We start from the raw sequence: 72,089 nt of genomic DNA, 5'->3' as shown, positions 1-72,089 counted from the left end.
TGTAAATATTCTAGAGCTAAAATGAAAAAGCTCCAGGTGGCATATAATGATGCGCTTAGAATTTTGCTTAGGGTCCCGAGGTGGACAAGCGCAAGCCAGATGTTTGTCTCCAACAGTGTTCCCACTCTACATGCTTTATTACGGAGGTATATGTACAGTTTTATGTGTCGGCTGAGTGACTCAAAAAATAGCATCATAATGGTGCTAAATAATATCACATTAAGTGATACAAGGTATTTTTCCTGTTTCTGGAGGCAGTGGAATGAAAGCTTATATGTTTTTTAAGAGAAATGTGTATGTTGTCTGTAAATTGATGTCTGTATGTATTGTTCTTGTTCTACTCTGTTTGTTTTTGATATGGACCCATTGGTCTGAAATAAAGAGTAAATAAAAAAAAAATATATATATATTATATATGTGAATCAAATTCAGTCAACAGATGTGGGTCTACAATCTAATATAAAACAGCTGTTCCTCAATGAAAATCTCCAACAGATAAATATCAGTTCTGCTCATTAAAAAAGGTTGAAAACAATATTCTGCTTATTTTGTTCTTTGTTTGCTTAGTGTTCGCCTGCTGTTGTACTGCATATTGTGTACAAACTGTAATATCACATCATTTTCAGCACGGGTGCTGCAGGTATTGGGTGTAGTTAGGAAGTCCTGTATTTTCTTTTGTAACAAATTATACATTAAATATAACATCTTTAAAATAATGCATAATACACTCACCATCTTTAAAATATCAGAAAGTTTAACACAGATCTATATCAAACTGAAGATAACATTTTTTTGTAATTTTTTTTTCTAAAATAGAGGCATAAACCATCTCCAAAATGTTAACTAACTACCATGAAAGAAAGAAAGAAAGAAAGAAAGAAAGAAAGAAAGAAAGAAAGAAAGGCTGTTCACTTAGTGCTAATCAGAACTTCCAATTTGTCTGGGTAACAATGGACCTCCTTTGACATGTAATCATGATGCTCTGCCTTCACAAAGGGTCATTTTACCGCTTAATTACAGATCCATTATTCCAGCAATTTTTTGTAGAAAGTTGCTCTACAATGTAGGAACAGCTGCATTAATCATACGTCAGTGCCACAATGAAAAGGAGTGAAAGGAATTTATGTAAAAAAATAACAACAAAACAAAAAGAACAAAAACATATATGCAGTGTATATATATATATATATATATATATATATATATATATGGTGAGGGGATCTGATAAAATCACTAACTAACAATGTTGTTTGTTTTCACACTTAAATAACCTACTGACTGTGAACTGACTGTTTCTGACTTTGAACCAAATCTGGTTTCTGAATTTTCAAGCTAACATCTCTCAATTCCTGATCTCTAAGGGAAAATTACATGACAAAGGGATGTATTGATGCTGTGACTCTGACCAAAGTAAATGAGAGTCAGTTCAGACTGACAGACAGAAAAGACGAAGAAAGACTGTGAGGTTTCTGGTTTTCAAAACACGTCTGAGCCTTGGGAAATATGTTATGTGACCAGGCTACATTACTCTGCAGTTTCAAAATAGGACTTGCAATATGGTAGCAAAGAAGCTTATATGTATAAGAATACACCTTCATGGAATATAGAAATGAGCTGTTTGTGTCTGTGCTTGAAAAGTGGCAAGGTTAGAGGGACATCCAACATTAGCATTAACAGGCCCTCCACGACTATGAAATAAAGTTTTGGCTGAAGCAATGAAGAAAAACACCTTTTTGAACCTGAAGTTCTTCTGTTCATTCCAAGACTGGAAGTTTCCTGCTTCTCAGATTGTTTTTCCTTGAGAAAAATAAAACACTATCTGACTTGTTTCTCCTCTACAGTTTCAGAAAAATGTCAAAACAGTGTCAAAACTGGTGATCGCAGACTTTCAGCACATGTCAGCGATTACGTGAACTCATCCAATGCATCTGAAACCAAATGATCTGAGCTACACCTTTCATGATCAGTTACACTTTAATTTAAGGTGATGTTGTTATGATGTAATTACACAAATTCTAAATGAAAAATTACTAACAAAGACCTGGTTTCACAGACAGGGCTTAGATGAAGCCATGACTAGACCTTAGTTCAATCAGGGCATTTAAGGAGCTTTTATAAACATGCCTTATAAAAGAAAAACATTGGTGTGCATCTTCAAACAAAACAATGGCAATGACATATTTTAAAATATGCCAGTGCAAGTTGCTTTCAGTTAAAACAGCTTAATAATGCATTTTATTCTGGGACTAGGTTTAAGCCTTGTCTGTGAAATTGCGGCAAATGTACTATTGTCACGGTCAGGGGCTATAGTGAAAGAGTACGACAAGAAAGATACTGAAATAGGTCTTTAAAGGAGAACGTCTCGGGTTACGACTGTAACCCTTGTTCCCCGAGGAGGGAACGAGACACTGCGGCATCGTTATAACACTTTGGGGAATGCCCCAGCGTAGCGGGTCTGAAGCATAAATGAAATCTGTCCGATCCTGATTGGTGCTGCGTCACGACGTAGTAAATGACGGCATAACCGGAAGATACAAAGGGGATCCTCCGGTTATGGACGGGCGCGATACAATCGCGGATCTTCACTCTAGGTCCTAGAGTGAAGCTGGGAGACCAGGCACACTTAGGACGCGAGCACTCTAGCGCCAGGCGTCACGGGGAGTTGCAGACTGTAAAAACGTATGAAGGTGTGTGGGGTGGCCCACCCGGCCGCATCACATATCTCTTGAAGCGAAATGCCAGAGAGGAGGGCCACCGAGGAGGCCATGCCCCTGGTGGAATGAGCCCTCACAGCCATAGGTGAAGGCAAATTGCGCACCTGATAAGCCGCGGCTATAGTCTGGACAATCCAATTACTTTTTGTCTGTTTAGATGCAGGCAGCCCTTTCTTGGGTGAACCAAAGCACACCAATAACTGGTCTGACTTCCTCCACTGGGAAGACTTCTCCAAGTAAACCCTTAGAGCTCTGAATGGGCAGAGCAAGTGAAGTCTCCCCTCTTCCGCCGTCTCATGAGGTGGAGGATGGAAGGCCTGAAGAACCACTGACCGTGCCGCACTGGATGGCACCTTGGGAACATAACCCGGTCTAGGATGTAAGATGGCCTTAACTCCGCCAGGGGCAAACTCCAAGCAAGTTGGCGATATCACCAAGGCCTGGAGATCCCCCACTCTCCTCAGAGAAGTGATGGCAAGGAGAAAGGCCACCTTAAAAGGTCAGGTTCTTAGCCTCAGCCGACTCCAGTGGCTCAAAAGGGGCCTCAGTCAACCCTTCAAGAACCACTGCCAGGTCCCAGGTTGGGACTCTGGAATGAGCCGCAGGCCTCATCCTCCGAGCCCCACGGAGGAAACGTACAACCAAATGGTGCCTACCCAATGTCAAAATTCTACACCAAGTGGAAAACACATTCCACTTTAGGCTGTACAGTCTCCTGGTAGAAGGAGCCCTGGAGGTGAGTAGGGTCTCGACAACACCTGCTGACAGGCCAGCCTCTAAGTACCGAGCCCCCTCAGGGGCCAGACCCAAAGGTTCCATAGCTCCGGCCGGGGGTAAAATATTGTGCCCCCTGCCTGCCACGGGAGGCCATCTAGCAGAACTACGATGTCCGAGAACCAAACTCTGGTCGGCCAGCAGGGTGCTACTAGAAGTAGGGTGATCCCTTCCCGGCGGACCCGCTCCAAGACTCCCGGGAGCAGAGCGATCGGGGGAAATGCGTACAGACGCAGCTTCGGCCACGTCTGTGTCATAGCGTCCAGCCCCAACAGAGCTGGATACCTGAGAGAGAACCACAGTGGACAGTGGGACGTCTCTTGTGACGCGAACAGATCCACTTCCACTGGGCCGAATCTCACGCACATGGCCTCCACCAGCCCCTGCCTCGACAGGATGTCTGCTCCCTGATTTTGATCCCCGGGGATATATATTGCTCTGAGAGACGACAATTTCCCCTGGGACCACAGAAGGATCTGGTGTGCCAGTCTGCATAGAGGGCGTGACAATTTTAACATTGAGCTATATATATATTTTTTTGGTACATTCGGAGTGCTGTCTGTACAGACAAAAACGACAAAAATCGGTGTTGCCTACACCGTGTTATCGTCTTTTTTTTTTTTTATTCGCACCACCTGCTTTTAGCCTCTTAACATCCTTGATTTGTCATTACAAGTGCACAACCATGTGAGTGGTTTTATTAAGAGTGACAACGGTCAATCTGACTGCAGTAGATGTGAAAGATATGAATAAAAATGATGTTAAAGAAGTAGTTCACTTTTGAAAAAACTTTTGCTGATAATTTACTCAGGCCCGGTTCTAGAACCAAATCACTGAGGGTGCTTTTGAAAATAATGAGGGTGCTCAAAATAGGGCTGAGTGTTACCTAGGCTATTATGCAATTGCTGTTAAACGATATGTTTTATATGATTTATCGCTGGTGTTTGAATCGGTGTCATGCGGTGAGAGTGAAGTTCTAGGGCAGGGTTCACTGCTGTCATCGGCAGGCGGTGTCATTTCGTCTTGTTGTAATGTAGGTTTGAGCTTTCTTGAGCCAATTTCGCATGTCCATGATTAAAAATGGACAACTCATATTTTTAGGCTACCTAAAGGCAGCCCCGTCTCAAAGTCAGCTAATGAATTTCCTGAGCTGGACGCACACATGCAAGCAAATTAAAGAGACAGGTTCACCTATCACAATCGCGAAAGGACACAACCAATCCAATGCATTACACATGAAATCATAATGAAATAATTTCTGATTTGAAAAATCGCGTTTATGGATTTATTTTGTGTATTATATATGTATGAGTGTGAAATCCGTCTGTGTTTCTTTTGTGGGCAAAAGTTGTTTAGGCTAGATGTGTGCTAATAAAAATGTAATCTGAGGGTGCTTTCACTTTTGTTTGAGGGTGCTTAGCACCCTCAAGCACCCCTGTTGAACCGGGCCTGAATTTACCCACCCCCATGTCATCCAAGATGTCCATGTCATTCTTTCTTCAGTCGAAAAGAAATTAAGGTTTTTGATGAAAACATTCCAGGATTTTTTCCATCTAATAGACTCCAATGGGAACCAAATGGTTCAAGGTCCAAATGAGAGTTTCAGTGCAGATTCAAAGGGCTTTAATCGACACCAGACAACGAATAATGGTCTTATCTAACCAAACGATCGCTCAAGTTTTTTATAAGCACAAATGCTCGCCTTGCTCTGTTCTGTGATGAGTGTTTGTGACTCTCCTGTTCAAACGCGTTCATCAAAATGAACAAATCTTTTTTCGAGTCCTAGATAAGACCCTTATTCATTGTCTGGTGTCGTTTAAATCCCTTTGAATCTGCACTGAAACTCTCATTTGGACCTTGAACCGTTTGGTTCTCAATGAAGTCCATTATATTGAGAAAATACTGGAATGTTTTCATCAAAAACCTTAATTTCTTTTCGACTGAAGAAAGAAAGCCGTGGACATCTTGGATGACATGGGAGTGAGTAAACGACCTCGGGTTACGACTGTAACCCTTGTTCCCTGAGAAGGGAACGAGAACTGCGTCCAAGTGACACTTTGGGGGAACGCCCCTCAGCGTAGCGTCTCTGAAGCATGAATGAAACTAAGCCAATCTCCGATTGGATCAACGTGATGACGTGATGACGTGATGTGTGACGACACATAGGCGGAAGCATATATAAGGAACCGGCACACACAACATGTCAGCTTCTGTGATGAAGCAAGCGCTCCCAGGCAGGGGAAGGCGTGGCCACGAGACGCAGTTCTCTTTCCCTTCTCAGGGAACAAGGGTTACAGTCGTAACCCGAGGACGTTCCCTATCGAGGGAACTCAAACTGCGTCCAAGTGACACTTTGGGGGAACGAGTACCCACTACGCCACAACGCGCCCTGCCTGTCCTGGTGTGAAGCTGCTCACAGGCACACTCAGGACGCGAGCACAAGAGAGCCGGGTGTCGACGGAATGTCTAAGCTGTAAAACCTAATGAAGGTATGTGGGGTAGCCCATCCAGCTGCATCGCAGACTTCCTGGATGGGGGCCCCTGCGAGAAGGGCCCTAGAGGATGCTATGCCTCTAGTGGAATGGGCCCTCACAGCCAAAGGTGAAGGCATACCGCGCACCTGATAAGCTGTGGAAATCGCATTGACAATCCAGTTGCTGATGGTTTGTTTTGAGGCCGGAAGCCCCTTTTTGGGCGACCCAAAACATACCAGCAACTGGTCCGCCTTCCGCCATGAAGAGGACCTCTGAATATATATCCTTAGTGCTCTGACAGGGCAGAGCCTATGAAATCTCTCCTGATCCGCCGTCAGGTGAGGTGGAGGATGAAAAGCCTGCAGAACCGTAGGCCGTGCCACATTAGATGGCACCTTAGGCAGATAGCCAGGCCTAGGGTGAAGGATGGCCTTAATGTTGCCTGGAGCAAACTCCAGGCACTAGTTAGATATAGAGAGCGCCTGAAGATCTCCCACCCTCCTCAGAGAAGTGATGGCCAACAGAAAAGTGACCTTCAGCGTTAGGTTCTTGGCCTCAGCTGACTCCAGTGGCTCGAAGGGGGCCTCAGCCAATCCTTCTAGAACTACTGCCAGGTCCCAAGAGGGAACCCTGGTACGAGCCGCAGGTCTCATCCTCCAAGCTCCACGGAGGAAACGTACGATCAATTGGTGTCTCCCCAGAGACCCATCACCCAACGGAGCGTGGAAAGCCGCAATGGCAGCCACGTACACATTGAGCGTGGACGGGGTAAGACCAAATGAGAAGCGATCTTGGAGGAACTCCAGCATTGAAGCCACTGGGCAGCTAACTGGGTCAACCTCACGCCTCCTACACCAATCAATAAACACATTCCACTTTAAACCATACAGTTTCCTCGTGGAGGGAGCTCTAGAGCTGAGTATGGTCTCCACTACTCCAGCTGACAGGCCGGCCTCTAGGTACTGTGCCCCCTCAGGGGCCAGACCCACAGTTTCCATAACTCTGGCCGAGGGTGAAATATTGAGCCCCCCGCCTGTGTCAGCAGGTCCCTCCTGAGGGGAATCTCCCACAGAGGGCCGTCTAGGAGCAATATTATGTCCGAGAACCATACTTGGGCCGGCCACAACGGGGCTACCAACAGTAGACTGATCCCGTCGCGACGGACCCTTTCCAGCACTCCCGGGAGCAGAGCGATCGGGGGAAATGCATACAGACGCAGCCTCGGCCACGTCTGCACCATAGCATCCAGCCCCAGCGGGGCTGGAGGGGTGAGGGATAACCACAGCGGACAGTGGGTCGTCTCTCCAGACGCAAACAGGTCCACTTCCACTGGGCCGAACCTCTGACATATCGACTCCACCACCTCGGGGTGAAGTCTCCAATCCCCGGGCCTCAGCCCCTGTCTCGACAGGACGTCTGCTCCCTGATTTAGACTTCCCGGGATGTATGTTGCCCTCAGAGACAACAGTTTCCCCTGGGACCACAGGAGGATCTGATGCGCCAGTCTGCATAGAGGGCGAGACCTCAGGCCTCCCTGATAGTTTATATAGGCCACCACTGACATGCTGTCTGACCTCACGAGGACGTGATGACCTCTGAGGTCTGGCAGGAAGCTCCTCAGAGCCCGGGAGACCGCCAACATTTCCAGGCAGTTTATGTGCCAGGAGGAATGATGGTCCCGCCATAGGCCTGTCGTGAAGCGGCCGTCCATGACCGCGCCCCTGCCCGTGAGGGAAGCATCTGTCGAAACGGTTTTCCGGCGACATGGCGCTCCCAACACTGGACCTTGGGACAAGAACCAAGCTTTCTTCCACATAACCAGAGAACGAAGGCATCTGCGCGTAACTCTGATTGTGTGGAACGGATTTCCCCTCGGGGAGAACCCCTTGGTTTTCAACGACCACTGGAGGGCCCTCATGTGCAGCAGGCCAAATGGAATGATGTTGGATGCTGCTGCCATGAGTCCCAGCACTCTCTGGAAATGCTTGACAGTGACGGCTTGGCCTAGCTTTATCCCAGCCACTGTGGCCAGAATGGACTCGACTCGCGCGGGAGACAATCGTGCCCGCATTACGACCGAATCCCATACCACTCCCAGGAACGTAGTCCTTTGGGCTGGTATCAACACGCTCTTCTTCGTGTTTAGTCTCAACCCCAGCTTCTGGATGTGGGCAAGAACAACATCTCGATGCTGAACCGCCAGCTCCTGAGACTGGGCTAGAATCAGCCAGTCGTCTATATAGTTGAGCACCCTGATGCCCTGGAGCCTCAGAGGTGCTAGAGCGACATCCATACACTTGGTGAATGTGCGGGGAGAGAGAGCTAGGCCAAACGGAAGAACCCGATATTGGTACACTTCGCCCTCGAAAGCGAACCTCAGGAACCTCCTGTGGGATGGAAGGATGGATATATGAAAGTATGCGTCCTTCAGATCTATCGTGATCAGTGGTGGAATGTAACGAAGTACAAATACTTCGTTACTTTACTTAAGTACATTTTTCACGTATCTTTACTTTACTTAAGTACAATAAATAATGCCTACTTTTTACTTTTACTTCGTTACATTTTGCAGCAATTATTATACTTTCTACTCCACTACATTTCTACAACTTCTGTTACATTTTCGTTACATTTTCTGATCAGTTTTTCCCCTGCCAAAACGTAATCTGACCGTCCGTTCGTTGCACGTTTGTCTCACCAGTGACGTTTGGTTGCCATAGATACAGTATATCAACCCGGTCACACTAAATGCGTCTCACACGCAGTGTGTTTATCATGCAACTCATACGCGAAAATTTGTTTTTACGTGCATAGGAAACACACCGTGTGTAATATATGTTTGGTTTGGTTAGGATTATGGCAAGCCAAGAGGTTCAGAATTACACCATAAATGAATCGCGTTTACTGCCAAACATAGTTATTAACATAGTAAGGATAAGCATGATATTGCCTAATTGCAAGCTTGTTTCAGAAATGGTGACATTTTTTTTCCATCATTATTGAACATCATTATAGGAGTAGGCTATTAGGTTGAATGAGTTAGAATTAAATGTTTTATTAATCATTAGAAAATAGACATTAAGATAATAAATTGTTATGCAAGTACTTTTACTTTTAATACTTAAAGTACATTTAAAATAAAGTACTTTTTACTTTTTACTTAAGTATGGTTGTCATTGTGTTACTTCTACTTTTACTAAAGTAAATATTTATCTGGGTATTTGTACTTTTACTTCAGTACTGAGATTCAGTACTTCCTCCACCACTGATCGTGATGAACAAATCCATTTTTTAACTTGAACTTGCATTGCTCTGATTGGTTGTAGGTTTACCGACTATCCAATCGAGTGCAGAGCTGTTTTTTTTTCCTGGTTCGGTTAAGACACGCCTCATAATCAAAGCCATACGGAGGAGTTTCAGACTCATCTTCCGAAAGGTATATGAGTATGACGAAGTCAGGCTACTCCAACAGCATTCCAGCAAAGATTTTTTCAAGTCACTCATTCTGCATCGGGACAGCAAATTCAGCAGCCCAAAAAGGCCTTTACCAACAGCAGATTCAAGCCCTTGGAGCATCAGAGATGGTCCTCTGATGCTTTCCAAAGCTATATCAGGATCAACCGGTCCATCCACATTAAAAAAGCCCACCAAACCTTCATCGCGTATAAAAAAAAAAAACACACCAATCTCCTCTTTTCTGTCTCTTTCTGTCCAGCGAGCATGGTCTCAAAGCAAGACGGAGTGAGAGCTTTCCCATTAGAGCATTTACATTTTCTCTTTCATCCAGCGAGCATCGGGCTCACAGCGGACAGAGTGAGAGCCCTTCCCAGTAGAGCACTTACATTTTCTATTTCATTCAGCGAGCATTTGGTCTCACAGCGGATGCAGTGTGATAAAATCTCCTGGGAAAGCACTAATTTTTTCCTCTTTTCATTTTTCCTCTTTCCATCCAACAAGCATTGGTCTCACAGCAGACGGAGCAAGAACTTTCCCGGTAGAGCACTCATGTTTTCTCTTTCATTTCAGCGAGCATTTGGTCCCACATCGGATGCAGTGTGAAAATCTCCTGGGCAAGTACACTACAACCGCTCCTCGTTCACAGACAAACAGGGGCCGTCAGTCCAGGCAGTGAGCCACAATCATGGGCCTCCCCGATCATGCATCCAGGACCCTTCTTGAGATGCCAGCCAGCCAAACTCGGCACTCATTTGGGGGTCTTTAGTCCAGCAGCTGTCCTCTGCTCTTTAGCCTTTTGGGGGGAGTACTCTGGGTTCGGGCTGAATTCGAGCTTGGAGCCCTCACTCCGGACAGCACGCCAAATATGCATTAAATCTTACTCCCTCAAAATTATATCAAAGTGTGAACTTGTGAAATTAAGTTTTATTAGCTAAGTTCTGGAGGACCACGTTCAGATAATTAACATGAGTGGACAGCAATCAGAAATCAATGATAAGAGGGTACATATAGACTCAGCAGTCTTACCTCGATCCATTGACAGTTTGCAGCATCCACCCTCCACCCCTTCTCCACACTCCTAGTTCTCCACACTCCTAGTTCTAAAAACACTTACATACACGGGGACTACTCTGGCTTCGGGCTGAATTCCGAGCTCGGAGCCCTCTCCGGACAGCACGCCAAATACGCATTAAATCTTACTCAAAATTAGATGTAAGTGTGAACTCGTGAAATATACAAAGAATGGTGAATAAACAAACATTCAGATTGTGTGCTTCTCCCTGCCCTCATTTCACACAAGCTGTGTGTTATGATTTTGGGATTGGAGCATCCTCTGTCAGCCTTCGAGGGGGCTGACTGTGAGCATTGTAAAAAGGGTGCTGCTTTGCAAGCTCTGTTCTCACCAGTCGCCTGTCACTCTTCTTCAAACCACCTACCCCATTTGCTCTGCTCCCAGGAGTTCTGGAAAAGGTCCACAGGGATGGAATAAGTCTACTGCTAGTAGCGACGTACTTGCCGAGCTGAATATGGTTCTCGGACCTAGTCTCTGTCCTTGATGGCTCTCCCTTGGAGATTTAAGTCAGGAGGGATCTTCTGTCTCAGGGGGTAGGAGTGATCTCCCATCCACGCCTGGATATATGGAATCTTTTGGGGTCCCACTCATAGAATCTGGTCTCTGAACCGAGGTTGTGGAGACTATACTCCACTCCAGAGCTCCATCCACAAGGAAACATTATGCTGTGGAAGTGGAGAGTTTTTGCTTCTTGGTGTAGAATTTGACATTCAACTGTCCAGTCAACTGCCCAGTTGGTTCAATTCTACAGTTGTTGTAGTTGAGGCCAATGTGGCTTACCATGTCCCTTTGCCTGGATTATCTGTGTGGAGAAACCCTCTGACAACAGTTTCCTTATTAGTAGTTTGAGGCTGAGGCCTGCAGTCCGTCTTAGAAGGTTTATCTGTTCCTCCCTTGAGGCTATCTTTCTTGCTTATGAAGCTCCTAACCAGCCGTCACCTTTGGCTATCAGAATTCATTCTACTAAGAGTATGGCGGCCCCCAAGACCTCAATTTCGGGGGTCTCCCTTCAAGATGGTTGTGATGTGGTGGGTTGGACCTTTCTGCTCACTTTCATAAGGTTTTATGACTTGAACCTGGGCTCACAGGTGCTAATGTCATATAAGTGTGTTCTCAGTATTCACAATGCAGGCACTTGTAAGTATGGCATTTGGGCATTAATGTTCCCAAAGCGTCTTTATCCTGGGGTGTGAGTTCCCTCAATAGTGACTGTCTCGTGTTATGACTGTAACGAAAAGGTAACGAGACGCTGCGTCACCTTGCCATACCCCCTTTATTCATGTGATCGACTTGCTTTTGCTAATTAAAGCTAGCGCTGGTCATTCATAACATTACGTGCCCTTGACATTTACTCTCAACTTTGGATAAGTTTACACACATGCTTCAGGCACTACATGGGGCGGTCCCAAAGCATCATTAACGTAGTGTCTCGTTCCCTTTTCAGTGAACTATGGTATGCAATAATTACACACTTGAAACTGTATTATGCATGTTTTCTTTCCATTGATCTGAAACATTAGCCTGGCATGCCAGACCTACATCAAGATGTTAGGTCTGGAAACTCTTCATTGACAGGGCTCAATCCGAGGGGCGGGATAAACGGTTGTCTTTCAAATTATCTCTGCACAATTGGATAGCACTAAAGCCAATCAGAGCAACGAAGAAGGTGACGTACTCAGCGGAGCAAGTTGATATATTAAACTTTTACCGTATCCAGTCCAGCTGTCAACATTGAACATTGAAAATAAGGGAGATTTCCAGGAATCCATCCCCAAAATAAGGGATTATTTCGTTTTTTACACGACCGACAAACTTTCAAAATAAAACACTAATCATTAAAAGTCTAAAGAGTATGTGTGTGTTTGTGTGTGTGTGTCTATGGGAGAGAAAGAGACAGTGTGTCATTAAAAAAATAATTTCATAGAGAATGTTTAAATACTAATATCAGCTTATGAGGGAAACGGAGGCGGAGTAGTGGTGCTTCGGAGTGGTGGAGATGATTTGGGAGAGGTCCGTGCAGAGGGCGCGCTGACACGGAGTAAAGCCTTTATACTCGACGACAAAATGACAAGTTGATCATTTCGCCACAGCTTTTTTGTAACCGGCCCGGCCGCATCCGAGGATGAACGACTTAAAACCGAGTATGTCCGAGCTGGCTCTGACCGTCGCAAGTCTGTCGTCATTTTATTAAGCCCGCCCGCCGACTCCATACACGATGTGATTGGCCCTTCCAGAGTTGGGGTTTTCCAGCTAAAGCATCTATGGAGAGTTGCTAGACAACGCTTTGCTGCAAAATAATTTTTGCTGCCGCTAGGGTGCGTCTAGATTTCTAGGCTACTGAAACGTCACAATATGATATCCCAAAAGGTCAAGATGACCAATGCATGAAATGACCAGTGAATTTTTGTCTGTAATAACTTAATTATGTCTCCTTCTTGAATAGATCAACAAATGAGCCTTGACCCCACTGGAACTGTTTGTGTAGTCCCAGGGTGCCTATCTGGCCCAGAAGCTGAGATGAAGCAATGGAACCCAAAATGTTGAGATGAAAGACCAATACAATGAAAGAGCAATAACTATTGTCCTCTAAGTTCTATTTAAAGCATTCACCAGCACTGAGATTAGAAAAAAAAGTGGAAATTCCCTGTTGGGTTGTGTTGTGGAGATTGTAAACAGCCTTGGAAAGTTACCACAATCGCAGCCCCTGCATCGGCATCAATATCATAGATGGTTAACCCCATTGTAGCCATCCATCTTCACATTCGGGATCAATGATATGCAGGTGCATTGAGTGTGATACAAACATACTTCATAGAAATAAGAAAAGACAAACGGGAGGGAGAATAGGAACAAGCACTCATGTGCAGTGAACGAGTAAAGGGTTGTCAGACATCGAGAGCTCGGTGGGCAAAAAAGGCAGCGAATATCTGCAAGCAATTCCTGAAGTGTTTTACTTCAGTAGTTTTTAAAAGGGATGCACATCACTGATAGCCAAACTGGCACTCAACACTGACTTAGAATGCTTTCTTTTCACTGCTCTCTCTCTCCCTCCCTCCCTCCCTCTCTCTCTCTCTCCCTCTCGTGTGCGCACACACACACACACACACACAGGGCCTGAATTACTTTGTGTGAGGACAGGAGTCTAAAAATAGCTGTCATTTACATTTGCTGGTTCAAATATCCAAGGCTTCTCATATCTCGGCTTTGAGGTTGATTTACCTGTCCCTGCGGGGATAGGGAGTGTCCGTACATTCAAGCAGAGCCTGTGTGTGTGTGTGTGTTATCGCTGAAGCACCGATTATCGGGTGGAGGATCAGGTGAGGGGTATCTCAAGGCTATTACAGTCTCAAATTAGGCAATCAAGCTTTGCTATGCAATTCATTTGAGCTAGTACACATGCAGACTGTGCCATACTAATGAAGAGCTAAATTCAGTCCATAGCCAAAACATGTAAAGTATGAAACATGTAGGAGTGGGAAACATCATGTTAAAAACGCAGTAACATGAAATAATCAAATTCTCAAAATTTAATGCAATTTAATGGCCAAATGTACACTCACTTTTCCTTCCTGAAATGAATCAATGAGCACTTTAAACTCATCGGTTGGGTGAATAATTAAATGACTTGCACAAAAAGTCACTTATTCCATGCATACATAAATTACCCGGTTTTAAATCAATCGGTTGAATGATTACAGGGACTGTCCCTTAAAGGTGCTCTAAGCGATGTCAGGTGTTTTTTTAAGCAGAAACATTTTTTGGTAACACTTTAGAATACTGTATCTTACTTACTGCATAACTAATAAGGAATTAATGAAGAACTAATAGGTAATTATTTATTAACACTTAAGTCACTACTGTTAACTACTAAGGAAGATGTTTTACTTAACACAATCATAAAGTTATATTACATACTGATTAGTTATCAGTTAGTTAATCAATAGCTAATGAATTCTGTCATACCTCCTGAAGAACTACTATTAATTATCTATTAATTAAGGTTCAAGAAAAATAACTCTGAAGTAACTACTAATTAAAAGTCAAACACAGTAGTCAGTTTGTCATTCTTCAGCACTAATAAGAAAGATAAGTGCAGACATTTACCTATAGGCTATGATCTGCAAATAAGCAAAAACATCTCATGTATATAACACCTTATTATTATACTTAGTTCTTATACATTTTAAACTTCTTTTGCACCATTCAAGTTCCGGCAATATCGCGGTAGCCACATACACTGAGCCTGGGTTCTCCCAAGGTTTTTTTCTCCATTCTGTCTCCTGATGGAGTTTTGGTTCCTTGCCACTGTTGCCTTTTTCCACCTCTCTTCGCCTGTGTCTCCATTGGCTTTTGGCTTGCTTAGTTGGGGACATTTAACATTTAATTTTAATTTAACAATACTATTACAATATCGTTTTCCTGTTATCTATGTGAAGCTGCTTTGAAACAATTTGTATTGTAAAAAGCACTATATAAATAAAGGTGACTTGACTTGACAGTGATTTGATGACACAAGAGCGCGGGCATTTGCATCCTCCTCTGGAGAGTTCTCAGCACCGCCGATTTGGTGCATTTCTTTAGCGAAATACAGATTTGTGAACGTTTTATTTAATCCATAAAATCATTACTGTGCTGTAAATCATTTTGTTTTATGCAAGGCAACATACACGATGTCAGTTACCCTGTAGCTAGCTAAATCTATTTACATCAGATGTTAAAATCTGTTCTCAGCACTGTGCACTGTTATGGCCAGGTTATGGAGTCAAGTATTTTTTTATTTTAAAATGTTTGTTAAATGAGTTTAAATGTAAACAGTATTATACATGTTAAAACGAAATAAAACTTTTGCTGTATTAAAAAATGTTCTCATCTGAAATAAAGGAAGATATCATGTAAACAAGTAATTTTCATGTATTTTACAAAGGTTTAGATGATTACTTTAATATATATATATATATATTACAGTAAGTTTCATTTGAGTCACAAGTATGTGGTAATTCTTTATTAATTACTAATGGGTTCCCTATGTTGTCACTTTAGAATACTGTTTCAGGTTCTAAGTAATTTCTGAAGGACCATCTAATAATTATTTATTAATTACTAATAAGTTCCTTATATTTTTACTTTCGAAGACTATTTCAGGTTATAAGTAGCCTAATTCCTAGATAATTATTTGATAATTATATATTAATTACTAATGGGTTCCCTGTATTGTCACTTTAGAATACTGTTCCAGGTTCTAATTAATTCCTGAAGAACTATTTAAAAGTTATTTATTAATTACTAATAAGTTCCTTATATTTTCACTTTACAAGACTGTTTCAGATTATAAGTAGCCTAATTCCTGGATAATTATTTGAAAATTCTTTATTAATTACTAATGGGTTCCCTATATTTTCACTTTAGAATACTGTTCCAGCTTCTAAATAATTCCTGCAGAATTATTTGATACTTCTTTATTAATTACTAATAAGTTCCCTATATTTTCAGTTTCCCTCAGTCGTTGCCTCAAATACATGAATTTACTCAGTGGCATTCTATACTGAGAAAAACAGACACACACAGTACTGTATATAAAATATACAAATAATCTGAGGTTAGTTTTGTATGACTGTTCAGTAGTTATTATTATTAAATAGTTATTTTTCTTGAACCTTAATTAGTAGATAATTAGTAGTAGTTCTTCAGGAGGTATGACAGAATGCATTAGTTATTGATTAACTAACTGATACTAAACACAATCATAAAATTATATTACATACTGATTAGTTAACACGTCTTCCTTAGTAGTTAACAGTAGTGAAGAAGTAGTTAATGAAGAATTACCTATTAGTTTGTCAATAATTTCTTATTAATCCTGCAGTAAGTAAGATACATATTCTAAAGTGTTACCCCCCTTTTTTTTGTCACATACAGCAAACATCTCCTCACTATCTGCTCTGTCCCCTGAACACACTAAAAAAAAAAAATGCAGCCTCTGTAGACAACCCAGGCTCCACAAACAGCAACAAAAACAAACTGGTCCAACAGGAATTAAGGTTAAAGCTGATGTGAACAATATTTTCCATCTTTTATCCCAATTGAATGTGCAGAATCAACAGTAAGTTTACTGTGTAAGCCATTTGTAGGTTGATTTCCCTTAAAAGTATAAACAAATCCCAACACAGCTACGTCAACTAATGAGTTTTGAAGTCAATATGTCAATTAAACAGCTCCCAGTGAAATGCTGTATGCAAATTGGGATGCAGCCTCAGTTTATTTACAGATGAGTGGGACAAAATCATGAATCACATGTCAGCTTCAGTTGCCGATGTTCAACAGATTCTATAATGAGCCATTTTCCTTTCTCAATTGAATAAATTAAACATCATTACTTCAATGCATCAGTCAGAATTACACAATCCCTGTCAAATGTCATTGTGCATTATATATTAAAGCTATTATGTGTTTAAATGCATTAATATAATTTGGAGAAAATCCTTAATTTTAAAATGAAAGCTTCAAACTGCAAAGCATTTTCATTACATTTTATTAAAGTCCCTCCTGTAAAGTCAAAATTAAGTATGTGTTCTGAGTTTGTCACACCACAGAAAAATGTGTTATTAGCCACCCAGCCAAATTTGAATGATAAAAAAAGCCGGCAAGTACATAAAATAAGCTATCAAAATCTTGAAAAAGTGAGCAGTTATCTCAGTTCTCAAACGCTGGGGGCGTGTCCGCTGGCTGCGCTGAAACCACGCCCAATAGCGGGAAAGCTGTCGACGGTGATGTTAGCTGATACTGCTTTCAGGACGGGAGGATGAACGCTGAGGCGGGAGATAGTCCTTTCGGCCCCGTTCACCAGTAACAGCGGATCATCAGTGAATTCCAGTTGTCTCTGAGGAAAGTTTATAAAACTATCCAGTGTAAAATGATCACTTAAGAGGCAGGTGTTGACGGTGATCCTCAGCTCTTCATCAAGGTTGGTTCTCTAAAAACCTCTCCTTGATGTGATCGTTTTTATGGAATTTAAATGAAGATACCGATCTGTTTTGTACATGATCGCATCCAGGTAGTAGCCTATGCATTTCTGTGTCGAAGGCATAGCTAGAAAACTGTAGGCTCAGCTGTAGCTGTACTGACAGTCACTCGCGATTGAGCGGTGAATGCGAATGTGCTTGTGTTAGGGAAGAAATCAGACTCTGTGCGTCATCAAATAGGGGCGTGTCCAGGAGCTCATGGGCTCCAGTGCATTATCGAGCCCTGTTTTAGCCCCACCCAAATAGGGCTGGGCGATATATCGAGTTTGTACGATGTATCGTTATATTTTTTTGAAACGATATGGAATGAGGCAATACCGTTTATATCGATACAGTAGTTTGATATGAGCACATCTGAAAAATAGCGGAGGTTGCAGTGTGAGCTGCTGCAGTGAAAGTAGCTAAGCTACGTAGTGCAATTTGTCCTAAACATGACACAAGCTTATATTAATTGCGTCAAAATCACTTTGATATAGTTAACAAGTTTAAGGCAGCTTGCCGCCCTGTCAAATGCTCTGACAGACACTGTTGCTGACTGACAAGATATACTTGCGCTGTTTAATGCGTTTGAGATGTGGTGCTTTCCTCAGTGCTCAACTTACATTTCACAGGTATATTCTCCATCTGTAAAAGTTAGAAAGTAAAGCAAATATGTCCATTTCACAACAAATATGTCCATGTCAGAAGAGGACGAGTTTCTGCAAGTGAATCTCCGCTAAAATTCATGCTTCCTTGAACGAGCGCCGGCGCGCGCATGCGCGTGAATAGTACTACGTAGTACGCAATAATTCTAACTAAAATAAACATATTGCTAAAATATTTGTTGTTGGAGAAAATAAATGTGCCATATGTGGAATTTTAAACCTACAAGTATATATTTTTAATGAAAGTGAAAGTGATTATAATGGGGTAATCAAATGCAGGCTAATATAATTAGTTTGTGCTTTTGTTTTTATTTTCATTTTTAGTTTAGCCTTTAGTCAATATAAAAACAAAAGCTTTTTGCACATAATATATTGCATAGCCTATATTATATTTGTTTCCATATCCTTCAATATCAACATTGTTTGTAGGATATCATTGGGCCGAATGTGAATAAATATATATATATATATATATATATATATAACGATTTTCTTTATCTAAATAGAAAACGTAGAAAGTACCGAGATATATATCGTATATCGCCATTTGACCAAAAAATATCGAGATATGATTTTTTGGCCATATCGCCCAGCCCTACACCCAAACAATCCGTAAATTTGCAATGGTGAAAAACTGTTTAACGGTCTAACTCCACATTTCACTACTTCACAGTTCACAGTCTTTGTAATATGTTTTAGCAATACATATGCAACATTTATAATGTGTTTAGAACTTTTTTGTAGAATTGCCTTTACGGGGACTTTAAATTTAAGTACAGCACTTAGAAATAAAAGCTTGAGATTGTAGTGTACTTTGGAAAATGCTGCTATGCATAACTGTTGAAATCTTGCCCCTCAATTACAGTCACTTACCAAGACGCAAAACCCATCCCACAAAACAACTTATAAACAGTTCAAGTGACATCAGTGTGAAGCAAATCAGGTGTGTATGTATGTCACTGTGAGAGGCGCTCCACTTTAATTTTGCCGCCTGGCCAACATGCAGTTCAACTGATAATGAATCCGTCAGTGTTGTCATTGCTAAGGAGCTCTGACAATGCAGCAATATAAGGTTAATAAACCACAGCCTTTCAAAATTAGCAGCAAAGAATGATTTTAATGTATTTTTAATTCAATAATAGTTCTCACAGTGTGCGATATTAGGTTTCTGGACCAGAGGCAGCCAATAACATTCTCATAGAAGTCTGGAATCAGCTGCTTATGAATTTGCTGCTGGCAAAACTAGAATGAAAGCTTAATAAGATGCATATCTGTGGTGTGATACATGAGTCATTGCACAGACTTTAGAGAATGCTAAGGCACAGATGATGTTTATAGTTTAATGAATTAACGTTAGGCAGATGAGAAATCTGCAATTACCCTCTCATCAGGTGAAATTAAAATTAACCCTGTGTGACCAAGCCAGACAAAATATTAAAAACCGTATATGTGATGCCATTTTAATGGGACATCAAAATTAGTTTATTTAATATGATGTAAGTATACTTTTGAGTAAGTATACATTGAAGTAATGTTAAAGGGTACATATCATGCTTTTAAATCATTCATTTTTACATATAAATCATACCGTTGTGCTCTATATAAAACATAACTGCAATGCTTGGGTCTGAATTCCTCATTATTACTCCACAAGCCCCTTTTCTACCTCTTTTCTGATGTGCGTCTTTGAGAGACCCGTTTCAATGCGTCCCCTTTAAATAAAAAGTAGATGCGTCACACCCCGCCCGCTCTCCAGGTCGATGAGTTCACGGTCAGTTCAACTCCCCACGTTCGGCCATTATTGTAGTTTGATTAGATAGATACGATTATATATGATACCTTCAAAGAACATTTTTATTCACACTTTAATAAAATGTCAACAACAGAAGACTTGTCCATCAAGCCTTACATATTCGAGCCAGAGCGAGCGAGTTGATAAAGACGACAACGAACCTGCAGAACAACCTCTTCATGTATTGGTATGTGAGTTAACTGTTTTGTGTTATTCACGAGTTCACACTTACATATAATTTTGAGTGAGTAAGATTCAATGCGTATTTGGCGTGCTGTCCGGAGGGAGGGCTCCGTGCTCGGAATTCTGCCCGAACCCAGAGTACTCCCCCCGTATGCAAGTGATTTTTTAGAAAGAGGAGTGTGCAGGACTAGGAGTGTGGAGAAGGGGTGGAGGAGGGATGCTGCAAACTGCCAATGGATCGAGGTAAGACTGCTGAGTCTATATATACCCTCTTATCATTGGTTGCTGATTGCTGATTGCCGTCCACTCGTGTTAATTATCTGAACGTGCTCCTCCCGAACTTAGTTATTAACAAAACTTCATTTCACGAGTTCACACTTACATATAATTTTGAGTGAGTAAGATTCAATGTGTATTTGGCGTGCTGTCCGGAGGGAGGGCTCCGTGCTCGGAATTCTGCCCGAACCCAGAGTACTCCCCCCAAAAGGCTAAAGAGCAGAGGACAGCCGCCGGACTAAAGACCCCCCAAAGAGTGCCAAGAAATGGCGGGCTGGCATCTCGAGAAGGGGCCTGGATGCTTGGTCAGGGAGGCCCGTGATGTTGGCTCACTGCCTGGACTGATGGCCCTTGTTGACTGCGAACAAGGTGTGGTTGTTGTATACTTGTCCAGGAGGTTTTCGCGCTGCATCCATTGTAAGACCAAATATTCGCTGAAATGAAAGAGAAAACATGAGTGCTCTACCTGGAACTTTCTCGCTCCGTCCGATGTGAGACCAATGCTCGCTGGACGGAAAGAGGAAACCTGAAAAGAGGAAAATTAGTGCTTATCCAGGAGATTTTCTCGTACTCTCGTCCACGGTGAGATCGAATGCTCACCGGATGAAAGAGAGAAAATTTAAGTGCTCTACTGGGAAAGTTCTCACTCCGTCCGCTGTGAGACCAATGCTCGCTGGACGGAAAGAGGAAACCTGACAAGAGGGGAAAATGAGTGTTTGCCCAGGAGATTTCTCGTATTCCATCCGCTGTGAGACCAGCTGCTCGCTGGATGAAAGAGAAAATTTTAAGTGCTCTACTGGGAAAGCTCTCACTCCGTCCGCTGTGAGACTAATGCTCGCTGGACGGAAAGAGGAAACCTGACAAGAGGGGAAAATGAGTGTTTGCCCAGGAAATTTTCTCATGTCCGTCCGCTGTGAGACCAACTGCTCGCTGGATGGAAGAGAAAATTTTAAGTACTCTACTGGGAAAGCTCTCACTCCATCCGCTGTGAGACCGATGCTCGCTGGATGGAAGAAGGAAAACTGAAAAGTTGAAAAATTGAGTGCTTGCCCAGGAGATTTTTCTCACACTGCATCCGCTGTGAGACCAACTGCTCGCTGGATGAAGGAGAAAAATGTAAGGGCTCCTCTGGGAAAGCACTCACTCTGCTCATAAAGTGATGGCGGTTTTTTGAGTGTCTAAGAAAAACGAAAAAGGGTAATTTAAACGTGGCATTGAGTGTGTGAGTGGAACTGAAGGGCTGGTAGCTTATGCGGAAAGCCGAATACATTTAATGAGAATTTCCAGTGTTATGGGGTGTCCGGAGTCGGGGGCGGGTGGGCTGGGATCTTTGGATCCCTTTAATCAGGGTTTGTGAATTGTTTAACTCCACAGAAGTAGTGCCGTACGACAGTTTATGGGAAAAACTGGATTGCCGCACAAATAACCTTTAATAGGAGATAAAAGATTTGATTGGAAAGAGAAAAATCGGGGGAAGGCAAGTTATAAGAGACGTTATATTTATCGTTTCCTTTCTTTATGTTACCTCCAAGCGGTAATATAGGATTGAAGGGTCCTGGGAGATACCGCTTGGAGGATAAATTTTGATGCGTGCGACGTTAGCTTGGAGACCAAGCTTGCTGGACAGAGGAAATAATCAATTAAGGGTTTTAGCAGGAATAATAATTCTAAATGGTGATGTACTGGAGAGAAAACATCATTGTTATAGCAGTGTAGAAAATAAGGCAGAGGAACAGAGCTCCTGCGGGAGCAGAGAAGAGGTCACTGCTTGAGCAGTGTAGAAAATTATCCAGAGAAACAGAGCATCTGTGGGAGCAGAGGAGAACGTCACTGCTGTGGCGGTGTAGTAAATTAGCCAGAGAAACGGAGCTCCTGTGGGAGCAGAGTAGACATCATTGCTGTGACGGTGAAGAAAATTAGCCAGAGAAAAGAGTTTCAGATGGAGCAGAGGAGACGACACTGCTGTGGCAGTGTAGAAAGTTAGCCAGAGAAACAGGGCTCCAGTGGGAGCAGAGGGGACGTCACTGTTATAGCAGTGTAGAAAATAAGCCAGGGTAAGAGAGCTCCAGTGGGAGCAGAGTAGACATCACTGCTGGGGCCGAGTAAAAATTAGTCAGAGAAAGAGAGCTCCAGTGGGAGCAGAGTAGACATCACTGCTGTGTCAGTGTAGAAAAAATAGCCAGAGAAACAGAGCTCATATGAGAATTATTCAGAGAAACAGAGCTCCTGTAGGAGCAGATGAGACATCACTGCTGGGGCAGAGTAGAAAAATTAGCCAGAGAAACAGAGCTCCTGTGGGAGCAGATGAGACATCACTGCTGGGGCAGAGTAGAAAAATTAGCCAGAGAAACATAGCTTCAGTGGGAGCAGATGAGACGTCACTGCTGGGGTAGAGTAGAAAAATTAGCCGAAAGAAACACGGCTCCTGTGGGAGCAGAGTAGACATCACTGCTGGGGCAGAGTAGAAAAGATTAGCCAGAGAAACAGAGCTCCTGTGGGAGCAGATGAGACATCACTGCTGGGGCAGAGTAGAAAATTAGCCGAAAAAAACACGGCTCTTGTGGGAGCAGATGAGACATCACTGCTGGGGCAGAGTATAAAAGATTGGCCAGAGAAACGGAGCTCCTGTGGGAGCAGAGTAGACATCACTGCTGGGGCAGAGTAGAAAAGATTAGCCAGAGAAACAGAGCTCCTGTGGGAGCAGATGAGACATCACTGCTGGGGCAGAGTAGAAAATTAGCCGAAAGAAACACGGCTCTTGTGGGAGCAGATGAGACATCACTGCTGGGGCAGAGTATAAAAGATTGGCCAGAGAAACAGAGCTCCTGTGGGGGCAGAGGAGACATCACTGCTGGGGCGGTGGAGAAAATTAGCCAGAGAAACAGAGCTCCAGTGGGAGCAGAGGAGACGTCACTGCTGGGGCAGTATAGAAAATTAGCCGGAGAAACAGAGCTTCAGTGGGAGCAGATGAGACATCACTGCTGGGGCAGAGTAGAAAAAATTAGCCGAAAGAAACACGGCTCCTGTGGGAGCAGAGTAGACATCACTGCTGGGGCAGAGTAGAAAAGATTAGCCAGAGAAACGGAGCTCCTGTGGGAGCAGAGTAGACATCACTGCTGGGGCAGAGTAGAAAAATTAGTCAGAGAAACAGAGCTCCTGTGGGAGCAGAGTAGACATCACTGCTGGGGCAGAGTAGAAAAATTAGTCAGAGAAACGGGGCTCCTGTGGGAGCAGAGTAGACATCACTGCTGGGGCAGAGTAGAAAAATTAGTCAGAGAAACAGAGCTCCTGTGGGAGCAGATGAGAAATCACTGTTGGGGCAAAGTAGAAAAATTAGTCAGAGAAACAGAGCTTCTGTGGGAGCAGATGAGACATCACTGTTGGGGCAAAGTAGAAAAATTAGTCAGAGAAACAGAGCTCCTGTGGGAGCAGATGAGACACCACTGCTGGGGCAGAGTAGAAAAATTAGTCAGAGAAACGGAGCTCCTTTGGGAGCAGAGGAGACGTCACTGCTGGGGCGGTGGAGAAAATTAGCCAGAGAAACAGAGCTCCAGTGGGAGCAGAGGAGACGTCACTGCTGGGGCAGTATAGAAAATTAGCCGGAGAAACAAAGCTTCAGTGGGAGCAGAGTAGACGTCACTGCTGGGCAGTGGAGAAACGTACCTGTGCAAATGAGCTGTGGTGTGAAGCCGAGCAAAAGCGGGAAGTAGATTGGGGCCTGGCTGGCCGATTATCATCTTCTTGAGCGCAAACAAAGATGCGAAAAAGAGGGGAGATTTAATCTTTGCAGGATTATGCACATCTTTATTAACGTTTCAAAATGGCTTAGGGAACTTTCACCCTGGCAGTTAAGTCCGTAACGGGGAATGGTTCGCATGAAAAATCGCTAATGTGAACGCCATTATGGGAACCGGGTGCGCACTGGGGTACCGGACCCGAGACTACCTGGAGGAGGTGGTGGTAGTACTGACTACCCAGCACGGACTCGGGTGCGCCCTTGTTCAGGAAATAAGGTATCCTGTGCATGCGTTTTAGCTTATTGTGATGTATTCAGTTAAATAAGTAAGGGGTGATAGTGTTGAGGAATTACCCTGGATACGAGCGAGAGTGAGCCTGCAGTGTATTCGAGCATTGTACGTGGAATCAGAGCAACATATTTGTAAATCCACTGTATTCTTAAGGGTCCGTTTGCAAGCAGCAGAAAACCACCTTATGCGACACACGTACAATAAACCTGTATTGTTCACTTAACTGCGCATAATAGAAGCAATTTTACTAAAAATAAATAAGTAAATACACAATATTTACCCACGTTCTGCTTTCCATCGAGCGCCGTGCACGTTTGCAATGACATAAGATGCACGCGAACGCACCAAGGTTCGATAGAATTAAATTGGGTGTGGAACCGGACCCACGCTGCGGGGGGCGTCGGGGACAAATGCGCTCGGACCGCTGCAAACACAGGATACAAACCATATATGGCATTTCACCGTAACAAGCCTAGTGTAAAAGCTCCGTTGTTTCTCATTTATTTATTTGTCATTTCTAAGGGTGGTTCCCTGCCGATTTGTTCGTTCTGGATTAGTAAACCAAATGGTGAAGCTGCGGGTTAGAATTGGTCTGAACTTCTGAAATCTTAAAAGAGGAGTCGATTCCTGTTAATGGAATCGATTCCTAGCTTTGGAATCGACTCTATATTCTTAACGCCTCGGATCGAGGAATCGATTCTTTTTGGGATCGAGGAATCAATTCTTTTAGAATCGATTCCCAGCCCTACTGTTTACGTGTGAGTTTTACGCCATAAAGAAGCATCGCGTTTAAGGAACGCAAATCATTGTACAGAAACTATTTATATCGATCACAATTAGTATCCGGATAGCGTAAATGCTCGACATTCAACGATTGAAGCGATGCGAAGTTCAATCAGGGACGCGAAAGTTTTCAGCTAAGCACTCACAGAGTTGACCCGGCAGATGTTTGAGAGTGTGGATCAGCCGGGACTGGATCTGCAGCGTGGCTTAACTTACTTACTGCCTGTTGCGACGGCCGACGCTGGAGGAATGTCCATTCCTTTGCGTTAAGATGGCAGCATTGCCTTGTCCATATCTCTATGGCAGGAATTATTGAATGGTCCGGTTTAAAGATACCGCGGAAGTAGATTGCGGATGTTTCGCCCGGGGTGGCGATGACCCGTTTGTTTGGCCTGACGCCCATGGGATGATACCGGGTTGCGGAAAAGATTCCTAATTCTGGACGAAAGATTCTCTATCGAAAACAGGAAGAGCTAGATTCGGACATGGCCAAATGCTGCAAACTGCCAATGGATCGAGGTAAGACTGCTGAGTCTATATATACCCTCTTATCATTGGTTGCTGATTGCTGATTGCCGTCCACTCGTGTTAATTATCTGAACGTGCTCCTCCCGAACTTAGTTATTAACAAAACTTCATTTAGTGAAAGTCGACTATTTCTCTTGTTAAAACAAGCACACTGACAAGATAAATGACTATGGTCTAATCTTACCGCAAAAAATATATATATTGATAATATGATACGTTTAGAAAAGCATCAGAAAACAAAGCAGCTAAATGACCATTGATGAAACTGAAGAACAATAATACTGCAGACGTGTAACGTTACTTCAAAACTAAAACAAAGAAAGACTGCTAAACCATGACCACCATGTGTTTTAAGAAAGTAAAGTACTTTATTTTTATTAACGATATTTACAGCTTATTGAAATGCTCTGTTTGTTGTCTCCAAAGATAGAAGGAATTTACCTCTCATTCAGACGAAGTCAATCGGCAAACCCTTCTGTATACTGGCGCAGGTTGTTGAAGTGGGAATCCTTGAAGTGCTTCAGGTCACTAACGTACATCCAACAACCGAACATTTTGACTTGCCCTCTCGTAACTTCTGTATCATTGAGCTCGGACTACAAAATCGGAGCGAGAAATAATAATGGCGGATTCCTCGAAGTGTTGGACCGGTAGTCAATGTCCTTATTTGTCAGTTCCGCTGCAAATACGGTGACGCACTTGCTCAAAAAAACGTTATAGACAACAGAAAAATCTGAACAGGTTGAAAAATATGACCAAAACAGAATATAAAGATATAAACGAATCACCTGAAGAGAATAATTTCATCTTTTCTGTACTTATAAACACTCCAAATATACAACAAAATGCATTTAAGGGCTAAAAAAGTGGATTTTGCATGATATGTCCCCTTTAAACAGGAATTACCAGGAATGGCCTGGCCTGTTAACAAACCAAGAAAATGAACATGGTTTATTTTATTTTATTTATTGCTTTTGTATGTATCAACATGTGTATTAACATCAATATGTGAACAGCTTTTAACGAAACAAGACCTTCCCAGACTTCTATGAAAGCCTGTAGACTGATTTTGGAACACGGAAAATCCAAAGCATGTGACATTTACGTGCGCTGCCAAGCGCCTCTATGACACATGAATCTAATGCTTATACAATGTTCAGGATAATGCCGAAAGAGGCATACTGTGACATAAAGTCAATGTGCCAACGCAAAGAAAAGGGATTCATTCAAATAGTCTCACAGCCAGATCTATATAGTCTATAGTGTCTAATATACTTTATAATCAAACCATTCTAACATTGAATTACCTCGTCTGTGTCGACATGAAACCAGAGCTGGTGCAAACATATCCACATCTACTGCAGTTTTCTCGCCATATTTGTTTCTGTTGTGTGTTTATTTTGTTATTGAGAGGAAAGTGTGCAGCAGATTACATATTCATCTACACGTCTCTCTCAGCAGCATAGACGCCATCTGGATGTTTGTCCTAACACTATTTCGCTGTAGTCCCGTGTACATTACGTGAGCGAGCATGAACAATAATTTGCAGGCTGCAGTTCCTTTAACAGCCACTGGTGTCACCAATAACAAGGGTTTCTGAATTCAGCATATAGACCCCTTTAAAGGAGACTTATAAGGTGATTTTAGGGGCAGTTGTGGCCTAATGGTTAGAGAGTCAGACTTGAAACCTGAAGGTCATGGGTTTGAGTCTCAATGGCTGCCCATTGCTCTGTGTGTGTGTGTGTGTGAGTGAATTCACTGAATTCACTGTTCACAGGTGTACATGCATGACATACATTGAGACATTGAAGAGCAGATAAAAAGAGACATGAGAAAAAGACATATGAAAATGTCCTTCAGAGGACACATGCATTGATATCACTGACCTTAAGATATCATTTCACTTATTGATTCAGCTCTTGTAAGCCTCAGCATAGTCTTGGATTTCTCTGGCCTAGTGCTTTGATCTGACCTACACTGTGACATTTAAAATTTATAAATTGATTCTCAGATGTCTTATGACATACCCTTAAACATTATTTTAAATAATGCAACACAGTTTTCAGTTGGCCATAATACTGTTTGGCAATATTGTCTGGTCCGTCTGAATCCCATTTTATGTTTTATCCATTATTTATTAAGTTATAAATAAATTTAAGACTGGCTGTTTATCTGGGGACAAAAAATGTTTTTTCGAGAAGTGTTTCAAAAATTGCTGATGTAAAAGTCTCATTTGTTTTATTCTTATCTTTTTCCTTTGAATACATAAAAAAAAGTACATAAGAATTACCTCTTAATGATCTCTTTAGACTTTATTTCAGGCATGGCTGCATAACTCTGTCTCGAAACGAAGTACAAGTTCCTTAATGTGTGACCTCATGATTGCCAAACTAAAATTAACCTTGCCTGACATGAAGAAATCCCACCAATACTATTATGTCCTTTAGTGCAGAAAAAATGAGGTTTGTAGATGAATGCAGTGCTTGGAGCTTGCATTAAAAATGCATTTTAACGGCCGTGTTTAACAGAGGGGCTCTAATCTAGAGCGATGATCTACTCATACATGCACTCAAGGTCACCCAGGCTTGGCAAAATGCTCAAATTGGTAATGGTGAGTGTGTGCTTCTCTAATTCCAAATCATTTATAACAGGTGCTGGGTTAAGACGCACAGGTTTAGCCGGATCATCATGGCTGACTGCGACTGGGAATAGCCTTTTCCATTTAAACTGCTCTTAAGGGGGCTCAGTGCGCAACCCTGAATGCGGTACCAAAAGCTGAGTCACGGCTTGCTGAACAGTTTTCACTTGTCCATCCCTGGAGCCAGGGTCTCCACTGTGGATCACACTAAATGTCTGAACATCGGGTAATGCACCTACTGATCGGACAACCGACCACCATTGCATACGAAAGAAAGTAGGCCTATAAAAATTAATTAAATAAAAATACATTCAAGTAAATAATAAATAAAGGAATACAAGAGGCTCAGTAGTTTCTGCCTCATTATATTATATTATATTATATTATTATTATGGTAACACTTTATTTCGATAGTCCACTTTAGACATTCTACTAGCTATAAGTGACTTTTCAACTACATGTCAACTAACTATCATTATAGTATTAGTAGACTGTCAGCTTAATATCTCCTAACACTTTATTTTGTTGGTCCCCCAACAGACATTCAACTGACTATAAGTAACTTGGCGACTACAAGTAAACTTATTCTCCTAACCCAAAGCCTAACACCTAACCATAACCTAACAGTCTACTGACAGTCTATGCTAATATACTAACACTCTAATGAGAGTTACTTGACATGTACTTGAAAAGTTAGTTATAATTAGTAGAACGTCTAAAGTGACTATCGAAATAAAGTGTAACCTTATTATTATTATTAGACAAGCAGTTCGAGGCATTGGGATAGACTCCCGTATCAGTCCCGTAACACTACACAGGACAAGTGGTTTGGAAAATTAATGGACATTAGCTTGTTTTTAAGCTATCTTTGAAAGCACCTTATACACCTCCTGTGACCCTAGAAAGTGATCTCATGAGAAGATGTATGTATTTGTCTGTAAAGTGTCTTTCTATCATATAGGTTTTACATGCGCAGAAATGTATAATACTGACGTATTTGCAGTACTAAAACGTAATATATTTACGTATTGACAGCACAAAAACATAATTTATTTACGTATGAACAAATCCACTGACGTATACATTTGTACTTATCACAATTTATGCATATTAATATCGTAGCATTATGTTTTGACTCTGTTGCATTCCACTGTCTTATTAAAGGTTCTCAAAGCGATCCTGGGTGTTGACGTTCGGAATATTTTCAAACAAATCGGAGGCTAGCTAGACCCTCCCTCCTCCGCATCTCATCTCATCTCCTCCCCCTCCCTTCCGTGCTTCCTGAAATAATTGTGAACGTGCATAGTTCTAGCTAATTATATCCTTGTGTGGGTTTGGCGAACATAAGCGTCAATTACGAAGAAAAAAAAAACAATTTAACGTTACCCACCTGTCCAGCAAAAACAGAGCAACCTGAATGTCGGACTGGAAGCCCTTCTGCCGCCGGAGTTCTCGCCATCGTTCAAAAGCTTTGCTACCGATGTAAATTCGGAACTTCGCACGTTCTTTATCCGACTCCATCTTCTTTTTAATTTGTTCTTCAGAACGACGTGTCTTTGGTCGTGTGTCGGTCATTTTTCAAACTTCCCTCTGATGCTTCGCTCTCCTTCACACACACACCCGCTTCATGTGCACGCGCACTAACCCCCCAGACCCACCCTCAAATACTTCTTGCCAGTGATTGGCTGGAACACTGTTTGTTAGGTTTCGTGGTCCGGGTAAGACATGATTGTTTTTGTTGCCGTTTGTGGAGCCTGTGGTCTCTACCGAGACCGCGTTTTTTACAGTGTGTTTAGGGGACAGGCAGCTAGCCGATAGTGAGGAGATGTTTGATGTATGTGACAAAAAATGTTTTGGCCCCACATCGCTCAGGGAACCTTCAATGAAGTTTTCAGTCGCATTTATTTATATAATACTCAAAAATATGAACATTTTGCTCGTTTCGCCTGCATGATGTTAAAGAATACACTATAAAACCTTAAAAACACATTCTTTAACGTTACTCGTTTAACCATTTTGTAATATAGTTCATTTACCTTGAGACACATAAAGCGTTTTCTCCTATAAAACACAACAAAAATTCACAAAAGACATCAATTTTATTAGTTTGATGTAATCCAAATCTTTAGAATCCATAGTTGTTTGCAAGACACAACTCCTAATTCAGTCTTTTATCCAGTCGTGATCTTCGTCTCCATTCTCAGCAGCGACCGTACATGTCAAATCCCGCGCTGATGATGAATTCAAATTCAAATTTGCGCCCTTGAGAAGCGATACGTCATCTTTTATGGCAGTGATATCAAACGTTTGCTTCATCATGTGAACGGCTTTTGGTATCGGTTTTGACATTTTCGCAATAAATAAATTGTGATTATACTTGTCTGTTAGTTGTTTTTCTTCATAATTGTAGTTTTTTACGTAGTTTTAAGGAATTTTTATGGGTAGGTTTAGGGGTAGGAGTAGGATTGGTGGCTCAAAATATATTTTAATGCTATATTGTTAATAAAACTGTCATTTCCCAACACACGTTTTATCCTTTTTTATATAATGTATAAAATGGGTATGTTTAGGTTTGGGATTAGGGTTATGGGATCTTACATTTATCTATAAAAATGGTAAAAAGGGAAATTATACAGATATCTTTATGATATAGAATATACGTAAATAGTTAACGTTTTGTAGCTGTAAAAATGTAATAATATTATGTTTAAATTATGCAGATACGTCTATATTATACGTTTCAGCATCTATCCAAATGTACTAAAAAGTATGTTTTCTATCTTTGTAAAAACTTAAAATACCCATACTCATAGTATTAACAATGAGACCAGGCTGGACCCTCAAACATTGTTCCACTCTATACAATGTTCCACTCTAATTATATATAATTTCATATATATATATATATATATATATATATATATATACACAAGCAGGAAGGTCCAAATGAGGCCATCTGAATAGGCCAAATCCCAGGTCTAAATCTATAATGATGTCAACGAGCCGTTGGGGGTCTTTAGAAAGGTTACACGATTCAAAAATCATACTGGGTGAAAATGACTCCATTTATGCTGCCTCGCTGCACTATAGCACGATTTAAAGCCAGTCAAGCTTTGCACTTCTCTAACGAATATGAAACATTGTCTTGTGTAAAAAAAAAAAAAAGAAGAAGAACTTCTTTCAAAATGGATGAAAGTCTTTTCTTACTCATGTAAAAATAACTTCTTTCAAAACCATTGAAAAGTTTGAGGTTGGTAAGATTTTAACATTTTTGAACATTAAAAAGCTGCATTTATTTGATCTAAAACAGTAATATTGTGAAATATAATTTATTTAAATGTATTTCAAAATGTAATTTATTAATTTATTCCTATCATTACTCCAGTCTTCATGTGACACCGAATAATTTTTAATGGTATTAATTTTATTTGACACCTTAAAAATAAATTGCAGTGGTGTTACTTAGAGCCCGATCTCATGAACGTTCATATCTATAGCACGAATGTCATTTCTCGTGGCATTTATATGCCAAAAACAGTTTGTGCGTGTATATGGTACGCGTTTTTCGCATGCATATGATACGCACTTTGTGGCGTATAATACGCATGAACTCCCCACCCCCCTCCTACCTAAACCTACCCCAGGGTTTTTTTAGTGTGTAGCATTTGCACGCAAAAACCATTTTTGGCGTATAAATGCCACGAGAAATGACATTCGTGGTATAGATACGCATTTTCATGAGACTGTGTTGGTTACTTAAGGCTGATCCATTTATATGAAATACTATATTTGAAATACTATATTTCACTTTTCTAAATCTGTTTCCATATGCAACATGTTTTATGTCATCTAAAAATATCCAACCTTTTTTTTACACTGTACAGTTTGTGCAACAAAATGATATGCATAAACCTTTAATTTTCCAAATAGCTTTGATACATCTTCCCCCGATTCTTCATGGTAATCACCTATAATTTATGTAACTCCCTTATAATTTGAAGGATTAAATGATTTTGGGAGAAGACAATGTTTGTTAAAAGTCTGAATACATTACCTACTCAAGCAGAAATAAAACATATGTTCCATTTCCTCTGACGTCTTCAAAAGCCATTCATTCAACTCAAAATATAATCCTGCTGTGCTCTAGAGATTACGATATTTTGCATGCTAATACCCTTCTGAGCAATTTTAAGCATTAATAACTAGAGCAGGACATGTGCTGACATGCTGCTCGGCCTCTCCTCTTACAATCTGTCCTGCAACAATACGCATACAGTCTGAGATGAGTTGAGGAGCTCAAGAGCACTTTAGGTCAAGCAAAATTTGAGTTATGCAGAAATTTAAGAGCCATTTGTAATATAATACAGTGTGTGGGCCCTTCTGCATTTGTGAGTGAGAATGTGGGATAAGGATCTTTGATAGATAATGCTTATGAAATAAATGCATAAGACGAATGCGTGTAATGCTTAAACTGGATTTAGATTGAATCAATGCGCTGCCTGTCAGGAATATATCTGGTAAAATGTAATTAAATATAAACAAACGACATGCCTTTGGTTATAAAGCTTACAGTCATATGTGCTTTTGAGCCAGTCGTTGTTGTCAGCCAACCCGGTCTCATCCCAAATCGTCATATAACAGCCCGTTCTCATCCTTTAACGTCATATAGAACGCTATATGCAAAAACGGCGCTATACTACGCACATGGCTCCCTTTATCGTTAATATAACACGCGAACCCAAGACGTTATAAATCCTTTAGCGTGAATATGACACGTACACCCCACACCTAAACTTAGCCCTCACAGCACGTGTTATATTAACGATAACGGGTGCCATGTGCGTAGTATAGCGCCGTTTTGTCACTAGCGTTCTATATGACGTTAAAGGATGAGAATGCGTTGCATATAACTGACGTTTTGGGACGTCTTTTGACCATACGTCAATATTCGCCTTTTTAGGGCCCCCTTAAACGTCGGTAGATGAGGTTATGGGATCCTAACTCTACCCCATACCTAAACTTAACCCTAAACCTAACCCGTCACCTAACTGACGTTAAAGGTAAAGCGTCAGTTGTATGACGGCCCGGGATCGCCATCTACCGACGTTTAAGGGGGCCCTAAAAAGGCGGATATTAACGTATGGTCAAAATACGTCCCAAAACGTCAGTTATATGACGATTTGGGATGAGACTGTGTTATGTCAGCATGTTATTTTCCTGCAGTTTCAGTGAAGTACTATTATAGTATTTTATTAATATTTTGAATGTTTATATATATATATATATATATATATATATATATATATATATATATATATATATAAAGTTCTATTTAAAGTTTTTTTTCAATTTTTATGTTTAACATTAACATTTTTTATGTTTTTTTATATTTTCATTAACATTTTTTTTCATTTATTACATTTTTATTAACATTCTCATGAAAATTTAGCTTTGATCACAGGAATAAATTACATTTCAAAATACTTTCAAATAGAATATATTTTGATTTATGTATTTATTTATTTTTACTGTATTGTTTATCAATACAAGAGACTTGTTTTTTTTTTTTTAAATCTTATCCAATCCAAACTTAATTAACTAAAAATAAAAGCATTAAAAAAAAAAAAACATTTTTGTTACTTGAAATAAAATGTTCCAAATGTTCCAAGGGGCCAAGCAACTGCCAGTGATTATTGGCATGCTAACAGATAGCTTTCTTCATTTATATTAGTTCTCATTGATTTTTTAAAGCAAAACGTTTAAACCAGGGGGGGCAAGGGTCCGCTGTCGTTGGGTAAAAAACATCAGCAAAATGACTGTTTACATTGAAGAGTAAAAGAGTTGCCAGGGTCATTTTGAGGAACTCAAGAAGGCAAGAGATTGTGATTGTACTGTTCTCAAGCGTGTACCCTGGGGAACTTGGAAAGGTTTCTGTTTTTCTCTCACCTGACTGCCTCCTTACTAGTTCAACTGAACAAGAGTGAGGGTTTCTGGGAGCTCTGGGTCCAGATGGCAAAAAAAGTAACATAATTATTCAGCCCATTAGCCAGCCTAATTAAACAGTCACCTCACACAGCTCCATCAGCATCACACACACTTATATCAGCCGGCATCATAGCTTAAGCTACACACTTTAGTCACATGCTATTTATTTATTTATTGGCTTTATCTCTCAATGGGCTTGAAGTCCACATGAAGATGGTGTAATACTCATGTCATGTCAGTTGAAATAAATCAAACTAAAATATGAAATATATATATATATTTTTTTAATTATTATTATTAATACAAATACGGATTTTTAAAAAAAAAAAATACACAAAATACATTTGAAATTGGCCATTAAAGGCGGGCATACACTGTGCGATGTCTGTGCGATTTCAGCAAGGTACCTACTCACACTGAACGAGTAAATCGCATGCGATGCAAAGCCAAAGTTCAGGATTTATGTGCTCACACTGTACGGTCCGATCGTCGAGCTGCGACTTCACTGCTCACACTATACGTGTAATATCTGCGATAACCCCCTGGATTGCGCCTATTTACGTGTATGTAGAGATATTGTCAAAACAAGCATCTGCAATCAGTATCAAGATGATTTAGTATTTTCAATTTATGCATTTAATTATTATTATTATTATATTATCATTATTAGGGGAGGCCTATAGGCTAATTTTACTATTAAATTGATCCGCTATTTGCCACGCAATATTTTCACAGCACATAACCAACGTGCTGTGAGGAATATTAATCTTACTCCTCATTAAAAATTGTCTAAAACATTTAGGTCGATTACAATCAATTATATACATATAAAATAACTATTAACAGTCTATAATATGTCCGAACATTGCCATTATTAATCATCAATGAAAATTAAAAACAGGTTTATTTCAAAAACATTGTTTGACAAAATAATAAAAGAGGTGTTACATATCAGGTGGCTTGAAGACGGTGGGTAATATTATCCATTTTGCAACACGAACTGGAGGTTAAGCAACAGTAATTTGTAGCTCGTTTTTATTTTAATTTTATTTTTGCTGCAGATGAAATGGTTAAACTTCTGTTTTCGCGCAGGTGCAGTGAGGGAAAAAACACTGAGTTTAGGGCAATCGGTTCGTAGCTTTGCTTCAACTGTGCGATATAGTCACGAGGAGCGACCAACATTTCTGACATGCCAGAAATTCATCCGACCATCCGATTGTCGATCGGGAGAGGTTAATCGCCTCTCGTTTCTCCCTGTACACTGCACGAACACTGCACGACAAACGACGCACGACAAAGCTGAAAATCGGTCCGACAAGAAAATGAGTCGCACGAGTCAGAATTCGGCTCAAAATCGGACGAAAATCGCACAGTATGCCCGCCTTAAGTGAAGTATCACTGTTGAAATCTGCCTTGAACTATTCTGATGCAAAGAACATTTAGGTGTATACATTTGCTTAGAAATCTTTATTTTAATTTCACCTCTTCCACCAAGTTTTCAAAAAGACTTGGTTTAAAGGGTTAGTTCACCCAAAAATTTCAATTGTGTCATTAATTACCTTCATGTTGTTACAAACCCGTAAGACTTTTGTTCACCTTCGGCACACATATGTAGATCTTTTTAATGAAATCTGCCTCTTTGCTGCTTCAAAAAGTTCTTAATTCATATGGATGTGTTTTACGATCTCTTTGAGTGGTTTAGTCAAAATATTCTAAAGAGGCTTGATCGCTTTATGAACAGATTTAAATTTAGTCTTATTCTCATAGAAACATTGATCTGCAAACATGAACAGAAGCTCAACATGCGAGAACAAACCTCACTAGCACAAAGTATTTTATGTATTTTAAAAATACTAAACTTAAATGTATTTAAATACAAAAATACAATTGACTTGTTTGTTTGTTTTTTGCAAAGACTTTAAAATAGAAAATATATGTAATATATAATAGTATTTTGTATTTCAAATACAAAACAGGATCTGAAATCTGAAAATCAGAATTTTACTACTCTATTTTAAATGTTTGTACCATCTGCATAGATGTTATTATTTACCATACTTGCAACATGTTTTATTACATTTACTCATTTAGTAAAGATTTTATACAAGTCAAAAAAGTAGTTAAAAAAAAACAGCCCCACTTGGACCCACTGTGCAGGGACTCAAATGTAAATGAATTGGTTATTTCTAAACTGGTTTATTTACAAAAAAACAACTGAATGAATTGATTCACAAAAATAAATCAGAACTTTCCATTGAGAGATGACATTTTAGATGAGTGTATATTGATATATGCAAATGAGTAAGCTACACCACTCTTTGTTATAACAAAAAAAATTGCTTGTTACGGAAAAATCTACACTGTTAAATCATTACTGAATATCACATGCATATCATGTGAAACTTCCTGTTTTAAAATTGTTTGTGTCCAGGGACACTTTGTTTTTTTCACACTGTGCAGCAAATCGAACTTTCAAAAGGGAAAAGAAACTGACAACTTCTAGACAACTAAAAAATATTGGACTTTATGTTGCTTATGAAGGTGACTCATATCGAGACATAAAATGACAAAAACCTGAGGAATTTTTGGAATTTAATTCCCCAGTTTATAGAAGTCTTAAAGTCAAGGACTGTTTTATCTGTTAATAAATGTAAGACATAGGCCTATGAAGCGATTCTGATGTTGATGTTTCTCACTGTGATGACTTCAATCATATGTTTTATGTATGAGTGCAAAGAAAACAAACAAAAGTAAAAGCCAAGTTACCTTTTCGAGCAATGTCAACTGCACAAACAGTGGAGAGACACTTTTAAATGCTCCCTGGAGAGCTGTGTTCAATATCGTCTTTCAACACAGAGACCTTCTTTCCTCAAAGTGTTGTGTCTCAGTCTGTTTTTACTTTGTTTGGTTGGAATAATATTGTCCGGCACTGTATTTGAATGCAATCGGCATTAAAAAATAAATAAATAATAAATTTAAAATAAAAAAAAACACCTCTGTAAGGTGTACAGAGGAACATGATTTTAAGACAGGACAAGGACATTAGAAGAAAAAAAGAAATGATTTCAAAAACAGTTGCATTGTTTCATTACCTTAACATTACCTTAACAAGATGGATAAAAGTAAAAGAAAAAATATTAAAATAACCTCACAGTAATGCATTGCATAACAGTTAAATCAAATCAAAACAAAAAAAAGTTCAAAAGTTAAATCCTAAAACATCAACAAGTTAATGGTCGGTGAGTGTATTATGCAGATCTAGTTTTGGTTCCCGTTTTTGAAAGAGGACTATGGACTATTGATTACCGCAGATTTAGACAGTTATTTCCTTACATGAATGTGCAGAATGCATGTGCTAGTTGGTAGTCGCCTAGAATCTTTGCAGTGTTTTCAAGCACTTTTTGGCCCAAATGCAGTATATGCACAAGATGGTCTTCTAATTGGAGATAATGATAATAATACATTTTATTTGTAATATACCTTTCTCAGACTCAAAGTGCTACAGCTTGTACAGAGCAAAATAATCAAACATGGAACAAAATGTATGAATATAAAAAAAAAAAGTTACATAGTAATAAATTATAAATCAAGAGTCAGAGCTTGACTAAAAAGATGTGTCTTAAGAAGTTTCTTAAACCAATCCACACATACGAGTGTCTGTGTGTCAGCGAGTGCCAACACAACACACCTAAGGAACAAAGGAAACGTCTCGGTTACAGATGTAACCCTCGTTCCCTGAGTAGGGAACGGAGACGTTACGTCAGGAGTGACGGAGAATGGGGTTTCGCATAGAAAGCCAATCCTCTTCGAGTATTTAATAACGAGCCAATGGCATGAAAATGCCTTGGGGCTGTGGAATTTGCATAGCATTTGCATTGCATACTCTGCCCCACCCCGTGGGTATAAAAGGAGGAAGTGAACTCAATCGCAGTATGTCTTTGCTGAGGAGCCAAGACTGAACTTGGCGTCTACCCAGCGGTACAGCAGAAGTGGCAAGGAGACGTAACGTCTCCGTTCACTACTCAGGGAACGAGGGTTACATCCGTAACCGAGACGTTCCCTTTCGTAGTCTCTCCGAGTTACGTCAGGAGTGACGGAGAATGGGGGTCTGTGCCATCACGCCATCTTACAGCTGTCTTCCAGTGCCCTGCGAAAGTCTGGACTCCTGAACTTACCTTATAACCAGGAGTTCCTACTTTAACACAGGAATACCAAGGTACACTGGGAAGCATATCCCGGAGGGACATGCAACCAAATGCCTACCGTAGGGAGGACTTAAGATACACATATGGCCGTGTTAGGGACTACATATGGAGATCACTGGAGCACCAACCTACGGGTGGCTAGAAACTTAGCTCCAGTTGAGGCAGATGGCTTGCCAAGGGAAGACACATGCTCAGAGAGGCTTACAGTGGATAATACACATGTGGCAGTTACCATAGGGAACCGTGCACACGGAGGCACCTAGCCGGCACCAGAGCAAGTGCAGTGGTGCCTGCATCATGAGTGCTGGAGGACTCAGGGCTTCAACGGAAGACTCAACTGAGGAATATCGCACTTATCCAGTCCGAGGAGTGGAATGGCGAGCAAGCGAAGACACCTAAGCGGGTCCAGTACTGGCGGGAGCGAGTACGCGGGAGGACACCGGCTCAATTCGCAGATTATAGAATCTTGCGAAGGTGTTTGGTGTCGCCCAGCCTGCAGCTCTGCAGATGTCTGTTAGCGAGGCGCCATGCGCTAAAGCCCAAGAGGAAGCCACACTCCGAGTGGAGTGGGCCGTCACCCAAGGGGGCACGGTCGACCTTGCTGTTGGTAAGCCTAAGCAATGGCGTCCACTATCCAGTAAGACAGCTGTTGCTTTGAGAGAGCCCTTCCCTTCTGGCTCCCCCCAGAACAGACAAAGAGCTGGTCTGAGTTCCTGAACACCGCGTTGCCATATGCCCCAGGAGCCTCTGAAAAGTTTCAGTGGGACCGCACTCTTGCTCTCGAACTGTCGAAGACAAGTCAGCAGTGAGTGTGCGCGCTCGTTCGTGAGCTGCGCGGACATGGCGACTGAGTCTATCTCCATGCCGAGAAAAGAGATCCTCTGCACGGGGCAAAGTTTGCTCTTTCCCCGGTTGACCCGAAGGCCCAGACAGGCTAGGTGCCGGAGCACCAGGTCTCTGTGTTCGCAAACCTGTTTTCGAGAGTGTGCCAGTATCAGCCAATCGTCGAGATAGTTCAGGATGCGAACCCCGTGTTCGCGAAGGGGAACAAGGGCTGCCTCGACGATCTTCGTGAAGACGCGAGGTGACAGAGCTAACACGAATGGGAGAACCGTGTACTGATATGCCTGGCCTTCAAAGCAAACCGAAGAAAAGGTCTGTGTCGAGGCAAAATGGAGACATGAAAGTACGCGTCCTTCAGGTCGATCGCTGCAAACCAATCCTGAGGCCAGACGCATTCGAAAATGCGTTTGGCTGTGAGCATTTTGAACGGTAGTCGATGGAGAGTACAGTTTAAAATGCGCAGATCCAGGATCGGTCGTAACCCACCGGTCTTCTTGGGGACAATGAAGTAGGGGCTGTAAAACCCGGACCTCACCTCGGCTGGAGGGACCGTCTCGATTGCACCCTTCGCCAGCAGGGTCGCAATCTCCGCTCTCATGACCGGGGCATTGCCACCGACCATAGTGGAGCAAACTCCCCTGAAACGGGAAGGAAACCGTGCGAACTGAATCGCGTAGCCGAATCTGATCATTCCGATGACCCAGCGGGACAGGCCGGGGAGCTCTAGCCAAGTTTCCAGGAACTGAACCAGCAGGGTCATGCGAACCACAGACGTCCCCCCGGAGGGACAGCGGGACGGGGAGACCGGCATGCGCAGAGGAGTTACCCCGTGCGGATGCACAGTCGAGCCCCGTTCCCCGACAGAAGAGACCAGGGAAGGACCAGCGTTCCACGGGGGTCTGTTCTGCCGGTGGTCTGGCGATAGAGGGGGAAGGGAGTGGTGTAGTCGCGGGACGACAAACGTTCCCTTCCGCACCCTCAGAGACAGAGAGGAATGAGCGGGGCGACGCACTGGACGTGGAGCACACTCATTCCCGTCTGTGTGCTCAGTGACAGTGTCAAGTCTTTCCTCAACCAACTCAGGGTGCTGCCCACTCGGGAGTGAGCAGCGGGGAGCTGGGAAAAAAAGAGTCTCCCCCGGCCCTTCACCGGGGGAAGGAGGGACCCTGCTACCGCCTCCTGTGAAAAACCCTGACATTATCACTGAGCAGCCCGTCTCAGGAACGTCGCTTCACCTGGCGTTAGCGGCGCACGCGGCCTGAGGGGGCTGTGACGCTCTCCTGCGGCCTCCTCCGCAACGCGATCCGGCTGAAGGCTGCTGCTGGGGCCGAGTGGGAGGGAAGGGAGCTGCAGGGGGGCATCCTCGGTGGCGAGCAGGCGGAGGCATCTGAACCGACGGCTGGGTGGTGGCAGCAGCTGGCCGTCAGGGCAATAATCGCCTCCGTCTGCTCCTGGGCGGTCGAAAACTGCTGGGCAGAGTCCTCGACCGCACCGCCGAAGAGGCCAACCTGGGAGAGGGGAACACCGAGCAGACGGGTCCACTCAGCATCGCGCTCCGCCAGGTCGAGCCATAGATGATGCTTTTGAACCACACTGGTGGCCATCACCAACCAAGGGAGCAGCTCGCCTGGTCAGTTCCCCCCTCGTGCATATCCCTGAGCAGCTAGTAGGGTGCTCATCGTATGCAGGGCGGAGGCTGCCTGCCCGCCGCTCTATAGGATCGCGCCGCCATAGACGACAAGAACCTACAGGCTTTGGACGGGTGCGCGGGAGTACCACGGAAGGACGCGTGCTGCGGACACAGTTGCATCGCAACAGAGCACTCCACCGGGGGAACCCCAACACACCCACGGCAACCGCACCGTCGAGGGAAGGAAAGGCGGGGGAAACTGAAAACGCTCTCGGGATGTCAAAAGAGCCCTCCAAGTGCATGTCAGTTCCGCATGCAGCTCGGGAAAAAAGGGAATTGGGGTCGACCGTGGGCGTGAGGCGGCAGCCTTCCCCAAAAACCAATTATCCATCCGCTAAAAATCAGGACAGGGCGGAGTTCCACTACAGCCCGACACTCGCGGCGGCCCGAGATAGCATGGCCATCATCTCGGGATCAGACACAGCCACGCTGTCGCTCCCGAGGGAGGCAACGCAGCCGCATCCTCACTTCCCAAAGAGTCAAGCCCGCCTTGTGATGCTGCGATCGACATCGCATCATCCTCTGGAGCGCCGAAAGAAACAGACGGTACCTGCGAAGAGGCAGGTGGCTGAAGCGAAACAGCGCTCGCTGGCTCTAACACTGGAGTGGTGGGTGTGGCCAGAGGAGCTAGCGTCGGGGGTTGTGCCACACAATCACCGTCATATCACCCTGTCCGTGAGTCGAAGAGCTTCTAGAAGAAGAAGCAGAACGAGTAGCGGACACGGGGACTCTCACTTTATCAGATCATTGAGTCTAGATCGCAGTGTAGAGATGCTCATGTTCCTTCTGTGGGTCATACACGAACGCTGCTACTGCATGCTGAATGCCCAGGCATACAGAGCAGCGATCGTGACCATTAGAAAATGACATGAATCGACCGCACCCAGAAGAACACGGGCGAACCGTCTTTAAAAAGACGTGCCTCGTGCAGCTCTTTCAATAGAGAGGAGGAAATTCACTCTTTCAGCTCTGAGGCGACCAGGGAGAAGCGCAAAGTCTGGCAGACCACTGCTCAGATCGCAGGCAATGCAGACTCTCGCTGGGTACCGCCGTCACACCAACACTGAAGAGGACGCTCGTCTCGAAGAGTCTTGAATCAGTGAGAATGGCTTGAGGAGTGAAGAAGTCTCTTGGCTCCGAAGCGAAAACATACTGCGGTTGCGTTCACTTCCTCCTTTTATACCCACGGGGTGGGGCAGAGTAACCTATGCAAATTCCGCAGCCCCAAGGCATTTTTATGCCATTGGCTCGTTATGAAATACTCAAAGAGGATTGGCTTTCTATGCGAAACCCCATTCTCCGTCACTCCTGACGTAACTCGGAGTGACTACGAAAGGGAACTCATGAATACAAACTAGAAGTCCCTGAAAAGAAAACTAAGAACAGACACAACTGAATATTTGTAACTGTGGCTCTACCATTGAAAAAAAAAAAAAAACGGTTCACATAGACCACGTGTGCCTTGATAACCAATCACATTATAGAATTGAAGTCATTGAATTTCATTCAGTGTGGTGTGATAGTCAATGGTGTAAACTCTAAAAATAAATCAATCCAAAACATGTTTAAGAGCTAACATTGAAGATGGGCTGTCGCTTCATTGAATGCTAAACTACTTCCTCACAAAAATGGTTCATTTTAATCTGCGTAGTGAAGCCTCTCCTACATTGACAAAAAACAACAACACCTCGTCTCCTTGTCAGCGTCAGCTGACGTTAAGCTTTTTTTCTGGCTAAGGTTGCAGGTTTGCAAGGTTGCATGTTTGCCTTCAATTGGCCTTGCGTCAACACAATTGGCTTTCATCGCCACTATTTTTTGTTGTTTTTTTGACATCGGCTTGTGTCACTGCCTTTATGTTCTCTCTCTCTCTCTCTCTCTCTCTCTCTCTCTTTCTGGAATGATTGCTTTGAGTGATTGTTTGTTTCACCTCAGATGCTTGTCGCCACAGCTCCGCCTTATTCTCCAGTGCTGTCGCTCAGTCCAATCAGCTCTCCATTTCCGTCGCTCATCCCCTGATGTCGTCAGCTACCTCACCAACATGGCTCCTCCTTCCATCGACTCTGTTTCGTCCTGACAGTGTGTTACAGGTATAAAACATTATACTGTTGAATTTTAAGTCAAAACAAAAATAATTCGCACACCATATATTGACACTATACAGGACACTATAGTTAAAAAGTGAGAATAGCAAAATAAAGTAAACTGTGATATATTATACCCAAAATAATTTCATACAGTGGACTACCAGTAAAATGTATAAACATTCAGGACAAAAAAAAAAAAAAAAAATTCAGATACTTTGACCTGACCATATTTTGGTTAAGTGTTTTTCCTTTAACTGCAGATGCAAACTTTTGACACCACAGACTGAACAAAAAGAACAGAAGGATGGCCAAAATCAGTGAAATATCAACTAATTTGCTAACTTTTGAGTTATTGTCATATTTTATTACCATTTTCTAAACTAGCGAATAAACTGAGATAATGTGAGAAGTGTTGAAGATGTCTGAAAACATTTTGGTTTGACTATGTATTGTGAAATAGAATTCAAACAATATGTTTAATTTGCATATACATGATATAGCTGCCTGAACGAAATAAGTGCAAAATAATTGCTTTTAATTGATGTGATGTCATGAGCCAACATCCACATCTTTTTCATTTTGCTAAAATTTTCATCTCCAGAGTAATTGGTCACATAGTTCACATTTATTAGATAAAGTAATTAAAAAAATACATTATTAAAAGCAACTATTTATTGACAGTCAAAGTGATATAAAGATCAAATGAACACTACATGATCATTAGGTTATGGCTAATCAGAAGACCATATCAAATCAACCTTACGTGAACTGTAAGGTAGCATTTTTGTTATGGATTGTTCGAGGGAATAAGCGAAGTAACAGGTTAGCATTGGCAATACTGGGGAAATTATATCCTGACCCTTCTTCAACAAACATTCAACCACAATCAAATAAGAGTACAAGTGATTATGCTAGCACCTCTAAAGCTTTTTAAAACGCTGCATTCAAAACAATCCTTCATTTATTAGCTGGATGGTGTGGAAGCCTGCTTTGTTAGCGTACAATGACTGTGCTCTAATCACTGCAAATCACCCCACAACATAATGAAGAGTTAAATAGTTAATTTTTCGACACAAAGGGAACTATCTGAAACAAACCCACTTTCTTCAGACCTAATGAGTTTTCCATTAGTCTCCCAGCAAATGTTTACTCTCTTAACTGTCTACCTGACACAGGGGCAAACAAATTGAATTTAACTCTTAGCTTAGACTCAGATTATCTTTATGTCTTTACTTTTATATAGCCCAATATATTTATTTCTCCAGACATTTCGCCTCTAAAAATATCAAAAAATATCTATCTAGAGAGAGTTCATTTGACACTTTTAAAGTTGCAATTTAAAGGGTTAGTTCACCCAAAAATGAAAATTAAGTCATTAATTACTCACCCCCATGCTGTACCAACCCCGTAAGACCTTCGTTCGTCTTCGGAACACAAATGAAGATATTTTTGATTAAATTTGAGAGCTGTATAACTACCACATTGGCTCCTAAGGGACTGCCTCTTGACGGCCCAAAAAGTCAATGAAGAAAATGTTTAAATATCCCAAGTGACTACCGTGGCTCAACTATATGTTTATCAAGCGACGCGAATACTTTTTGTACGAAAAAACAAACAAAAATAACGAGTTTATTCGACTATTTTTTTCTTCCTTGTAGGCCAGAACGAGACTTCCTTATAGATTTCCACGACGCATGCGCGAGAATTGCGATCTGAAGTGGTGTAAGCTGGTGTACGCAGATCGCAAATCTCGCGCATGCGTCGTGGAAATCTATAAGGAAGTCTCGTTCTGGCCTACAAGGAAGAAAAAAATAGTCGAATAAACTCGTTATTTTTGTTTGTTTTTTCGTACAAAAAGTATTCGCGTCGCTTGATAAACATATAGTTGAGCCACGGTAGTCACTTGGGATATTTAAACATTTTCTTCATTGACTTTCTGGGCCGTCAAGAGGCAGTCCCTTAGGAGCCAATGTGGTAGTTATACAGCTCTCAAATTTAATCAAAAATATCTTCATTTGTGTTTCGAAGACGAACGAAGGTCTTACGGGGTTGGTACAGCATGGGGGTGAGTAATTAATGACTTAATTTTCATTTTTGGGTGAACTAACCCTTTAAGAGAATTAGGCACTTTTTCTGTTTTGTGATATAGTGTAACAAATTTAAGAGACTTGGTTCAATGGACTACTTGCACAACTACTTCCGCGTTCTACTTATTACATACCGGGAGTTTCCGGTTAGAGTGTTCATCGCACGTCCATACATGAGAATGCAGATTATTACTACATTTTATGGATGCCAATTGATTAAATCAATGAATACCGATCTCTGTATTAATTATCTTGAGCCTGCTGAAATGTTCCTATAAATATATTTTCTTTCTAACTGTTTGATTCTGAATAATAAATAGGCTAAATATATTCATCCACTAACCTGCAGTATTCTTCTGTCTTCTCATTAACAACAGTATTAGCCTACTTATATTCTATACTTAAGTTTACATTTTTTAATGATTGACTAATAAAAAGTGTGCATTGGTGCTTTATTCCTGTCTTTTTAAAATAGTTGAATGAATGATCGTGAGGTGCCTACCTACGATCAGAACGCACGCAGCTAGAATGACGAATGACAGTCAACTTCTCTGAATAAATTAAGCATTTTGGGCATGAACATGTAATAGTAAAACGATTGACATTGGAAAAACGACACTGAATGATTATTGATTACAATATTTAATCCAAATGTTAAATAAATATTCGTGTTTCGAACTAATGTTTCAGCGTCGCGGTCACTAGTGTTGACGAACACTGTGACACCCTGTGGTGAAATAATGGCGCATTTTTAACAGCCGCAGCTTTCTCGTATTGGCTTGGTTTGGATTTAAACTTAACGTTCCGATGAGTTTTGAAAATTCTGCACACGGTAAACATCAGAATATCCCTTCTTCTGTCAATAAAAAATGTCCAAAATATAAAATCTTATTACAGACACTCATTTTAGGTGGCGTTTGTTCAACTCATTGACCGCAGTGCATTGAAAGTAAACGTAACTGGAAATAAGTGATATGTATTGTTTCCAAACGGAAGTGCGTCGCAAAGCTTAGTGCAAGTTGGTTGTTGATTGAATGGAGGTAGAACTTCAAGTGAGCTTGCAAAGAGAGGGGCGGGGTTTAAGCAGATGAAATGATTGGAGAAATCCAACATACGTTTTAACGGAAGATCAAGTTATGGCGTTTTGGTTAAAAATTACAATGTAAAACTAAAATTAAACATATGCATGGATGAATAAAATCTCAATAAGGTCAATAACATGGATTTAGAAGGTTCCTATTTCATGTCGCTTTAAGAGCCTTTCAAAAAAGAAAAAGGAAATCAAAAAAGCATCAAAGGTGCTGAAACAAAACTGATATTTTGCTTTCAAATAAATAAATAAAAACGGTCAGAATACAAGGCTAATGATGAATAAAGTCTGTTTTTTAGAAGCAGAGTGTGTAGTCACGGCATCTGCTAGCAGAGGCTAATGGGGCCATGCTAACCGGCCAGCACTTGACCACTTGAAAATACCTCCAGCTCTTCCATTTCCGCTGATGTTTCCACTGTGTGCATAAAGTGAATAATCAATCCGGATCACAACACGCTAATGTAGACACACACTTTAGGGCCCTTTCACATGATGAAGTGAGCCAAGTTTGAAATAATCAGTCTAATTAGATTAGGCCATATTCCTGTGGGCTGTTCTGAGTGATGTCAGAATGCCAGGGATGACCTTGGGGAGTCTGTGCTCCAGTCCAGACCTTAAATGACAGATGACGGAGTGGGTGGTTTTGTGTGGTGATCAATGCTGAATGCAGATGAGCTGGCAGTCCGGAAGGCTGTTTCGGTTCCCAAGGGAGGTTCTGGGTTAGACACCAGGGAAAGATCAGAGGCTTTTGGGGAACTAATATTGATTTGTGTGCCAAGAAGTGAGGGTATGGCTGGTTAGAATGATCCAGTTAGCCTCTGCTGGTAGATGTCGATAACTACAATATCCTGGGGTGAAAAGCATCTTTTTCTGTTGTCAGCCATTGACAGAAGTCTTGTGGTTTGCAAGCAATATGTAGTCTTGAATATTACAAAAGATGATATAGTGACTCATTTTTGAAGGGCTTTTAAATGCATTTAATGCATTATTGTGGTGACATCAGCTTGCTTTATTTTTGCAATTGTATTGTGATTTTTGGCTCCAGGGCAGTTAGTCAAATGGCATTTAGGCTCAGTAGACTGGTTATAAATGAAGAAATGAAATGAAAAGGGAGACATAATAATAATAATAAAAAAAACTGTAACCGACTGGCCATCTGTCTAGGGTAAAATACATACATACATACAGTATATACATGCATAGAAAATGTCAAATTTCAAATTGAATACATTACATGTGTCATGTGCCAGCTAAAGAACTTCCATTGTGTCAATTATGTTCAGTTTGTTTTATTTCTGGGATTTTTATTGGGGCTTTTCACACGACACCGTTTTCAAGTAAAAACTTAAAATTTTGTATTTGCTTTGGCCTTTCATTTACACAACAACTGTGTGACTGAAAATGCCAACTTTTGAAAACCACGTAAACAACATCTGAAAATGATGACGTTCTACTTACAGTATGCGCATTATGGGCCCTATCTTGCACCCGGCGCAAATGACTTTATAGACTAACGCATGTCTCATTCCTATTTTGCACCCACGCAAAGCGAGCTTTTCCCTCCACAGACGCACGTCGGTAAACTAGGAAATGAACAACCCATTCTCATCCTTTAGCATCATATAGAACGCTATATGACAAAACGGCGCTATACTACTCCCATGGCACCCATTATCGTTAATATAACACGCGCTGTGAGAGTTAAGTTTAGGTGTGGGGTAGGGTTTGCGTGTCATATTCACGCTAAAGGATTTATGACGTCTTGGGTTCGCGTGTTATATTAACAATAAAGGGTGCCATGTGCGTAGTATAGCGCCGTTTTGTCATATAGCGTTTTATGTGACGCTAAAGGATGAGAAATGAACTTGCTCTTCCTGGGGGGATCGGCGCAAAAAGGAGCCGTGTTTCGGCGCAAACATTCCCTGGTGCTATTTTACACTTCCAGAAAACAATTGTGCCACTGACCAGAAAAAACCTGGTCTAAAGTCAGTGGTGCGTTGCGCGTTGTTCATAATGCTATTTTAAGCGCATGCTTGGCCATAATGTAGCGGGTGCGTAACGCGCATACACTTTGATTCTCTCATCAACACAGATGCACCAGTTTTTATTTTTGCAAATCATTCATTGTAACAAGGAAAAAATATTAACACATGAGGGAAATCATTGTGCTTTACATGAAGATGAAAAAACCTTATTACCCATTTTTTAAGGCTAATTGTAGTACTAAAGGATCAGACCTTGTTTGCCCAATAGTGGCAAGAAACATAGGTATATAATGTTTAACCGATGCTGATGTGCGAGGGTTTCTCCCATCCACATACTGTACAACGTCACTTCTCTGTCTTTCACGGCCCTGACAAGAACGTCGGTCTCATCGGCTGTGAACGCTCCTGGCGCGCGCCTGGTAAACCCGCCGTTAAAATAACAATCCGTCATGCAACATGCGCACCTGCTCTTAAAGAGTATGTTGGATGGCGCTCTAATTGCTTTATTTCACGTTTAGCGCTATGAGGAGTATTTAGCGCTTTAGTGGTTAGCGCTATGAGGAGTATTGTAGAGTTTATAGTTTTATCAGTGATTATTGTGAGGTCCCCCAGCAAGCAAAGGGAAGGTGACAGTGTGCAGTGCCAAGTTGCATGGATGTACAGTATGTATCTGTAGAATTTTGATTGCAATGTGTACAAACTTCTGATGTGAAACCCATTTTAGCTAATCTATTGCATGTGTAATGTGTTCTGTGAAGTATTTTGTATTGTATTAACTGAAGATTCGCATTTTTTGATATGAGATAGATGTTTTTGCAGATTTGGGTCCAGAAGTTGGCATCAGAGGCTATTGAAAGATCGTTTTCCCATTTTATTGTTGGTAAGTATTTGGTCTGAGGTTGATTTGAGATCATTTTGTATATTTTAGAGAGAAGTTTCTTTGGAGAGGAAATGTTGACCAAGTCTGATATTGCCGGTGGAAGTTCTAAATTTGTATCTCTGATGTTTATTTTTGTCAGGACAGAAGATTTGATTTGTATTTCGCTCCGCTCACACCACGAGTCTGACTCCACGTCTTTTCCCCGCCTAGCTCGCATTGTGTTCAGCATCCCAAGCAGGTCTGCAAGGGCAGAGAGGGTTTTCTCCGCAACAACCGCATGAGTCTGAAGCCTCAGACATTGTCCAAACTTGTGTTCTTGAAGGTGAACTCAAAAGAACTTTCTTTCTTTCTTTCTTTCTTTCTTTTCTAAAAGTTTGACAATGTAACCCATTTAAATTGTAATACATGTGCACTCTGCGCAAAAGTTCAGTTATACGAATTTTGGCCTAATAGTTCATTTAGCATACTTTTAAAACGTTGATGTAGCCTACAGGCCTATAGCCTGTATATTTTTATTTATATATAATAAAGCCCATTGATTCATTTAATTTTACAGCATTTTTTTTTGTACAATTGATAAGCATAATTTTATTTTATTTGTGCACGCTGTGGAAAAGTTTAGTTATCAAAATGTTGGCCTAATAGTTAATTTACTTTTTAAATTTACTTTTAAAATGTTTATGTAGGCCTTTATTTTTTATTTTTTACATTTTTGCTTATACACTTATTTTTTTTATCTTTATTTATATTATTTGGCCCATTTATTCGTTTAATTGTACAGCAGTTTGTGTGTACAATGGATAGGCTATAAGCCAATTTAAATTTTAATCGTGCGCGTTCCACAAAAAATCAGTTATCAAAATTCTGGCCTAATAGCCTAGTTAATTTACTTTTATGTATATTTTTGTTTATATAATTTTTATTCATATTATTAGGTCAATTTATTCGTTTAATTTTACAGGACTTTCTGTAGGCCTATAGCATAGGCTATTCCACTGGACATGTTGTAAAGTCGGATCTATGTTTTTATTCACGTGTCACGTGATTCATTCATTTATATACACATGTCCCACCCACTTTTTATAACAAAGTTACGCCACTGATTTTTGCGTATAAATTACACAAAAATACACAATGCGTGTTATAGAGACGCATTTACGTGAGAACAGGCTGGTTCAATCTATAGTCTTTCATCGCCATCTATTTGGCTTAATGCACAGCAGCACTACTTCCTGAACTTCAGCCAGCTTCTTGTTTCCTTTCTGCCATTATTGGGCAAACTGATTAATACAGGTGTGTCTGACCTCAGTAGTCACAATATCAATAATCAGGCACACCTGAATTAATCAGGTTTGTCCAATAATGGCAGACAGAAAACAAGGAGCTGGCTGAAGTTCAGGAAGTAGTGCAGCTGTGCATAAAGCCAATTGCCTGGCAGCAGAATACAGCAATTTTAGTCGTTTTTTGCAAATGCGTGTATACGCGGAAAAATCAAGGAAAAATTTTGTACCCAAAGTTTGTATTTTATCAGTTTATGTTTTCCTTTGTTCATTTTCCCACTCCTCCTTTGTTACCATGGTCACGGTCATTATGAGTTTGTTTGGTTCAGCTGTGTGTGAATACTTCCCTCGTCTGCATTCTATACTTATATGCTCCGTCACACCAGATCCGCCTCGGCCCTTTTTTCTGTAACGCTCAAATCAAGACAAAGATGATCATAAAATAACAGATTTATTACAAACTCCATATGTGAACACGAATAACAACCGACAATTGACAAAGAAGAAAACTGAACTTAAGTACTTTATGGTAACAAACGATGAGCGGGAAAATTTACAAAGGAAAATGAGAACTAATGAAATGCAAACTAAAAGTCGGTAACATTTTAGAATACGGTTCATTCGTTAATGAATAACTACACAAGAACCAATAAGTAACACAGTATTAACAATCTAGTAACTATTATTAACTAACAAGAAACTCTGATTAACCAACTAGTAAGTAATAGCGAACAGATGCAAGTGGTAGTTCACTATTAACTAATCAATAACTAAAATTTTTTGAGTCACTTGAGTCATAACCCAGATAGCAAACTGACATTGAATCAACGTGGAAACGACGTCTCTCATGACATTGAAACGTTGATTTGCTCATCGAATTAACGTTGAACCAACGTCAGATGCGGCATTCTTCAAAGCTAAATGAAATCGAAAATTGGTTTGCTTTCATAACGTTGAAACAACGCGTTGATTTCAAGTTGATTTTCCGTTAGTTTTGAAAGAATGACGCATCTGACGTTGGTTCAACGTTAATTCGATGAGCAAAACAATGTCAGATCAACGTTGTTTCGATGTCATATTTCCACGTTGATTCAATGTCAGTTTGCTATCTGGGAACACTTGAGTCATTATAGTTAGTTCCAATGATCTTCACTTTAGAATACGGATCCAAATAATTAGTAATTCCCATAGAAGTATCTAGTAATAATTTCATCTGTGCACTATTACTTACTGATTCGTTAATCAGTTTTTTTTTTTTTTTGTTCATAGTAGTTACTAGATTAAATAGTAGTTATTGATTAGTTAATAGTGAACTACCACTTTCATATGTGTGCTATTACTTACTAGTTCGTTAATCAGAGTTTCTTGTTAGTTAATATTAGTTACTACATTGTTAATATTGTGTTACTCATTGGTTCTTGTGTAGTTATTCATTAACGAAGGAAGCCTCATTGTAAAGTGTTACCTAAAAGTCCACAAACTAAATCAAACTGAACATGATTGTGACACATTTGCCTTGTCCAAATACCCACAGTTGCGGTGACACTTGACCACTTATCTACTTGCATGATGTATTCCATCTAAGTGTAAGTTTCCAAGTAGGCATAAAGACTGCAAGTGTGTGTTGGTCTTTTTATTATTCGATGGGACACACTTATAGTCTTGTAAAACATGCATGTGTTTACAGAGCTTTTATTTGTTATATTTTCAATACTTTGCATTTTAAAATAAACTTCTACAGTTGCAAATGTTATACAAAATGGTCTACACATACCTCATCTTTGCACCAATAAAATGTGCAACACTTTGTTTTCACAACCAAATTATATGTATCTGATTAATTTAAATTAAAGTGGAATGTTTTTGCTCGTCATCTCACAATTTCGGGGCACATGAGTTCCCGAACATCATATGTGATGGGATACGCTTAGCCTCAAATACCGCCCCGAAGAGGTATTCAAGATAGTGTACATTAAGGGCACTGCACTTTGGCATTTTTAAGACATGGGACCAACACATTCTCATCCCAAAAAGTCATATAACTGACGTTTTGGGACGTCTTTTGACCATACGTCAATATTCGCCTTTATAGGGCCCCCTTAAACGTCGGTAGATGGCGATCCCAGGCCGTGATACAACTGACACTTTACCTTTAACGTCAGTTAGGTGACGGGTTAGGTTTAGGGTTAGGTTTAGGTCTGGGGTAGAGTTAGGATCCCATAACCTCATCTACCGACGTTTAAGGGGGCCCTAAAAAGGCGAATATTGACGTATGGTCAAAAGACGTCCCAAAACGTCAGTTATATTACTTTTTGGGGTGAGACTGCGCTGATGGGACAGTCCTGCGCACTTACTTCCTTTCCGTGCACGTGCTCTCAAGTGGCCAAGACCACAAAATGTAGGCATTTGGTCAAGGCAATTGAGATGAACCGGAATGCTAATGGATAGATTCCTCCAGGTATTATAGGCCTCTTTGGTTCTTTATTTTTTATTTTTTGTTTAAAGCGCATTAGCTGGACATCATTCGTTATTATGAAGGGATTTGCTGAATTAAAGTAATTATTCTTTGATGCTTAGACACTTGCAGTAAAATATCTTGAAATAGTGACACTAAGCATTTTCTCATGTAAGCCTTTGTGCCATATATTACATTTCAAAGCAGTGTTGAGATCTCACGAAAGAATATCATCTAAGTAAAGTTCTGATCCAAAGGAAACATCTTCTGAAAACTTCTAAAAAGCATCTAAAAGCAGGCTTATGCCTTCTTCATAATCTGGTAATGATTTGATCCCTGGTGCTGGATTCTTTAAATATCCTGCTAAAGGCAAGAGAAATAATGCTTCGTAGCGATTACTGCCAGTAATGTCTTATCAGCTATTAGACTCATAGCATTTGGGGCCATAAAAAATCCGAGCAGGCTATGTTAATCATGACACCTTAAGACATCAAACATATATAGTTGTATTTCAGTTGTCTTCATTTGCTATGCCTTCTTAAGCCTTGCACGGAGAATAATATGCTGGCGGCATAACATCCAGGCATTGCCGGAAATTGCTAAAGCAAGCAATCGCAGACGAATTGGGGAACGTTGGATACAATGCAGGTGAAAATGTGCAAATCTTCTATGGAGTAATGGAGGATGTCAATTCATACTCAAATAGAATGTGACACGTGCGGTAAGTGCTGGTGAGGGGGATATAGTGCTCGAGGCTTTTCACTGTGTGCTTGGCTATTCTCCAGGTAATGCAGCCAAGCCCGGAAAGGTAATGAGCTTAGTGCTCTAGTTGCACCTTCCATGTAATCAGAATTTTTTTTTCTTTTCTTCTTCAAACACCTTCTTTTGGAAGCATAAGAAATAATTAGGATGCAGGCAAAAACGTCATTTTAATAATAAATCATGGGTCCCATTTTTATTTGGGGTTTTGTATTTTGTAATTCCACAGTATACAAAAATGATATGTCACAGATATGTGGTATAATTGTGTTGTGTGTAAAGTATTTGTAAGACTTTTTTTTAAGCATGGCAGCTGGGATCTGAGGTTGGATAGCAAAGTGACCAAATAATAAAAGTACTATACATTTTATCATGGTTTGACACATTTTATTTTGTAATTTATTTTATTGCAACAGCCACTTGTTGATACAGTTCAAAGTTTTTTTTTGTATGTTTCCTAAAAAACATACACCATGCACTAAGGCTGCCTATTAAAGGGTTAGTTCACCCAAAAATGAAAATTCTGTCAGTATTTACTCACCCTCATGTTGTTCCAACCCCGTAAGACCTTCGTTCATCTTCGGAACACAAATTAAGATATTAAGATCGCTCCTGCATACAGTCCATAGGCTTCTTGAGGGACTGGCTCTTGCTGTCCTCGAAAAGTCATTAAAGACATCGTTAAAATAGTCCAAGTGACTACAGGGGCTCAATCTTAAGTTTATCAAACGACGAGAACACTTTTGTGCGCAAAAAAACAACAAAAATAACGACTTTATTTCAACTATTCGTTTATTTCTCCCTCTGCGCGAGTCAGGTTAGTAGTTTAATAGCGTAAGCTTCTGTTATTGTACGTCACACGCATCACACACACATGACCAGTGTCGGCCAATAGTGAGCCTACGTGTGACGTAGCTCTACGCAATCACACTACGTTAACTGACTTACAGGCTCATGGAGAAGGAAGTGAATAGTTGAAATAAAGTCGTTATTTTTGTTGTTTTTTTGCGCACAAAAGTGTTCTCGTCGTTTGATAAACTTAAGATTGAGCCCCTGTAGTCACTTGGACTATTTTAACGATGTCTTTAATGACTTTTCGGGGACAGCAAGAGCCAGTCCCTCAAGAAGCCTATGGACTGTATGCAGGAGCGATCTTAATATCTTAAATATCTTAATTTGTGTTCCGAAGATGAACGAAGGTCTTACGGGGTTGGAACAACATGAGGGTGAGTAAATACTGACAGAATTTTCATAAAGTGGGCAAACCCCAGCAGAGAGAGAGGGGACGAAATCGATGCTAAAACACTCTATCCTGATCGTTTTCAATACTCGCAATTCCAACTCCTGCCTCGCAACAGTGGTTTTGACGAAACAAGCAGGTTTTTATACTGCCCAGGGTGTAGCTCGTACCAAGAGCGAGGTGAGCTGAAACGTTCATACGTCACGAAGAGGGCAGCACTAAGACGTTTTTACACCGTATATTGTAGAAATAAAACACTTTATACACAAATGTGAAAAAAAAGTTACTTGAATCAATGACTGGTGTTAATAAAGATCCATTCTTACAGATAATTAACTAAAAAAAGTTGGTTTAGGGTTTAGTTACTCTTTAAAAATAAATTCAAATTATTATTGTAATATTGTAAAATATTATTGGTTTCCATATGAATCTATTTTAAAATTTAATTTATTGCAGAATTTTCAGCATCATTACTTGTCAAGATTATGCCAGCCTCTCCCTCACTCATCCGACCATCACACTCTCCAGAATACTGAACATGGACTACATTTCCCATCATCCTCCCTGGGACTCAATCACACACCCATGAGACCTCATCACTGGCACCATAAATGGAGCACACACTATTGGTCACTGTCTGGCCTTGTCTGATGTCACAGACCACTTACTTGCCCGTTTACCTGTATCTCCAATTCCGTTGCCGTTTCCAAGTTGATCTCCAGTCATCCCATTCATCTCAGGATCTGCAAGTACTCAAACCTGTTATCCAGTCATCCCCTGTCTCAACGTGTTTCAGGATTTTGTGCGTGTGCTCCAGGATCTGAAAGCAAAAGACTCTAAATAAACAATAACACCTGTTCTCACCATATGCAATCTGCATTCTTAAGAATAAAGGTTCCAAATGGAGTTTTTTTTAGTGATACCATAGAAGAACAATTTTGGGTTCCCCAAAATGTTTCTAAAGATTATATATAACAAACAAAAAAAGTTATTTTAAGAAGTGTTCACTGAAACTTTCCATGGATGTTAAAGGTTCTTGATGGAACCATAAATGCCAATTTAAAAAAACGTATTTTTTTAAGAGTGTACAATTTTTACGATTGTGTTTCTGCCAAGACTTTTAATAACAACCTTTTGGTTTTACCTGGTTTCCATGCCATTTACATTTTAGTCTGTATGTGACGTTACTTCAGTCTTCAGTATTCTTCAGAAATCATTCTAATATTCTGATGTGTTGCTCAAGAAACCTGTATTATTATCAATGCTGAAAACAGTTGTGCTGCTTAATATTTTTGAGGGAAAAAAACATATTCTTTGATCCATTTTTTGCATTCTACTTACTATAAGCAACTTTGCAACTACACCTCTCATTGGAGTATTCAAACTGTTATTAGACTATTAGGGCAAGTAGAATAAGTTGACACGTAGTTATAAAGTTGTTTTTTGTCCATAGAATAACTGTGGTAAAGAGCATCACAATAAAGTGCTAGCAGATATTAAGAAGACATTCGACTAATACAGTGTTTCCCAACCCTGTTTCTGGAAGCACAACAACACTACACATTTCCCAACTCTTCCTAATCAAACACACGTGAACCAACTGATCAGCTTGTTAGAGACTCCAAGACCAGAAATAAAGGGGTCAGATGAGGGAGACCTCCAAAATGTGCACTGTTGTTGTGCCTCCAGGAACAGGGTTGGGAAACACTCCCTTTATACTCTAATGAGCGTAAAGGCGGGCATACACGGTGCGATGTCTGTGCGATTTCAGCAAGGTACCTACTCACACTGAACGAGTAAATCGCATGCGATGCAAAGCCAAAGTTCAGGATTTATGTGCTCACACTGTACGGTCTGATCGTCGAGCTGCGACTTCACTGCTCACACTATACGTGTAATATCTGCGATAACCCCCTGGAGTGCGCCTATTTACGTGTATGTATCCAGAGATATTGTCAAAACAAGCATCTGCTATCAGTCTCAAGATGATTTAGTATTTTCAATTTATGCATTTAATTATTATTATTATTATTATATTATCATTATTAGGGGAGGCCTATAGGCTAATTTTACTATTAAATTGATCCGCTATTATAATTAATTTGCCACGCAATATTTTCACAGCACAGTCAGAGGATAATAAAATATTAATCTTACTCCTCATTAAAAATTGTCTAAAACATTTAGGTCGATTACAATGAATTATATGTAAAATAACTATTAACAGTCTATAATATGTCCGAACATTGCCATTATTAATCATCAATGAAAATTAAAAACAGGTTTATTTCAAAAACATTGTTTGACAAAATAATAAAAGAGGTGTTACATATCAGGTGGCTTGAAGACGGTGGGTAATATTATCCATTTTGCAACACGAACTGGAGGGAAGCAACAGTAATTTGTAGCTCGTTTTTATTTTAATTTTATTTTTTGCTGCAGATGAAATGGTTAAACTTCTGTTTTCGCGCGGGTGCAGTAAGGGAAAAAACACTGAGTTTAGGGCAATCGGTTCGTAGCTTTGCTTCAACTGTGCGATATAGTCACGAGGAGCGACCAAAATTTCTGACATGCCAGAAATTCATCCGACCATCCGATTGTCGATCGTAAGAGGTTAATTGCCTCTCGTTTCTCCCTGTACACTGCACGAACACTGCACGACAAACGACACACAACAAAGCTGAAAATCGGTCCGACACGAAAATGAGTCGCACGAGTCAGAATTCGGCTCAAAATCGGACGAAAATCGCACAGTGTATGCCCGCCTTTAGAGTTAGTTGACATGTAGGTGCAAAGTCACTTAAAACATGATTAATGTATGATCCTTGCTAAACAAAAGTATTAAAAACATGATCCTGACCACAAAACTTTTGAACAATAGTGAAAGTAAAATAAAATAAAATGACCAGAGTGTTCTCCATAAGTGGAATTCCCATTAACACTTTCATTTGAATAAGCAAATTGTGTGCTCGGGAAATGAATTGTGGCCAGAGTTGTTTTCCAAGGGAAAAGTAGTCAGCCTAATACGTGTTTGGAGGGGGACACTCATAAAACTATTGTCCTGGGCCCCTTGGATGTAAATGTCAGCCTTGATTAGTGCACTTAAGGGGATGTGTACAAAACCTTTTTTAGAATTAATAGAGGTTTAGTTCTCTTCAGTGTTGTTGATGTTGTTCTGCTGTAGAGAGTTGTGTTTTATTTGAAGGCACCATAATAGTGATTAATGTTCCCTTTTTGCTGGGACCTTGGACCTACTGTGAAAGTGAAGCAGCTGGTGTGTAGGTATGTGGTCACTGTGAATTTGCCAAATAAGACATATTCATGGATCAACATATATTGATGTGTGAAATTTTTGTCCTATCCCTAAACTTAATCCTGCCCATAAGCTATCCCTAAAATCAGAGGGAAAAGATACAGAATATTTTCCCTATGATTTTAGAGATAACATATGGGCAGGGTTAGGTCAAGGGATAGGGTTAAGACTACATTTTCACACATTTAACATATTTTTCTAAATATGTTGATTCACAAACGTTAATTTTGCCAATAAACTTCATTTTCAATGGGGGTTGAATAATTTCGATAACAACTGTAGGTAAATAACACAAATGTAGAAACACCTAACCTTGCAAACCTAAACTTGACATAAACTGTAAAGGATCAAAGATGTTCATCAAGGTATACGTTGTACTTGGTGAAAACACATTCAGAGTTATGGTTCCTAGAAATAGATCAAATAACCTATATGAGAAGATGTTCAAATGACTGCAACTGAATTTCTCGGGTAATCTAGCATATCAAAATGGCACATGTGTACTGTGTATGCTTCATAAAACGCAGTGTGGTAGAAGGTTCTGGAGCAGTCATTTCCACCCACCGTATATAAGCAGCTTTTGGCACAACTATTTAAAAGCTATAAAGCACCTCAGTCATAGTTTGATTTAAATCCTCTTGGCTTGGTTTTAAGTAGATATCTCTAACATTCTGCTATGGGATCCTCGGTAAGAAGGGATATGTGGTGCACCCCCTTACCATCTTATGTTCTTTCCAGAGCGATTAATCTCTCTTCACAAAAGAAAACATTCTTTTGGTGCATTACAAGGGTAAGCAGTCATCAGGCTGAGAAATGCACTTAATAATGACTGTAGTTCAATAATTACTTGTTCCATTGCATGTCATTTGCTTATCACCTGCAGAAACACTTCTAATGTGATAAACTTACAAATCATTATTTTGTAATTATAGGAACATGGCCCATATTATCTTGTATTGAACCTTAAAAGATTAAACCTATTAGCACTTGTTGGGTTTGTTCACATTAACACAGCATTAAAATAAAGCTTTTTTTTTTTTTTTTTTTGCTAAACAGTGGCGCCCAAGTGCTGACCTTATCTTTGGTGAACAAGTTTGAGTTCAGTATGATTTTTTTTTATTTATTTTTTTATTTAAAATAATTGATGAAGAAATGATTTATGAAGGATCAGGTGAGACTTTTTTTTCTTTCTTTCTTTCTTTCTTTCTTTCTTTCTTTCTTTCTTTCTTTCTTTCTTTCTTTCTTTCTTTCTTTCTTTCTTTCTTTCTTTCACCAAACATATTGAATGTTTGTGTGTCACAGTAAATATTACACTATACAGCACAAACTCAATGGATGGTGCCTCAGAGTGTGAAGAGCTCTCTTTCGAGGCAGCGCTATTACGACCCCTGCTCTTTGGAGGGCCTGTGATGCTGTTGAATGCTGGCCCCTGTAGGCAGATAACTAGGCTTTGACAACTACGATCTTCCTCCTGTGCTTGACAGAAGCTTGTGTCTGTCACATAGGATAGATTGTGCTCTCCTTTTTGTAAGCACCCCATTTTCTACTGTTACAGGTATAATTATAATCACAATGAAAATAGGCAGAACCCCTACCGCGACACTCTGCGGAGGCCAATGATGGTAATTAAGTAATGAGCTTGGTAGAGTTGCCCTTATCCCCTGTCTCCTCTCCAAGTTCACAGTGACCTATTTAACTTTTGTTCCCTCTCCTTGCATCCTGGCTTATTTGCATAAGGTAGTGTGTCAATGGGCCTCATTAATACATTCATTAATGTCAGGAAAATCTAATTTAGAGAGCTGAATTATTTAAGATCCCAAAGACTCCCACTCTGCGCTTCTGTGGATGGTCATGTGCTGAACAATAAATCTGCCCGGTGTCTATATGAGGATGACTCCACAGATTTTTAGCTAATCTGACACATATAATGTGTAATTATGAATGTTTTGTTTGCGAACCAGCTCATGATGATGTTGTTTATCATATCCAAATGTTAAGGAAATTGCCAATGTTGTTTATGATTTCTGAGGACAGTAGCCTACGCAAAACTGTGATTTAGTACAGGAGACAAAAGGTCAGGAATTATTCACAGTACAAACGTCTTGTGACATTTCAGCTTTGGAAAACTGACTGGCATAAATAACAGTTTATTGAGAAAAGATCGAGTTGCATTTGGTCTTCGCTTTGGATTTTGCATGGAACGCAGACACAATTATTGGTAGTTTTAAATGAATGCTGCTCTTCCATTGTGTGCCATTTCATCTGAGTGACTTTGAAAATGACAATGTAACATGTAACATTTAAAGCCCCTTCTTCTGATCTGAAGGCAAGCAGTTTGCCTTTTCATTTGTAGCAGTAATGAAAGTGTCTCTGCTTGCTATACGTCATGAGGCAAGTACAGAACACCCCACACAACCTAAGACCACTAATATGCATATTTAATTATGGACCTTTGAATGACATGAATGGAATTTGATCTAGTTACAGCCCGCAGGATTGTGAATTGGAATTAGAGCTGGAATGAGAGGAAAAGATGTTTAAATTAACTTAAACATAAACAATTAGATTATTAATTTTGGCTAATCAAACATTTTGGCGAAGTCTTGGAAATAACTATTTTCTGGCATGTAGAACACATCGTTTCTCAACTGATTAAACAATTTGGTAACACTTTATTTTAAGGTGCTTGTAATAAGCAGTAATTAACAGTTAATAAGACACTTATAAGACCTTATAAGATGCATATAAGCATTAACTACTTCATATAACTTCTGAGGATGCTTTGTTTCACTTTTCCTGCTCTACTCAATCGTGCCGCCGACGAGCCCCAATGACAGTTACAGCCATGGTGAGTGTAGACTCAATCCCCTGGCATCCAGCTGGGTCATGACCACTCCGGGGCCGCTCAATTGCCTCTCCGGGTTCGTATTTTGCTTTAATTAACCCTTATACGAAGTAGTTATTGCTTATCTGCATCTTATACATCTATGAAATTGGAAAATTAAAGTTTAATTTTAAATATATATATATATATATATATATATATATATATATATATATATATATATATATATATTAGGGCTGTCAAACGATTAATCGCTATTAATCACATCCACAATAAATGTTTGTGTTTACATAATATATGTGGGTGCACTATGCTTGTATATGTTTAAGAAACATGTTCATGTATAATCTGTATATAGATTTATATATAATTTATATTAAATATAAATATAAATGAAGAGTTCAGATGCAAAAGCCTCTAAATGCCATTTGAAATTTTCTTCTTTAATGATGATTTTTATCAAACTTGTATATTTAAGTTCAGTAATTTCACTTAAATAACAATTAATAGGTAATTATCATTGCCATTTAAGTGAAATTACTGAACTTAAATATACAAGTTTGATAAAAATCATCATTAAAGAAGAAAATTTCAAATGGCATTTAGAGGCTTTTGCATCTGAACTCTTCAAATATTTTAATATAAATAATATTTTTTTTCTTAAAATTTATATTATATAAAATAATTATACACAGTGTACCCACATATATTATGTAAACACAAACTTTTGTTTTGGATGCGATTAATCGCGATAAATCGTTTGACAGCCCTAATATATATGTATGAAGAGTTCAGATGCAAAAGCCTCTAAATGCCATTTGAAATTTTCTTCTTTAATGATGATTTTTATCAAACTTGTATATTTAAGTTCAGTAATTTCACTTAAATAACAATTAATAGGTAATTATCATTGCCATTTAAGTGAAATCACTGAACTTAAATATACAAGCTTGATAAAAATCATCATTAAAGAAGAAAATTTCAAATGGCATTTAGAGGCTTTTGCATCTGAACTCTTCGTATATATATATACACACAAACTCACCTAAAGGATTATTAGGAACACCATACTAATACTGTATTTGACCACCTTTCAACCATGTAACGTATCTGTAATGATCCCTTGTTGTCCGCCCCGTGTTTCACTGTCTTCGTGTTAAAACTACATTTCCCATGATCCCCAGCACTCATCACTGCCAGCCCTTTGTCATTGTGCTCACCTGATTGTAGTTTGTCATCATCATGTCTCCAGTGTATTTAAACCCTGTTTGTTCTCCATTCCCTTGTCGATCGTTGATGTTTGTGGACGCCTGTTTCCGTGCTCTTCCTCATGTTTATCCTGCCTGTGCTACCTTTGATGTTTTCCGTGTTTGCGGTTTGTTTCCCCATCGTGGGTATTTCCTTTGTTTGTATTTTGTCCTTTTAGTTTTCACTGTTATTAATAAATCACTGCATTTGGATCCAACCCCTTGTCTGCCTCCTCCTGCATCGTGACAGTATCAGGAAATAAATGGTGTGCATATGATAACATTTATTAGTAATCAATACTGAATTATTGGCATTTAAGTTACATTAACACACATCCCATTTCTACCAAATTCGGGAATTGAAAGGCAAATGCCACAAAATGAGGATTAGCACTTGTGACAAGAAAATGTTTAATTCTAACATACGTAGTTATTAATAGATTAACTAAAAAACTAAATAAAACAATAAAAACAAACCTATTTTTTTCAATAATAAAAAAATAAATAATAGTGTAAAAGTATTAACACATTATAAAAGTGTAACACTCTTTCAGCATGTACACAGGGAAGGGGAGGTGTGGTGCTGCTTCCCTCCATGTGATTAAATACGTCTTGTGTATGGATGTTGTGCTTGTGAAATACCAGCATTGCACCCAAAATAACAATCTCCTACATTTGATAGCACATAAACTGCATCATATGTTCTATGAAGCATGAATGTAGAATGAATGCAATCCAAACACACTGCAGCTAACATGTTGGCATTGTCATGGGACCCACACTGCCATTCACAACTCCTCCTGTGCCTCATGGGACAGTGAAGTGTCCATTGAGTGCATACTTTATAATCTCAATGGAATATACTGTAGTACTGAAGAACATTTGGGTGAGGGGCTTGTTGAACATCAGATGGTCCAGTGCAGCCAGGCAGCCAGTGTTTTTTTTTTTTTTTCGTTTAATTGAGGATCAAAAGAGAAAGAAGGATGAGTGCACCAGTCAATCTGCTATGCATCTAACTGATCAGTCTCTATTCCCGTGATGCTTCTTCAGCCATGTCATATCCCAGGGCTGCCCATTTGTGCATTTATTGTGGTGCTGTCCATGGTACTGAAATCCTAAACCTGTGTGTACTGGAGCAGGAGTGAATCAGCTGAGGCCTCAACGAATGGAACTCGAAATAAACACAATCAGACATTTCCCCAGTGTTTCAAGTCAGTTCACCTTTATATAGTGCTTTATACAATACAGATTTTTTCAAAGCAGCTTCAGATGCTGCAGTGTCATTGGACATCTCAATTCAGCTCAATGTTGATTCAATTCAGTTCAATAACTGTGTAAAGTTCATTAATTATGAAAGACAATAATATCCTTATTCAGTTCAATGTTGATTCAATTCCATTTAATACAATTCAATGTTGCAAAATTTGTCAATTATGAAACAAAGTTGAGTACGCTATAAACCAGCTCTACAGAAGACAATAGTGTAAGAACTAAGATAACGCCCCAAATGTGATATAAAAGTGCCGCTATTTTGCTATTTAGAGAGTGTTGTCACAATACTAGAATTGCTAACTTTGATAGATACATTAAGTAATAAAATAAGAACAAATTAACTAATCTATCCAAAAAACGATTTACGCTCCAAAACTAACTGTTTACCTGAACACTCGCCGAGACATAATGTTGTGTGGATTGGCCCGTTTAAAGTCCCTGCAAAGTCCGTTGTGTGTTCTGAGTCCACAGAAAAATGTGATATTAGCCACCCAGCCAAATTTGAATGATAAAAAAAGCCGGCAAGTACATAAAATAAGCTATCAAAAGCTTGAAAAAATCAGCAGTTATCTCTGTTCTCAAACGCTGGGGGCGTGTCCGCTGGCTGCGCTGAAACCACGCCCACTCGCGGGAAAGCTGTCGACGGTGATATTACGTGAAACTGCTCTCGGAACGGGAGGATGAACGCTGAGGTGGAAGATAGTCGTTTCGGCCCCGTTCACCAGCAGCATCGGATTATCAGTGAATGCCAGTTGTCTCTTAGGAAAGTTTATAAAACGATCCTGTGTAAAATGATCACTTAAGAGGCGGGTGTTGCTGTCGGTGATCCTCAGCTCTTCATCAAGGTTGGCTCTACACAAAATTAATCCACTTCTTCTTGATGTGATCGCTTTTAGGAAATTTAAATAAAGACACCAATCTGTTTTGTACATGATCGCATCCAGGTAGTAGCCTATGCATTTCCTTGTCAAAGGCATAGCAAGCTAGCAAACTGTAGACTGTAGTAACTAATAGTACTGTAACTCGCGATTGAGCGGCGAATGCAAATGTGCTCTATTGTTAGGGGAGAGATCAGCCCCTCTCTATGGTTCAGCCAACGTGCGTCATCAAGTTGGGGCGTGTCCACGAGCTCTTGGGCTCCAGTGCGTCGTCGAGCCCTGTTTTAGCCCCGCCCAAAAAATCCGTAAAATAGCAAGGGTGAAAAACTGTTTAACGGTCTAACTCCGTATTTCAGAACTTCACAGTTCACAGTCTTTGTAATATGTTTTAGCAATACATTTGTAACATTTATAATGTGTTTAGAATTTTTGGTAAAACTTTATAATAACTGCACACTATTAATCATTAGTTAAGCATGAGTAAACAGTTAATTCATCATTTATAAAACATTAATAGACATTAATATGCAGTTTATAAATACAGCTATACATGTTTTTTTCTTGATTTATAAGCATATCTATAATGCGTTTAATGATTGTATTTTCATACTTTGTTAATGATCAATTAATAATTTCTAAATGAAGTATAGCATTATTTACAAACCAGTTGTTTAAGAGTTGTCAGTCATTCATAAGATCACTTAGAAAGTATAAGTAAATGTAGTAAATACAGGTAGTTATAAAGCATTTAGTAGTGGTCAGTTAACTATTTTTGTGAGCTAATCTAAAGTGAGGACTATTCATGCTTTGTAAAGCATTTATAAAGGTGATTTAAAGACTCGTCAATCTTCTAAACAGTAAAACGTAACAAACACAACGCAGTGATACAGAACATAGAAATATTTAACAGCCTTAAAAAATGCTTTACAAGGCATGACTAGTCCTCTCTTTAGATGAGCTCATGAACATAGTCAACTGACCACTACTAAATGCTTTATAACTACCCAAATTAACCCTTAATTGCAGCATTAATACATGTTAATAAAGCATTTATTAACACATTAAGTTACCATCACTATATGTCTGAATAATAAGATGTATGAATGTACATTTAAATAGTTTATTAATCATTTACTTACTCGCTCTAAGTAATCGTATGAACCACTGAAAACTCTTAAATAACTGGTTAATAAAAAATGCAATTCTTCATTTAGAAATGATAAATTGATCATTAATAAAGGATGAAAATACAAGTATTAAACAAATTATAGATATGCTTTTAAATCAAGAAGAAAGCATTTATAGCTGTATTTATGAACTGCTTATTAATGTCTATTAATGCTTTATGAATGATGAATTAATGGTTTACTCATGCTTAACTAATGATTATTAGCGTGTGGTTATTATAAAGTGTTACCGAATTTTTTTGTTGAATTACCTTTACAGGGACTATAAGCACAATACGCCATGAAAAACAACTAAATTTGATACAGTTTGGTGGCATTATGTGATTTCCACTTATATAGATCAGTGGTGCATGCCAATGAAGACCATGGGCTGGCATTATGCAAATGAGTTACAAACCTACATGTGTTCGAGCAGGAAGTGAATTAAGGCAGTTCAGAATCATTTCTTTCTTTTGTGAAGCAGTACTTTTATAATGATGCACTTTGATCTTTGAAACTTTCCAGAGCTTTCACATTCACAAACAGCTGTTTTACATACTACATGAAAGGTAATATCTGAAAAAGCATTTATGCTTTGAAATACCCTTTCTGGCTATATAGTTTAAGATCTGCACACAAAACAAACCCTTATTGACCTCATTTAAATCCTGAAGCCAGTTTTGTCTGGGAACTTTAGTGTTTTAAGTGCAACCCCCACCCCCACCCCCACAACTTTGATGACTCATTTAATAAGCTCACTTTTAATGGACTGTTTTGTAACTGACAGACTCAGTAATCCATTTGATTCACAAATGAAACATCTTCACTAGCGGTGTGATGTAAATTGGAGCCATCTCAAATACGTTGTCAGACACCGGTGTGCAACTTAATTGGAGCCTTCCATATCATTACAGCCAATGGCCACTACTCTGGAAAGATAATTGGGATTCTACCCAAACACTACAGCTTCATCTGACACAGTGGTCAGAATCTTTCCAGAGTTAACCTTTATTAAAAGGCAAGACCATTCAGGCAAAGACTTTCAAGCGACCCTAATGCAAAATCTCTCCTAGCCATATGCAGAAAAGGAGGCGGACAATTCAATTTGCCCCATGCACTCAGAGGCAGTTGCTTTGTTGTGGGCGTGGTGCTTTCCTGAATTTGCTAACATCTTCCCTACAGTTAAATGAGTAGGCGGCCCTGTTGGGTCATGGATACTTCACTTGACAGCATGTCTGGAGGGGTGAGCGCGGGTTGTGCTCTTCAAGTCACTTTAATTATGGCACAGCGACAGACCCAGCAGCCTTTAAGGGATGGAAAACTTCACATCACAAACAAGATAAATGATAGATTACCACAGAAGCGAAATCTTGTGAATCATCTCATGTCGAGGACTCTGACTCAGATAACGTGAATGTCAGCTTCTCTGGGCTCACACGTTGACGGACTCGTGTACAAAGTGTATATAAAACACACAGCACCAGAAAACGACTAAACACGGCATACGTGACTTTTTAAGTGTGAATGTGGAGGTTGTGTGAAGATCATGCATTGGACTCAAAGTAAGCATCACAGCAGTACATTTTCTGAGCTGTTACATTAGCATATTTTGCTGAATTTTGTTCACTTGATGGCTCTGGATGTTTATGCGGCCTATATATCACCAATATTAGCTAAACGTTGACCTATTCACTGACTGATCTAATCCCATAAAGCACTGTTAGCTGATCATGGTTGCAAGTTACGGTGTTACCAGCAAAGTTCAACGATTCAGTGTTTCCTGAATCCTGAAATCATAGTTCCAACGAACATTCACAAATTACATTCAAAAATATCTTCAGCTATGGGCACTTTTGGCCCTGTGACTTGTGGCCCCGAGAAAATGTTTAAATATTCCATGTGACTACCTTGGCTCAACTACAAGTTTATCAAGCGACGAGAGTAATTTTTGTGCGAAAAAACGAACAAAAATAACAACTTTATTTGACTATTTCTTTTCTTCCTTGTAGGCCTGAGACGAGAGTTCAAGAGTTCACGACACATGAGCGAGAACTGCACTGAAGTAGTTGAAGGAGATCGCAATTCTCGCGCATGCGTAATGGAAATCTCTTGAAGGCCTACAAGGAAGAAAATGAATAGTTGAATAAAGTCGTTATTTTTGTTTGTTTTCTTCGCACAGAAAGTATTCTCGTCGCTTGATTGAAACTTATACTTGAGCCACTGTCACATGGAATATTTAAACTTTTTCTTCATTGACTTTCTGGGCCTTCAAGTTTCGATCCCTTAGGCAGCCTATGTAGCACTGATCCACCTCTCAAATTAAATCAAAAATATCTTAATTTATGTTCCGAAAACGAACAACGGTCTTACGGGGTTGGTACAGCATGGGGGTGAGCAATTAATGACTTAATTTTCATTTTTGGGTGAACTAACCCTTTAAAACACTCATGTTCTGACACATCTAACAATATTTCCAAAAACTGAGAAAGATGATTGGCCTTCACATCCATATTATAGACTGAGATGGCATGGGTTTCTATGGTAACCCATTGAACCACTGTTATACACTCTAGAAGCACTCAAGACAACAATAAATTAGCCTGTCAGAACTCTAAATGCAGAACCAGAGAATGCAGAATAGCACACTCTGGTGAAATACAAAAGTTGTAATTAGTAATAGGAGCATCAATAATAGAATAGTCTTTTTGTGTGCACTGGAGAATGCAAAGAACTTGAAAACAAGTTAATCAGAAAAAAAACAATAACATTATATTTAAGGCATTTAACATAATTAATATAGAAATCCTTAATGGGCACACTTAGTTGTGAACAGCACCCCTCACTTACCATCAATGAATCATCTCAAATTGTGCCTGTCTCTGTGCCTAAGTATGTGATGAATTGTGTTGATAGCATTTATTTGTAGTTGGTGTATATGAAACAAAGCCTTTCCGACAGCAATACCAACATTCAGGGATACCATGAAGCAGAACTTTAATCTGTATAATTAATCATGGAGCAGATATACCGTAGACACCAAAAGAAGTAACCATGGAAACCTGATGACAAAGCAGTGTGTATGGTATGTGGTTCTGACTTTTTTTTTTCAAAAGAATGTCAGAGATTTCTCTCTGTAACATGAAAGACTTATCTAACTCGGAATTTGAGCATAATCATATACCTGCATTTTAATAGAGGACATATAGACCCCTTTTGCTCAACCGAGGTAACGTACGTTAATCCTGTCAGATCGTCTATGAATTGAGTGAGCGTGTAGGCGGCTACAGGTCGGCCAATCTGGTTCTGTCCGTTAAAAATAACTTTTGGAAATAACAATCGCGGTCCTGGACACTGAGTGACCTTACACATTAAGATAATATCGGATTTTCTCCAGTCATTGTTAAAAAACAAGCTAACAATCCTTGCTAACTAGCGTTAGTGAAGCGGCCAGATGGATCTTTCTGCCTCCACCTAAGCTCCGCCCACAAAAAACGTCACCATGTTTAACAACTGTAAAAGGGTCTATAGTACACGGTTGAAGCATTTTTTTCTACTTTTTGCAACAAAAAAAAACTGTTTTTGGTTTCACATGACCATTTACAATGTCTGCTTAATATCTGCTAACTCTGTAAAGTAACTTTGCAACTACATCAACCTATTCTAACCCTAATCCTTCCAGTATACTAATACTCTACTAACACTCAAATGAGAGTCAGTAGACATGTAGGTGCAATGTTATAGTGAACAGAACATGTTAAATAGACCATCGAAATAAAATGAAACCTTTTGTTCTGTTTCAGCAGCAGAAAATAGTTCCAGACAAAGATCACATAATAAACATAGCGCATCTCACAGCAACACTCAACCGTATTTTCATTACTTAATGATTAAATTTAATGAGATGTCCATTATAAAGGTAAAAAAAGCTATTTCCCTGGGGGAAATATCTATATCACAAATGTGCAGACTTAAATGTGTCAGAGCTGATGAAAATATTACTTCAGAATAATTTATATCACAAATGGCTGAGGAGAGATCCTGATATGATTGTAAAGCGCTTTTGGTACAGTAGTAGCGCTGTATAAATGCCTCATTTATTCATTCATTCAAAATTCTATTTTCCAGACAAGCCACCTTTTTAGTCAGATAATTGAATAACTGACTTATTTACACATGACAAGGTTTAGTGTCAAGCCCTAATGTATATACAGTATAAGTATACAGTATATTCAAAGCATTTTAACTGTGGTGGTCCTATATTTTTCTGGAGGTCCTAACTTTTTGTAGTTGGGAGCAACAGTTCGAGGCCGAAGTCGAAGAGGTGGAGAGCCAGAGAGCTGCGGATGGCCTGCAAGTCTGCAGCAGAGGTGTGGTGATGTCCGACACAGATGAAGCCGATGGTCCGAGGGAGCCCAGCGAGGCCAATTGGCTGATGGTCCACACTGGAGTCGACGGAGGAAGGAGTGCGGAAGCCAGGGTGTTGAATAGAGCACTCCGAGGCTGGAGGCAGAGCCATGGACTCAACATGGCCAGGAGGAATTGGCACCTAGCAGATCCACAGTGTAACCACACCAGGTACAAGGGAGGTACAGCTGACACTGAGGGACAAATGTAGGTACAGTAGATGATGCCTGGATGGCAATATTGGCTGAGGACTGAGAATGAGAATAGAGAGCAGCACAAAAACCCAACAAAACACAAATCATTCTGAATTGAAGTCTGGAGAGATGGTGGGAGAGGGAAGATGATACAGATTCTAGTAAGATCATGAGCACAGGGAATTCACATTCACATTCACATTGTCCACACTCATACAAACTCTCCAAGTCTTGTTAAAGAAGAACTCCGGCGCAAAATGAACCTTTGGGTTAATAACACATTGGTACCTAGTCGACCGTTCTCTGAGATTTGTTTTCATGGTAATCGAATGTTTAGAGTTTTATTTCTAAAAACTGTTTAGCGTATGACGCTAGTAATGGGGGCATTTAATAATTAAAAAGAAATCGCTAGTTTATACCACTAACAAGGCTCAAAATAGACTCACACTAACACGGTAACATAATGAGGGTCCATGCATGCAAAATGAAGCACTGAGAAATTTGTAAGTGTACAGGCCGTTTAATAAGAAGATATTTTATGAAGACAGTCCACTTCGTGTATACAGACAGAAGCCATCTTTGGAAAACAGTCTCGACAAGTCAAACCACGAACGACGTGCTAAGTGAGCTGAACTGTATGAAGTTCAGTGAACTTCTGTGCGAACACTGCTTACTCTTCAATGGATCGAGTCCAGACCGAACTTCCCGACCAAAAAATGTTGTGGGCGGAGTTCGGGCTGGCATCCAGGCTAAATCTGGGTCCTTCTTGACCGATAAAAGGCAGAAAATGACTTTTTAGCGCTTGTGGATTGTAGACAACAATCCCAATGGTGTATTGCAATGCTCAGCTCTGCAGGCCACTCCCACTACTCTGCCCATCAATGTAGACTAGAGTTGAGCTCCATTCAACGCTACCACCAGGAAATCATTTCGCACAATGAAATCAGATAATGAAAATCTAATATAATATGACAATGTAAAAGCATCAAGGCAGCGCCCGCGCCATCAGCCAATGGATTGGCGTGATTCTATATGGGCTTCAGAAAGTCGGCACACTTACTCTGACACGTAATTTAACATGTAAAATGCAGCCAAACCTTGGAGCGTTTTATCTTTGGCATCTTCATTTTTCCCCTCACTATCAGACGTTCCAGCATATTGATAATGGCTCACTGATGCCCACAAATTAGCTAAAATCTTCCGAAATCTAGAGCAAGTGAGCAAGAGTGAGCATGCGAGACAGATCAGACTGTGCTCCAAACCGATGCATCCCTCACGGGTTGGGGAGCGGTCCTAGAGAGAACCGAGGTTGCAGTCATAACTGAGGCGTTCATGCCATCCAGACTGGGAGATTTTCAAACATTTCACTCTCAGCAAGGTTTCACTGCAGTCTAAAAACCATTAATACCATTACCATTACTCATTCCATGTCAATAATTTGTCTTTAACAACTTTTCAAAACTGAGTAAGTTGGGCACAATTATCAAAGTATGTTGGTGTGTTGGACCTAGTTATCTGCATAGTGGCTTCAGTGCTGGAGTTCCGTCAAGACCGTTTCTTTGCCAGTCTTTCCCCATCCACACTTAAGGTGTATGTGGTGGTCATAGCTGCCTTCTACGTGCCGTTAGGTGGTGGAACCTTGAGGAAGTATCACCTTTTGACTCGTTTCCTTTGTGGTACCCTGAGGATGAGGCCTATGGCTCAGGTTAAAGTTCTACATGGGATCTAATAGTGGTCCTAGAAGGTTTGTCCTTGGCACCCTTCATCCCCTTGGACTCTCAGGGTGGTTCTCCCTGCACACCTATA

This window comes from Pimephales promelas, chromosome 9 (assembly GCF_988280905.1).
Source record: "Pimephales promelas chromosome 9, fPimPro1.hap1.1, whole genome shotgun sequence".
Taxonomy (NCBI): Eukaryota; Metazoa; Chordata; class Actinopteri; order Cypriniformes; family Leuciscidae; genus Pimephales; species Pimephales promelas.
Note: the sequence above shows the minus strand (reverse complement) of the source record.